Source organism: Phyllostomus hastatus, unplaced genomic scaffold, assembly GCF_019186645.2.
Source record: "Phyllostomus hastatus isolate PE091 unplaced genomic scaffold, TTU_PhHast_1.1 phas_contig_16, whole genome shotgun sequence".
In the NCBI taxonomy this organism is placed as follows: domain Eukaryota; kingdom Metazoa; phylum Chordata; class Mammalia; order Chiroptera; family Phyllostomidae; genus Phyllostomus; species Phyllostomus hastatus.
The window spans coordinates 6,450,449-6,522,537 of record NW_025333643.1 but is presented as its reverse complement, the minus strand read 5'-3'; the positions used below and the strand labels follow the sequence as shown (position 1 = coordinate 6,522,537).

Genomic DNA, 72,089 nt, shown 5'->3' with positions numbered 1-72,089 from the left:
ACTCACAGTGCCCGTGGGCACAGAATCACCTCAGCCCATGTGAAAGACACCATGAGAAGCTGCTGAAGGAGCTCACCATGCTATTCACAGTTGTACTGCTCAAACTGAGTCACTGTAGCAATTCAGTGGCATCTCCAGTGATAGAAGATGGATCACTCAAAAGCAAGCCTGAATCATTACCACCCCTAGCAACTATCCACATCCCTGGCCAAACTTAGGTACTACTCAATTTTTAGATGAATCATTTCTAAATTAAGCATGAATATTTCCAAATTAGCTCAAAATGATCTAACATCTGGACAAGAGATACATATTACTGAGTTAGAGGAAGAGACATACGGAGTGAGAAAAAAAATAGAGAGAAGGCTATGTTCTCTAAGAAAATAATTTTCTTTCGAAATATCGGGTCTATTTTTATAAAATGACTGACTCACTTTATTTTTCTGATCATTGAAAAGGAGAGAGAGTATGTGTAATGGACTGCTTTACAACCAAATAAAGATGTCATGTGGACATTAGGCTTTCTAATTCGGTTTATATTATTCTAGCTACATTTAAAATGTACATGCGAGCACAAGATTAGTTCATTTCTCGGTCGGATTGCCTAAGGTCTTTCTATTGTTACAAATAACTTCCCGCAAAGCTTTCTCATGCTTTCTGGGATGCAGGAACATAGCTCACCCCAAGTACTCTGTGACCTGGTTATCCCAAGTTCTCACTATTGTTCCCATGGGCTGAGAACCTCACTACAGGGCTCTTGGCTCTTTGGGAATACACTAGAAAAGCCCAGAGGCTCTCTTTGCCCTGACTTCTCAGTGCCTTTTGTTACAGGGTTTCCAGCTCCAGGGTCTGTGTCGGGGTGGGGGGTGGATAGGGGGGTGAGAAGCATTCATGGCTATTACCCTGAGCTCTGGAATTAAGACAGATCAGGGTTCAACGCCTGGTTCTGCCACTTTACAAGACTACAGACAAGTGGCTTATCCTTTTGGAGCCTCAGCTTCATCACCTATGAAATGGGGATGGTTAGAGTCCCTAACTGAAGACTATTGGGAGGGTTAAGTGTGACCATATTTGTAAAGGACTTGGCTCAATGCCTGGCTACGTGGCAAGAGCTCCACAAATGTTGGCTCTTAATCTTTCTAATGGAGGAGTATTTGCAGTTATTTATTTATACACCCCAGGACTTAAGCCATTTGAATCTGATGTTTTAGGTAATAAAACTGTAATCTCCAGCCAAACTAAACTTTTTCCTCAGGGCCCAGGCTTTTCCTATCATAACACTTCCCATTTATCACCTTTTGTTGTAATAGCTTGTTTAAGAATCCCTTCCCAAGGAGAATAGATCCGGTGAATCTTTTTTCTCTGCTGCATGCCCAACACCCAACAGAGCTCTTGGAACAGAAAGAGATATGCAACAGTAATTTGTTGAATGACTGAAAGACTGAACAACCAATGGGCCAATGGAATGACAGACTGAATGACTGAACCATAGACCAAATGACTGAATGACCAACTGAGTGACTGAATTACCAACTGAGTGACTGAATGAATGTGTCATCTAAATTCAACGGGACGATACAAAAATAATTCCCTAGCATGACAAAAGATAAGACTACTAAATACAAGATTTTAACTTAAAAAGATAGGATCATTGGGGGGGAATATATAACTTTTTTAATATTTTAGAGTTCAATTCTTTCCTCCCCCATCAATGATGGGATAGGTGTTAATACCCTCCTGGAAAACATTACTCCACACTCATGTGGCCTTCAAATTGCACATGCCGCACTGCCCCCCAACCTCCATCATAATCCAGGATCTACTTGACAGCTTCTGGCCTCTGCGTGTCTATCCATGTCAGATGACATCATGGCCAAACCATGCATCTTGGGCTGTGAAAACAACCAGAGGAATCAACAGGAAGCCCTAGAGCTTCCACTGAATGATTTCTGATAACTAAGAATCTTTCCTGAAATCTCCCACCCACCCCTTTCTTCTGGGTGAGCTCATCCAGTCTTTCCAGAAAGGCTGGTCAGTGGCAAGGCATTGCTGGACTTTGTCAGAGGGATTTGGTGTCTTCATACCTTGTTCATCAGACACAGGACACACTCATCTTTCAGAAGCTCTGGAATTCTGCCCTTGGACATCTGGACATTCCGTTGCATTCCCGAAGGGCCTATTAGAATGTACACGGTTAAGCCATAGAAGATCCAAATTGTTTTTAAATTAAAACCTGCCTCAAACAAACATATTTAAAATGACCATTGAGCAGTATTTTGCTTATCCTATCCTTCCTCAAAGAATATGTGGTTGTAATAAAATAAGTGAAACATTTATTTAATGCCATTTTCCAGGTAGAAGGGAAGGAAAAGACTCCCAATCCAGGCTGATCAAACCCTAACCGTCACTGGGAAGATTTTCTAAGAAAACCAAACATGGTGTCTACCTATTTGGCAGTTAGTAAATAATAATCACACAATGGCCAGGTATCAAACACCTTCTCCACACCAGGCACTAGATGGCATGTTTTCTATATATTCAACATCCAATCTGCATAGCAGTATGAGACTGGGATTCTTGTTTCCTGTTATGGAGAGGTAAACTGAGGTACTCAGCAGGTGCCCAAGCAGGACTCTGAAGCAAATTTGTCTGACTTCAAAGCTGGTGCTCCTACCCTTCCACAGGTTATACCACAGTCACCAAAGTTGGAGGGAAGAGCGACTGCCAATGAGGTGGAATGGAATAGTGGAACATAGGCAGAGTAAAACAATTCCTAAAATCTGGAGGAAAGAATGAAGAGAAGACCTTGTGAATCATGTGAGAAGGGGAGAGCCCCTCCAGTAGTTTCCAAAGGCTGGAAAGTACACATGTGACAGCTCCAGGAAGACAGATGTCAACCCAAGGGAATGAAGCACCTTCTAACAATGACAGCTGTCCAAAAGTGCTGGAACTGAATGGTGACAAAATGACCTCTTGGCCATGGGAAAGCATCCAAGCAAAGGGTAGGAAACATCCTGTAGGTTGCCACAGAAGGGAGAGTGGGATACCTTTGAGGTCCTATCCTATTCCCAGTCCCTCTGTTTTCTTTGGGTAAATGCTCACTAATCATCTAAGAAAGCTCACCCTTGCCTACACTCAACCGTTATCTGTCACTGACATGCAGAACCAGTCCAACATGACAGTTTCATCTCCTTGAGGATAGAGGAAACAACCATGAGGAACTGTTATTCTGAACCTATTTGTAATAAACAAGAAAAAATTGAGTAGGCATTACAAAGCAGAGGAATCTTGGAAAGGAAAGAAACTATAAGTATTACTGTACGGCAAGAAATGAGTTGAGTGCTTTATACAGGTTCCCTCCCTAAAAGTGGGTACCACCCTCTTGAGGTAGGGCTGATCATTTCCATTTGAAAGCTAGAACAACCTGAGAGAAAGGTTTGCTTGGTCATAGCCACATAACTAATATGTGGTAGAACCATGGTTCAAACTCAGATATTCCAGACTTCAAAACCCTCGCTCTTTTTTCAATAGTATGCTATGAAACCCAGTGAGTGAGCTAGAGGCTGGGAGGGGCATTGAGAGAATGGTAGTGAGGACAGGTAGATTTTGATGGATGAAAAAAGGAATAAGGCTGCAGCATGGGGTGAGGCACAAGGAAGTAGGTCAGAACAGGATGCTCAGACAGGTCAATTTAATCATTGAGAACAGACAAGAGACAGCAAGGAAATGGACCAAGCCACACATCATCTCCCTCACAATTCAATCTAATTTCAGCCTTGAGCCTAAGCACAGGACTGGTTCCAAATCACAAATGATGCAGGTTCATACACAAGACTTCAGATATTTTAATCTGAGCAAAACCCACACATGTCAAGTCTGCCCCAAAGGTAACATCCTGAAACATCCTCACCATTATTTTCCAGTATAGGATGATTTCAATATTCCATGAGATGTTACCAGGTAACACAGGTTCACGAGGCTTTGGGAAATTAAAAGGCCAGCATGGCAAACAGAATGGAAAATGTGATAATGAGAAAACATGTTAATGACAACTTTAACTATACTGATTTTTATCGCCTGTCTCCTAACTTCTAAGAAACAGGTGCCACAATGCTCACCCCACCCCTCATTAATGAGAGATTTTCTGATGGGTTGAGTAGGCTTGATTTTCCGCATTATCTGATGAGTAGAATCGTATTCTTAAATTAAATTTCATTCTAAATAGTCTCCATAATTAGATTGTTGAGGGTTACCTACAATTAGACAAGAGATGTTAAGTGTGTAAGTGTGGCAGAAGGGGATGAAATTTTTCTTACTTCCATGCTAGGGATGCAGACCCTATAGGGTAGGGATTACATGTGATTGGCATAGCATGGCACATGGTAGACAACCCAAAAAATGGTTCCTGTGCTTCCACTATTGTTTTGTAGGTTTTATCAGTACTAGCTTTGGAGTCTGGTTCATGTGGGTCCAAATTCAGGCTCTGTAATCTCAATTGTGACCTTGGCAAAATTACTTAGTGTCACTAGGACTCAGTGTGCTCTCCTGTAAAATGGGGATAAAATCACCTTCCTCGGGAAGGTGTTAGGAGGTTACAGTAAACCACCCTTGGGTAGAAACTGGCAAATTCATGCTGATGATAGCTCAGAAATGGCACTTGACACCAATTTTCCTGGGCATGCCCATTGAGACTAGAAAATCTCCCCTTTGATAGACCACTATAATCCCACTACTGGCCCCCTCCAAGCTAGTCCACCTTTCCCAAAACACCTTCCTCCAAAGATCAAAACCATTCTGAGAAGACTAGAAACTTGGAGCATCAGTACTATCCCTAACCCTATATACTGAGTCAAACCAAAACTTCACTCCCAGTGGCCACATAAAACACAATCTGTAATTTGCTATTGTATTTGCTAATATGTATTTTGCAACTACACCTTAGCTGCAAACTCTATGCATGTCAAAAAATTACAGTGATTCGAGCTAAGAAAGAGGGTTCATCTCAGCAAATTGCTTCACATTCCTCAGTGTCTCACAGTCAAGTCTCATCCCCAAAGATTTAGGACTAGATTCATGTTAGTTGGCACCCTGGCATAGAAACACTCTACATTTGGAAAGGCTATCAGGGCTTAGACCTGCTTCTGCATAGAGCCCACACTTACTCCTTGCAATAAGCCCTATTTTTACAGATGAGCAGACCGAGGCACAGGGAGTTAAATACCTACAGTCACTAGCAGTTGCCGAAGGACAACTCTGCAATCTTCTCATGACACAAGAGCAACCAGCAGACCTGCCCAGAAGAAGGCCCCCCAAATTTCTGTCTTGCTTCTCTCAGCACCTCTAACTGGCTTTTCTGTTCTAATTAATTGCCAAATGCCAAATCCTCTTAATGAATTCACATGCCAATAGACAAAAAGACTATATAAGAAACACACAAGGCAGTCTCTAGCTCAACAACCTAGCGAAGGCTGCATAGGCATCATCTAAAATCCACTTTTGCTCTGTGTAGATCAGGGTTCTCAATGGAAACCTTCAAAAGGGAAACTGAAGGGAGTTTAACGAAGGGGCTATCCATGAAAGAGAAAACAGGGTTCAATGAATTTGCGAAGGAGGAGGAAGCACCCCAGGAGCCAGTGACAGCAAGAAACAGGGAACACCCCAGGCCCCAAAGTGGCCAAGGTGTTTCAGAGAAGAGAGCTGTTTCAGGCTGCCAGAGCTGTGGCTATAGGTAGAAAACATCACAACCTTTAAAACCTAGGCCAAGAGGGGAGAAGTGGAGAGGTTTAGTACACGCACCTCTGATCTCCTGCCAGAGCCTCTCCTGATGGCTGAACCTGATGGGAAGACAGCAAAGAAGTTTGTTTCTGGAGTCCCAGCTCAGCCTCCCTGGCAAACCTGGAGGACGAGGGGAAGTGGATCTGGAGGGCCGTGAGGGACATCCAGAATGGTCCCCAGGGGCTGGAGTCGAGTCTCTCCACATCATCCGAGCTAAGCCCTCACTCTGAAGCCCAGCATCTGCTCAATGATCCCATCTGGGTTTGGATCCCAGCTGGCTGAGGCCTTGAGCAGAGCTTCGGTTTCTCACCTATAAATAGGAATCACAACATCTACCACCTGGAGTTGTTTTATGGATGAAAATAGTTTAACCTCTGCTTTGGAAGTACTTGCCACAGGTGGCAGTTTCTGGCCTATTCATGAGTAGCGCTTCTTTTGTGTGGAACACCTTACATAGCAAGGCTGCAGCAGTAGCAGCTGCTCTCAGAGGTCAGTCTGCCACCCAAGGATGACAAGAGGATGTCAGAGAGTAGGCCAAGAAAGACAAAGACCCAGTGAACAAATCTGGGGTAAGGCCCAAAATGAAGAAATGGCCCAAAGGCAAAGTTTGGGACAAGCTAATAACCTAGTCTGGTTTGATAAAACAGCATGACGAACTCTGTAAGAAGTTCTCAGCTATAAGCTGAAAACCCCACTTGTTTTCTCTGAGAGATTGAACATCCACAGTTCCTCGGCCAGGGCTGCCCTTCAGTCCTTAGTAAAGGACTGATTCAACTGGTTTCAGAGCACAGAGCTCAAGTAATTTATACCAGACACACCAAGGGCAGGGATGCCCCAGCTGCTGGTGAAGATGCATGTATAACGGGTCCCACCAGCTATACATTTTGAAGAATAAAACTATTAAACAAATTTTTAAAATATATAATTTAACCTCCAAAAGTATTGAGGGCACATGGAAAATACCAGGCACGTGTTCACTTAACCTGTTCACTTCTGCTACCCAACCGGGGGCGGGGGCGGGGGTGGGGGGGGGTCGCTGCAGAAAGCCAGGTGATAAGGATTTGCTCAAACTCAAACACACACACACACACACACACACACACACACACACACACAGGATGGATAGGTTGAGTATAGCATTAAATATTATACCTAATATTTACCTATATATACCTAATATATACCTAAAACAAATTAAATATGCAATATGGTTCAGTCCTGCAGGACCATTAACTAGGATCTTTTTTTTGATAAGAGTAAACGCTACTTTAAAAAGGAGATTCAACTAATGTAACTTATTGTCCCAGAAAGTTCTAAGAATTGAGAGGACCAAAAGTATTTCTTTTAAAAAGAGGTACTAAACTTCTTCACTCCAAGAAGTAGCAGAGAATTAAATCTTTAAAACAGACCCAAGAATCATGAAAATGAAAGTGTTTTCTGTGCTGTGACAATGGACCACAAATTTAGCAGCTTAGAGCAATACGCATGTATCATCTGAGAGTTCCTATGGTTTCCATCACTGAAGAGTTTAGACAGGGCTTAGTGGGGTCCCCTGCTCGGTGACTCACACAGCTACAATCCAGGTATCGGCTGGGGCCAGGGTCTCCTCTGAGGTTCGTATCCTCTTTCAAGTTCATGTGGTTGTTGGCAGAATCCATTTCCTTACATATGTGGAACTCATGGCAGCTTCTTTCAGGCCAGCAGGATCTAAATAGAGATTTCTTCTTACCCTCTTTTAAAGGGCTCACCTGATTAAGTCAGACCCACTCAAGATGGTCTCCCTTTTGATTAACCTATGAGGGACTTCACATCTGCTAAATCCCTTCACTTTTGCCAAAAGGCACAATATAATCATGGGAGTGAAATCTTACCACCTTTGCCTCATTCTATTGATTAGAAGCACCTTAGAATTCTGCCCACTGCAGATAGTTATAGATGAACATGTGAATATACTTTGTAAGGCAGGGAGAGTAAAGATTATTATCCCTATATCTCAGAGACCCGGAGATTCTCTTAAATGCATTGCCCAGACCAATGAGCTCTCCTCCATTATAGAGCTGAAAGACAGAGATTGTCTGGCTCTAAATCTTGTGTTCTCTCCACTCCCTTGTCTACCTGGCAAAGAAGGGAACAGCTCCATTACACCATTACGTGGGATGTATATCTGATCCTCGGGGCAAATGGACACTTGCTCCCAGTAAATAATAACAAATCTGAGTTGTAAGTGGCCTTGCAGATGATGGTCAGCCACACCATTTTTAACAAACCTAGGATCAAAATGCAGGGCTCTAGACTCCTGATCCAGTGCTCCTTCACCACAGGCGGATCTCTTTGTGTCTTTCACAGTCCCTGTCAAAGACAGGCTACAAGGCAGGAGAAGACTTGGGTCCAACAATCATGTTTTGTTTTTATCCAGATGTTTCAGCCTTAAAGCCAAAGCCTTTCTTGATCTAGGAGGGCATCCAAAAATCTGGAGAAAATTAAATAGTTATTCTAAAATTAAAGTCACTGTAAGAATGGCAGGAAAAAGACAAAATTTTTAAGTTGTGAACAATTCATATATATGGTGTAAATGATGGTCCAAGTTGATACAAATTAAGATATATTATGTGGTTCATGGTGTACATGGTAGGGCAAAAATAGGTTTATAGTTGTTCATATGGAAAATAGTACATTAATAAATAACAATACAAGAATAAACTCTGTGTTTTGCATACTCACAACTCTAATCCAGCTTTTGCCCCACCCTGTATTTATATCAATTAATACATAATAAAATACAATATGTGGTTCATGGATTATTTGTATCTACCAACTCTTAAGTGTAGAGTGTTTTTAATGAACACAATATGTTTTTTAAAAAACATAACCAAAAGAAGCCATCATCATTCAACTAAGTCATGCTTGCTACACTGTAACAATAAACACATCATCATTGTGAGCTAGGATTATTGGAGGTTTCCTAAAGTGTCTGGCATGAAACCAAAAGATCTGGGTTCAAGGTTTTGCTTGGCCTCTTTCTAGCTTTGTGACTTTGGGCAAGTGACTGTCCCTCCCAGCAAAATGCTTGAAACACAGAGTAGACCAGGCACTTAGCTATGTGTCCCCAGCCTCTTGGTCTCACCATCTGATAATGTGGGGTTGGGTGTCCTTGCTGGGTGTTAAATAGTAAATCAGATATTGCCACATCCCAGCTTCAAACTCTGTAACTCTCTGTCCAATATGGTAGCCACTGGCCACATATAGCTATCGAGCATTCACAATGTGGCTGATCTCAACTGAGAGGTCCTGTAAATATAAGACACACCAAATTTCAAAGGTGTAGCATGAAAGAATATAAAATATCTCAAGAACATTTTATGTCAATCACAGATGGAAAGGACAATATTTTGGATAAATAAAATATAAATAGTTCACCTGATTCTTTCCACTTTTTGTAATGTGGCTACTAGAAACTATGAAATGGCATACATGGCATATAGTATGCCTCAGTTGGAAAGCAATGATACATAGATTCTCACTGTTGTCAGATAAAAATTTAAGCCCCTTTTGTGTGACTTCTGGGCCCAACATGATCTAATCCCTGACTACCTCTCTCAGGTCCTCTCATGTATTCTCCCTGTCCCTCATTACCCTCCCCCCACACTAACCTTATGGTCTCTCTAACATAGCAAGCTCATGTCCATCTTAGGGTCCTTGTACGCATGACTCCAACCTTCTGGAATGTTCTTTCCATGGTGGCTCTACTCATAGCTGACTCATTCTCCTTCTTCTGGTCTCAGCTCACATGTCACCTCCATCTTCAGGCCTTTCTGGACCACCTGATCTGAAGGAATGGCACATCCAGTGAATCCCCACTCCTTTTGTTTCCTCCAAGATACTCTTTGCCATGAAACCTTTGCCAAGGTTTAGTTACCTTATCTAATTGTCAGTTTACCTATTTAATGACTGTCTCTGCCCACTAGAAAAGAAGCTGTGTGAGGGCAGGAACCTTTCCTATCTTATTCACTGTCTTCTGAATCCACAGCTAAGGGACTAACCCATTGTAGCTCTCCGCTCAGTGTTTGCTGAATGGATGGATGAATGGTGAAGAGAGCATAAGTCAGAAATCCCAGTTAGGACAAACCCAGTGATAATGATGAGGACAACACCATCATTTTACTCCAGGTGCCTACTCTTTTCCTTGTCATCAATCCTCAACAATCATTTTAGGAAGCAGTGGGGTATAATTGAAAGGCCACAGTCTGGAGTTAGAAGTTCTGAGTTCAAATTTCAGTTCTGCTGTTACAGAACAAACAAGGGGGGCCTGGGCCAATATAAAGAAGCCCCCAGGTCCGTTATGTCTGCCGCTCCAGGAAAGACGTCTCTCAATGCCAGAAATTTGTGAAAAGGAAAGGAAACATTTATTTAATGCTATACAAACTTAAAGTAGGGACCTAATGTCTTCACCAAAAATCCTAAAGTCCCTTAAAGCACCCACAAACAAACACAGTCCTTCCTTCCTTCCCCCTTTGCCCAGTCCAGAGTACCGTAACTCCTAAAGCTGCAGGGGTCCCTACTCTGGCAAAGGCACGTGGTCCTCTCTCTCTGGACCATGGGAGTCCCCACTCTGCCAGAGCCGCGTGGTTCTCTCTTTCAGGGCCGCGAGAGTCTTCACTCTGCTAAAGCTGTGTGGTTCTCTCTTGCAGGGCTGCGCATGGTTCTCCTCCTTCAGGGCTGTGTATGGTTCTTCCCCTCCCAAATGGCTGCTGCACCTCGGTTTTAAATCCCTGCGCCAGTCTTCCTCTGTAGCCCCATTTCTGACTCCTCCCACATTCGGATTCACATGCCAGAACTCATATCCTTCCAGCTTTACTGGGCTGCCATTATGAGTCTGGGCAGGTGTGGCCCCAAGTCCTGGAGCCAATCATCTCCAAGCTCCCACGCAGGCACTGTAATTCAGGGGACCTGTCCCCAGTCACATCTTGGTGGGGTCATTACTTCCATTCCCCTGGCTCAGAGCATGGCCACAGCTATTTAACATATCTAAGCAACCAGCCAAAGGCTACAGATATGTTAAATGACCACACCAGAGGTTAGCTACAAGGCTGTTGCTGTGCGAAACAGCTCTCAAAGGTCCTGCTCCATTTGTCCCTTCCCCCAACGCATACGGGGGTGGGGGGGGAGGGGCGGAGGTTTAGGACATCCTAAAATCTCCTGGACACCTTGAGTTCTGGACCCCATTTTAAGTGCCCATTTGGGATCCCCCCTCTTGGCTGCACCCTGTAACACTGCCACTTACTGGCTGTGTCCCCTTGGATAGAGTCCTTGACTGTCCCAATCTCTGTTTTCTCTCAGAGTGGTTGTCTTGAAGTTCAAGTAACAGAGAGCTCTGTCAACCAGAGAGCCCCAGGGATATTTATTACACCAAGACGTTCTTGAAGGGCAAAGATTCTTTAATTTACCTGTGTGTCCCCAGCACATAGCACAGGGTTTAAGGCAGGTGCCCTAAAACTGCTTGATGGATGAATGAAGTTTCTACTAAGTCCCAGAACCACAAAGTAATGAACCTTGGAGAAGTCAGATCTCTCTACTACTCCAGCCTGGAAAAGAGACCCTGTTTTTTTCCCCAAAGAGAAGCAAATGAACCTCAGAGTTGGAGTGAGGCTGGGGTGTAATGGCCACATTGCCTCCATTTTCCAGAACAGTCCAGATTATAGTAGTCTGTCCAGGTGTCCAGCCAAGTTGAATTGTCAGAATGAGCATCCTCAGCTGGGGAGAGAGCAAGCTCTAGCAGGGAGCGGGATCACCTGTCTGCCACAACAGGCTATTTTACAGAAAGGAGAGAGAGGGCTACTCCGGCAGTAGCTCCTGATCCTCACATTCTGAGACACAGCCATGGTATCTGACCCCTTAATTGAAACTGAGGCCAAAGGTAAAAATAAGGAGAGGGGAAGGGGATCGTGGGTTTAGAGCTAACAGTGTTAAAGTTAATAAAGTTAGAACTATTCCATGGAACAACGATTTCTCAAGATGAGGCATGAAGGTGCCTGGGAAGGGAGTGGGAAATGACTTCACTGAAAAGGCTTCTGCCTAGTTTGCAAGGGATAAAGCTTGCCTTTGTTATTCTCCTGGCTGCTGTTCCCACACCTCTGGAATATAAAGGCTTTGGGCATAACAACCCAGTACAGCACTATTGTTCCAAGGCTTTGCTACAAAAAGGGCTGCTCACATGAAAACCTCTCTCAGGCCAGGCTTCCGTTGGCTACGGGTTATCTTGCACACTGGTTTAACATGCAGCCCACCTTGGAAGCCTAGACAAACCAGACCAGGTGTATCATTGCACCTTCTCTCCCTAGTCTCACATTGCCAGTTCACTGCTGATTAAAAGCCTGACTCCGACCTCCGTTCATTCCATAAGTGCATTCTGAATGTCTCTATCTTGTGTGGGTATTGGAGCTAGAGCTGGGAATCAAGCAAGACAAACCCCAATTAGAACAGAAATTCACAAAAGAAGAAAAAGGCCATCCCTTATGTTGGAAAAAGGGAGTCCCAGTCAGAAAGCCCTTTCTGGGAATGTGAAAAAGGAATCACAATTTAGAATCATTGGCTAAGATCTGGAATTGCTGGAGATGATGGTGTGTAAAGAACCAACTGGAAAGGGCTTTACAAAGAAAAAGTGCCTCCAATAAGAAAGCCCTAGAATGTGACCTACAGCTCTCTCTGTCCCCCCAAATCAGTCCCACATGATGTACTTTGAAATAAAACCACCCTCCCATCTCCCTGCAACCTGGTTTTACTTTAGCCACTTGAGCCCTGGTTTCTGGCAAGTGGCACTACCAATGTGGGTTACAGGACAACACTCACATGGCAGAAGTTTTCTCTCCAGGGTGAAAAGGGGCTTGTGTTTCCACCTCCATCCAGGCAGGGAAAATGCCCCTGGAAACCCAGGGCTGTGGAATTGGCTCAGTAGAGAAATGTGGATTTATAGGCAGACAACATGGCATAGTGAGGGAAGAGCTGGCCAGGGCTCTCCAGGAATTATGTTAGATGCTGCAGCACGAATTTCCTAGATTATGGCTTTATCCTGTGCCCCTTCTCCCCAGGTGGGTTCTCACTCACTGTCTAGGGTTAAAGCCTTGCTGAAGAGTTCAACTTTAATCCAGTTAACCTCTCTGGGCATATTTCCTCATCTGTCAAATGGGAGTGATAGTGTTCATGGTAATGAGATGACTACAAGGACACAGTAAGAAAACATACTGGTAGAGTTAAGGTGTACATCTTAGCACTTATAAAATCAGGATACTCTTCCCTTCCTCGCTGAATCAGGAGGATTTACAACCCAGCAAGTTAGGAAAAACATATTAATACTTCACAAACATTACGTTAAAAAATTCGTAACTCGCTGGACTCTCACTTCCTCTCTGGTGATTGGAGAATTTGCCCACCTTTGAGAAACGTTAGCCAACAAGGCAATGCCCCTGCATACCACCTGCCTCCCCCTCTGCTCGCACCCCTCCCGCGACAAGACTGAAAGGGTGGGAGGGAAACACTGCTCAGCATTTATTTTTGTACCCAGCTCACTAAAAATACCTCCGCCTTCCTGTTTGATCACTCTCCCTTCTGACCTGAATGAATCGCGGACCCAGGGGCCCGCCCCACCCTCTGTCAATTGTCCTTTAAAGGAGAAGGGCGTGGGGACGAATTCCTGCCGCTCCAGGGACCAGTGCGAGCCGACTGGACAGGCAAGGTCCGCAGCACTGACGTCAGGGCAGCGCTCGCACTGCCGTAGCCTCAGGCCCAGCCCTGGATTCCCAGAGGGAGGGGGGAAGCGGCGCGCTGGGATTGGCTGGCCAAGTGCGAACACCCGCGCGGATTGGCTGGCGAGGTTTTAGAGGGAGTCCCACTCTCCAATTAAAGGGCCCGCCGTGCCCCGCGGCAGACAGAGCTCCTCCTGGGCCCGCGAACTTGGCCATTCAGCCACCGCTGTCCCAGTTGAGCGCCCGCGCGCCTCTGTCTGAGAAGCCCGGCGCTGTTTCTCCAGCCCAGAAGAAGATGGCAAAGGTGGCCAAAGACCTCAATCCAGGAGTTCAGAAGGTGAGCTGTGATGTGTCTGTGTTTATCCAGGCACTTTCTTTTCCCCTTTTCTCTCTCCCTTGTGTTCGTGGAGACTTAGCTAGAAGTGAGAAGGAAACTCATTAAATTCCAAGACTTCACAGAAAACCAAATAGTTGGGAATACTTGGTTAAACTAACAGGCAATCCCCGCCCTCTCCCCCCGCCCAAAAGGCCTTTGTGTAAAGTTATTTGCAATGGATCTTAGTTCTTTGGTAATGCAAATTAAAATTTAGGTAAGGTAAAACCTAATTTTTTACATGGTATTCCAATGGTCTGTGGGGGGGGGGGAACCCTTCCTTCCTTCCTTCCTTCCTTCCTTCCTTCCTTCCTTCCTTCCTTCTCTCCCTTCCCGCTCCAGCGATTGAGGTGAAGATTGCGGGGAGAAATGGTGTGTACTATTTATTCACAAGGAATACCCTCTTTTGCCCTCACCTTAGTGTTTTGTGTTTTCCACACACATGTTTCTTCAGTTGGTGATGTGGGCAATGGCAGCAGTTCCAGAGCACGGGAACTAATTTCTCTCTCCAGGGTCTGCACGTTTCCCTTTCAAGAAGGGCTGGCCCGGAGCCCAGAAGGTCATGGGTGAATTACTGCAGGAGGGGCCTGCAGCTGTGCCTGTAGCTCCAGTACCCACCGGTTACTTACCTGAATGCGGTTGGGAGAGGGCACAGGCTTTCAGAACATGAGCTGGAAGAGAGCAGAGACAGCCTACACCAATGGAGAAACTGAGTCAGAGAGCCCAGGGTCAGACAGAGTAAGTTCCAGCAGGCAGCAGAGCATAAGGAGAGCCTTAACATTAAAACCCTGGTCCTGCCACTTCTTAGCTGCACCCTACTGACCAAGTAAGTCACTTTTCTGAGTGCCACTTTCCCTGTTTCCAGTGCCAAGATGATAGTCCCCACCTCCTTCCCAGCAGCAGTAACATCAATAGTACACTGTGGGTTAATCTCCCAAGGCAGTTTCCTCTCCCCCCACCCCCATCTTCTTAAAAAGATCTAATAGGCTTTATTGAGGGATTCATGAATCAGGGTCATATCCTATGTACTAAATAGAGAGGTGCTCCAAGAAGTTCTAAATCAGTTATTTTTAAACTCTGATTTCAGGGGATTTGGTTTTGCAGGGCAAAGTCCTCCTTAGACATTTGCCATTACCTGTGGGGTAGAACAAGAGGGGGAGAAAAAGAAACTGTCAGAATCAAAATAAAAATGCAAGCCAGCCATTTAGAAGCACAGCATTCATGCATCTGATTTATAGCTGCACCACTGCACAGCTGACCTTCGCCAACTCCCACAGAGTCCAGCGGACCCGTCTTAATGTGTATACTGAGTCAGACTTCATCAGGGCATTTCTCTGGAATGTACCATGCCGCCTTGCATTTGCCAGACTACTTGCAGAATCAAGTCATCTCTCCTTCTATGGAATTCTCATAACACTTTAGACCATCATGAGATACCTATTAATTTCTACCTACTAGTGAGTCAGGCATGCACTGGTCTTATTTCTCTAACACATCTTTCTACTCCTAAAGGGCGAACTTTTTTCACTCACCTCTGTTCCATCAAAGCATGTCATACACAATAAAACTCCATAAACCATGAGTGAACCTTTGAATATCCGTTCAGCTAAGACCAGAATGTTCACAGACAGTACATTTTGTGCATTATGTTTTTCAGCTTGCTGCTTCAGGATGTTTCTGTCTGAACTACCTCCCCAAATCCACTCCAAGAAAAAGAGTTCAGGGCTAAATAGGCAGAGTCCCGCCGTCCTCTGGAAAGTCAGATGATTTTGGTGGTTTTAGCACCAGCTGACTGATGGTTGGTGTATAACATGAGACAGGGTACATGGAAAACTCCTCTCTGAAAATTAAGACCACAGTTGGAGGAAGCCTTGTTTTATTTTGTTTTTTGCTTTTATAACTTGATTTCTTTTTAAAATTAAAGTACAAGTAACATATTAGTTTTTGGATGTACAACATTTACAGGGTGGGGCAAAAGGAGGTTTATTGTTGTTCATATGGAAAATGATACAATAATTAACACAAGAATAAACTGTTTCACATACTCACAACTGTAAACCTACTCTTGCCCCACTGTACAGTGGCCTTATACCTTATGATGTGATCTGCATGATAAATCTAGTAACCATCTGTACAAAGTTCTTATGATATTTTAACTGTATTCCCTTGTCTTGTTTTTATTTTTCTTTGCATAGGAGATCATGATTATCTAGGTTAGAGGTGGAGCATGTTCTTCTTGTCCTCTTTGGTGCCAACTTTCTCAGCCTGCAAAGGGTTTATTTTTCGTTTAGATCCAATTACAGGCTTAGAGAAAGAATGTGGTGGGTAGAGATGAAAGGACAGATATTTTTTACCTCTTGGGACTGTGACAATCAGTAGGAAGATCGCCACTTTGTAGCTTAACTAATGTCTTCAACTCAAAAAGTCAAGGGAAGGAACTAGAAGCTCTCCTTGCTGAGCATTATAGCAGTGATTAAACATTGTGTCATATCAACAGCATGCTGAAAACCTTTTATTGCATATTTACTTGTTAAATCTGTAACAGTGGGGGGTTTTATAACTTTTGGCTTCAGGGTGCATAATCACACTTAGGCTTTTCAAAACGATTTCATAAAGTCTTAGAGCTACAAGGGACCTATTTACAAAGTGAGAAATGGTTTTAAATGGTATATGAGCTGTTTCCACTGTCCTGCCCCCAAGGTGGGACAGTTGGGGGGAGGGGGGCGTGCAGGGAATCCCCAGCGGCTGGAAAGTCATAAAAAGTCTTCGAAAGAGAACACATAGTAGTCTTGGAGGTCATAAACCAATCCCAGGCAGACTGAGGGACTCACCATAGGTCACAAACACAGTAGCAAAGCTTAGAAACAGTTAAGTCAAATGCTCCTTCCTATTGGATGCTTGCTCTTCAGTTATTGTTTTTTCTACTGGGAAAGAGAAGTTTTGTAGCAGAGAGAATCCCTGAGAATGATGAAATAGCCAACAGTTCTTGGTAACAAAGGGCTTTGAAGGCCAAATGCCATTTCTCTTGGTGGAATCAACCATTATTGTGGATTTGTTCTTCTATTGTTTATTAAGTGTATTTAAGAATTTTGAGTATTAATATTCCTGTAAACAAATCTGGGTTCAAATCCCAGCTCTACCACTTACTAGCTGTGTGCTCTTGGGCAAGCTAATTAACTTCTGAGTCTGTGTCCTTGTCTGAAAATTGGGGAAACAATATCAGCATCTACCCCTCAAGGTGACTGACTGTGATTATTAAATGAGATGATGTATATAAAGGGACTCAGCACATGAACTCACAAACAGAGTTGGCCATTACTATTGCCAGTGGCAGTTTACTTCCATGGGTATGTGAATGCTGAAAGGAGTCTTTTGGTAAATGAAGGATACCCTTTTCTTCATACTGCTTTATAACTAGAGCAACTAATTTGCATTCAGTATAACCAAAACCCATTGCTCAGCCGGACAAGAACCAAAGATCTTGTCTTCATTCTAGCCCATCAGATACAAAATCTGCTTATGCAGAACAAAGATGGCCAATCATCAAGCATTTCACTCTGGAGTCATAGAACTGTCCTGGAAAGGAACACTGAATTCTTTTCCCTTTTGAGATAAGGAAACTGAGGTCCACAGGGCTCAAACTCCTTATCGGAGATTGCTGAGAAGGTATGCTGAAGCCTACTAGGCTCTGTAAGAATACAGTCCCCTCGGCTGCCAAGGAACTTGCAGGAATTCGGAAAGGACTAGAACAAAGAGATCTAAGAGCATGTGCACTGTTGACTGAGCATGTGCCAATGGACTGGCTCCAAAAGGTTCTATTTTTCACCCCTCAGCACAATGTTGGAGGAGCGTTCAATGACAGTTCTTCTAAGTGCATTGCCAGGTTCAGCTGGGCGTCTCCCTCCACCCTGTCCACATCACATCCCTCTTGGCTTCCCTGTCCTTCAGCTTTCTCCTCCCCTCTGTACTCAGCCCTTCCTGCTTTCACCTCCAGTTCCTTCAGTTTGCAAAACTGCTGGCATGTTGCCTGGGCGAGCCAATCCAACGTAAACACAGCTCCTCGAGAATTGTCGTTGGCTCCCTCAATCTTAAAATATATTAAGCTGTCACTTAAAAAACTTAATAGCCAAGGCATTGGAGACATGCCTGTAGGTATATAAGCAACTTGGCCCAAAAGAGAGACTTATTTGAAAAAATAAAAAAGAAAGAAAGAAAGAAAGAAAACATAATCACCTAAGACCTTCTTCAACGATGTCCAAAAACAGATGCTGAAGCCATTACTTTATAAATTACAGATGTTTGTCATATTATGCAGACATGTCTGAATATGTGGAGCTGGGGACTGATGACTGACTTTCACCTGTGGTGACGGGAGGCAGGGAAAGGCCTCATCACAGAGCATCTCTAGGCTTTAATCTAAGCCATTCAAGCTCCAAGACCTTCTCCTTGCCCAGGGCTTACAATAGTTCTACAAGTAGGACAGTGGAAAAGTACTTTGCTATTCCCCTCCAAAGATCCTACAATTTAATCTCTTCACATTAATTGACCAAAGGTGACAAGTTAGAAAAAGATTAGAATTCAGCAAAGGCTGGGGACCAAGAAGGAGGGGCAGATGCACAGGCCCTTGTGTGTATCTTTCTTTCCACCTCTACTCCAGCCACTTCTGGTGAGCATAAAGTAAGGAGCAGAGAAGTGAGGGGATATTTCCTCCTGCAAGCCACAGAGTCAAATTTAGAAGAGGTATTTGATTTGACTTTTAAAAAGAGAATCATTCTTTCTTTCCAAGTTTCGTATTCAAAATAATGTGTATAAAATAAACATATGTCATGTTATTTAAGTACAGACCTTGGGAGTTCTTACGTCCCTAGTGTTCATCCAATATTGTTTAACTATTTTTCTAAGACAACTTTTCTGGGAAGAAGTTGAGTCATTGTAATAACTGCAGGTATTTATGTACTGGGTGACTTTGGTCAGGTCACTTTTCCTAGGAAGTGGCAGACCGTGAATGAGAAATTCTAGTACGCTGACCCTTCTTGTACACCAGACTGTCTCCCAAATAACAAGTGATTATGGAAAAATAGACCTAAAAGTCTGTTTCACTGGAAGCAGAATTGTAAAACAGCTTTCCAAGACACACAGAAGAAGAGACAGCTGTTGCTTTTTAAGCGCCTTTGTCTGGGAACCTACCCCCCCCCCCTTTTATTTGGCTGGCAGCTGCCACAATCTCACCAGATGCAGGGCCAGTCACTTCTACAGGAGCCCCTCTAGGTTGTGACATTTTCTTAACTCGTCGTGGAGCATTTGGTGTGTCCTGCACCATCGTGGAGCTTGGCACATATCAATGGTACAGATCCACAGAAGCTCAAGAAGTGTTTTCTATAAAGCTTTTATGGAAAGAATTAAACAAGAACTTGGGTCTTACATGTGCCCCTATAGACTTTTTTAGTGGCTGAAATTTACATTTTGCATCTAAGTCCCATTATCCAATGTGTAAATTCAGTTGTTTTCACAAAAACAGACACAATAATGCGATTACAAAGCCTTGTAAAATTCCCAGATCAACTTTTTGACCCATTCTCTGCTCTTTTATATGAGAAGCAAACCCTTTCACATTCTTTTTCTCAGAAGGGACATGTTTGGCCTATCTTTTACCATTTATTCACATTCTTATCCCCTAAGTACTCTGCAGGAAGACTGATTCATCTGTTCTCTGTTAGGACAGACAGGTTTGAGGAAAGACACTTCTTAAATGCACACAGGGTGCTTGATATCTTCTCTCATTTCATCTCATTTAGCCTTAAGGACTACCATGCAAACGTATTAATGTCCTTTTTACACATGAGTAAATTAAGGCTAATGGTTTAAATGGTTTGCCTAAGATCATATGATGGCAGGTTAGGAACACAAACCCAGTTTTCTCTAATTCCAAAACTTAAGCTCTTTCCACTACAAGAAAAAACAAGAAGGTTTTCATCAGCAGTAGAAGTCTAGTTGAGAGAGACTGTAATTATTACTATGAGTTTCACAGAGATCAAGGTCTTCCTACACAGTGATAGCCTGACTCAGGAATCGCCTAGCATTTGCTAAATGTTACTAGGCATCTGTACCTCTCTGATATCTCTTGGTCACTACCAGGTAATAAACTGTCACCCACACCAAATCAAAGCCATTTCCCAGGTATATATAGAACAAGGGCTTCCTAGCTTTCACCTGGTTCCTGGTTTTCTGTAAGACTGGAAGGCTTCTCTAGGGAAGAGTTCTAAGCTGATAGAGAGACAACCTAAGGAATCATACAGTGTTATCCTGAAATCACTGAAGAAGCAGTAGCACTTGACAAAAAGGAAAAAAGAAATCCTAGAGATCTCAGGCCCAGAGCTTCCAGGAAATTCTAGCCTAGGCATAAGCTTGTATATCCATGCCTGGTCAGGCTGAATCATGGTCTACCCAATAGCACGTGAATCAGGACCAAGCAAAACATGGCCCAAGGACATGCTTTAAAAGGGAATAAGATTGCTGAGGGGGCAGAAACCAAAGGCTCCATTTGGCAACTCATTCTTCAGGACAGAGGAGCACCAGGGTTCAGCACGTGGTGGCTGCTTCAAATCCACATGATTTCTTTATGGTTTGTTTTTCTTTTCCTCCTGTTTTAAAACATTGGCTCCTCTGTGAAACCAATCTTTGGAGAAAATGCAAATGAATTGTTATATAAAAGAACTGAACAGAATCTAGTGATCTGCTTGATCAATCCCTTAATGTTGCGTATGGGACATGGGGGAGAAATGGTGTATCCAAAATTTACCTGTGACATAATAGAGGGGTACATTGACTCACAGTATCTTTGATGAATGAGGGAGAAATGGGTATGTTCTATATTCCATCACTTCCATGCTCAGAATACTCTGATTTCATGTCCACTTTATACCCTCAAACTTCAGAAGGTCAAGTGAACATTTCGGCTATGAACTTAGCTTTGGCCATAAGGTTGAGGCCATTTTGAGGAGTGGTTAATCACATGACGTTTGTAGCCACAGACACCTAGATGTGACTGGTCTTCTGCCATTGCTATGTCTGCAACCTTTGCCAAGTCACTTTTTCTTCCCGGACCTCACATTCTTCATTTGAGAAAGAACAGTTAAGTTCTATATTTAAACAATAATTAATGAGATAAAGCATGTAAATTGCCTAGGTGCATAGAAAGTGCTCAAAAACTATTTCCTCCTGCTGTTATTGGAATCCTCCCCCTCAGCACAGAGCAGAAATCCCAGAGGTAGTTACATGCTGGAACTTGGAAGACCAAGTCCAGCTTACTTACGTCACATGTGGCTTCTAAGGTATCCAATTGCAGGACCTTCTCTTTGTAGCTAAACTTAGACCTAGCCATAAATATATTCAGGCTTCATATATGCAAAATCATGACAATGACAACAATTTGCCCTGAGTATCTGGTTGCCACACTTCCAAAAACCAGCCCTTCCCTTGCCTGGAAAGGCAGCCAGCCGTTGGCCCCAAACATGTGGTCTTACACAGGCACTTACCTTCACCAAGCCTTGGGTGTCTTATTTATTTATTCAGCACATACTATGTGTCAGGTGCTGTGCTGAGTGCTGAATACAAGACAGTGAATAAGAAAGTTTTGGTCCCAGCCATGTAAGCTTGAGTCTGGTAGAATTCATTTCTCATAAAGGTGGGGAAAATGCCAAATAATGCCAGTGTTCTATGATTCTTTGTGCCATCACACACACACACACACACACACACACACACACACACACACCCTTCTTTCTCCTCCTTTGCTACCCTACTCTCCCTCAGATTTTCCAGCACTGCACACATCTAAGCCACATCGCAGCCCTGGTCATCTCTGCAGTGTAACAGTGGAATGAGTATAATTCTTCTCCCAGTTGTTGCATTTAAACAGAGCATTGAATGAAGAGAAGTCTGGGGCAAGGGGGACTGACCAGCACTGGCAGCTCCTAGATACCACTAGTAACCAGTGGCCACTTCAGCCTCCTTGCAAACCTGTGGTGGTAGACAAGTTGTCTGTGCTCAGACTATGTCTTCAGAGGCTCTGTCCTTGATATCAGGAGCACCAAAGGGCAGGAGCATGGGGAAAGGGCTCTTGGCTAACTAAGACTCCATAATAAACCTGACTTAAGAAGACAGCATCTATTTGGGCTGTATGACTAAGTGGCATTTCCAGGTACTGATTGGTGAGTCTGAGCACTGAGGTGACTGACCTTGCTCATCTGTTGGCTAGAAGAAGTGGAGGGAAAGTGGAGTCCAGCCCTGCCCTTAGTCCAGAGAGCCACCCACCCACCTCCCACCATCTGTCCTCCCCACCCCAGCCCTGGCCCTCTGGTCAGTGGTATCCTTGTTAGGATGATCTGGCCCTAATATGGGAAGGGGTCAGCACTTGGAGCTTCTTTTTCTAGAGGAAGTCTAGAAGGGATATTTTTAAAAAACATCTTGTCAGTAGATAGAGGAGAGGTTAAAAACCAAGGATCCGTGGATAGAATTGAGGGTACCCAGAAATGTAAATTAAGAATATTGCATCCTTATACCCACGACCTCTAACTGAATTTCAGCATTTCCTTCCATTGTGAATGAAGACAAAAGCCCTGGCAGTTTAGCAGCCCCTGTGCTTTTTAAAAAAAATCAGAGCTGTTGCACATGTCATTTACATTAGAAAAAGAGAGCTAGATGCAGGCTCTGTGCCCTTGATACCAATGGAAAACTTGTATTTTCTTAACCTATCCCATGGCAGATGGTAGATGTCCAATCTACTTGTATCTCCCATTCTGCAATAGTAGTGATTGAATCCATTGGTAAATCTTGTTAATTCACTTAATAAAGACATAAATGTTACTAAATCACAGATTTTTTATATTGATATTATTTCAGTAAAATCAGTTTCCTTTGTAGTTCTATGTATTTTATTATATGCACTTAAAATATTGTTCTGAAAAGGAATGCTTTCATGTCAGATAGTCAAAAGAATCTAACTATATTAAGACCTTCACTGAAATAAAACTTTAACAGTATTCTACATACACACACACAAATATATACATGTGCATATGTAAACACACCCATGCACACAACTCTAGAAGACTGAGATCTGAGGTACTTGGGGTAGAAAAACTTAGTTTGAATCCCAGCTCTGCCACGCTTCCTATTACCTTGGACAAGTCAAGCTCTGACTTCAGCTCTGAGCCTCAGTATCTTCGTCAATAAAATGGGTCTAAAAATTGTTTTCCTCACAACAGTAATCTGTTAAGTTCTTAACATAGTACTTGACAAATCATGAATGTGTATTAAACATGAGTTGTTTACCACTATTAAAAGAACTAGTGAGAGTGAAGTGGAAAAAAGAATAAAAATATTTTAATGAAACTTACTCCTACCCCTGGTTTGCCCAACTTTAAAAATTCATTTTGTGTAAAAGTATTATGCAAGTATTATATGCCAGGGAGTGAGCTGGGAAATAGAGAAGTAAAAGGAAAGGAATCCCAGAGGCTGATGTTTTCAGAAAAGGAACAGCCAGTCCAGCCATTGAAGATTACACCAGTTGAAGATTACACCAGTGTCTAAAGACCTTGATCAGAGGTACATGTGGAACTCAGTGATATCAGAAGAGTAAGTACTTCACCTTACCTGTCGAAGTCAGGGAAGGCTGACCAAAGAGGTGACATTTGAGCCAGGTGTTGAAAGACAAGGATGAATGAGCTATTATGATTGGGTCACATTCCAGTTTTATGCCTTCCAAGCCTGACACCCATGTGTGCCATCCTGTTTAACTTCTAACTTGGGGAGTATCATCCATCTTCCACTGTGGAGACACACATCCTTCTGTTTCAATCCATGATGCACATCTGTTACTTTCTCATCTGAGATCTTGTTCCTCTTGCCTCCCAACCAGAACCCTTTGGGGTGGTAGGATGGCAGGGCCTGCCAAGCTGGCCTGCAGAAAACTTCTTAGGGCAGTCCTTCTTAGGACTCTCCTAAGCCCAGCAGTGGAGTGCCAGAAAACCCAATCTCACTGAGTTTGAATTTTTGGCAGGAAGATGTAGATTCATGTTGTGAGAAGAAAATAAAAGATAACTGAGGATAGACAAATATCGAAAGCAAGGAACAAAAAACCACACACACACCCTAGATTCAGCATACTGACTGTGTAAAAACATGAAAACATTTCAAAGAGCCTTCACCTGTAGACTCTGATGCCATTTAAATGATTATTAGAAGAACAGAATCCCAAGTAGGATTCCTCAGTGAGCTATGATGAAAAATATCAGCTTTTGAAATAGGGGAACTTGATTGACAAGATCCAGAATTTTGCACTATTCTGATTTCAGATTTCTGACTTGGTCTATAAATATGGGTGCTTCTTTGTCCTGTGTTAGGGCAGATAATGCATCAAAATGAGAAAATACATAGTCTGGTACTGAAATGCCACTGGGATGATTGTTCTTGATTTTTGTTGGTTGCATATGGTGCGTTAAACAGAGAAAAAAAATATTCCAGATGGTTCCATGCCAATTAACTGAGAAAATGAGACTGTGAGAATCATCCCTGTGTTTGAAAGGACCCAAAGAAGAGGCAAGTTTTGGTGGAAAAGCTATGTTTCCTCATGTCTGCCCTCCACGGCCAACAGGCCCAAACAGCCTGCAGGGAGAACGCAGCTATAAGATTCACACTGATTAGGACATCTACTGTCACCGGCTCTGTACCTTTACTTGGACCCAGCCCTGACTGGGACCATCACAAGGGAAATAATCATATTACCTATTTTAATAACTCTTATACTGTATATTTCAACAATTAGAATTTACTTTTAAGCAGTGGAATGGGCCTTAAAGATTCTCTAGGTCAACTTCCTTGTTTAACAGACAAGGAGATACATTTGACAGGTTAGTGACTTACTCAAGGTCACAGAGCTTGTTAGTAGAAAAAGGATTAGAATTTAGGGTTTCATAGTATTTCAAGTCCGGAAAGACTTAAAAACTCTATTTTTGTCCAAGCACCCCATCAAAAACCTTAAACATGAGATGAGCTGGGCAGCCAGATGCTGTACGAATACCACTGGTAAGTTCTTATACCTCCTAAAGAGATCTGTTTTTTTGTAACCCCTCTAATTATTAGACAGCTCTTTTTTATTTGAGCTGAAATCTCTTTCTCTTGCTTGCCAACTTCTCCCCATTGGTTCTCTCTGTTTCCTTAGTTCAAGGTGCACTGGCCACTTTTTTAAAACATTTTTGTTCTGGTTCACCAACCATCTCCTACTTATCAGTCAGGATTAAGGTCAGACCATCTATTTTGGGGTTACTTCCTACCTTCCAGGAGACCTGACACACACTTTTAGCTGAGTGAGATGACCAACACACAATCCCCAAGTTTTGTTCGGCATCAGTTTTGTGGCTTGTGGCACCTCCTCCACCTGGGCAGGTTGTTTCCCTCTCCTCCCATCATTAGCCAGTGGGCAAGGCCACTTCCACACCACCAAACTCTCCTGTTTCTTAGAAGAGAGTTTTTAAGTGGAAAATGTGCCAAGAGAATGGAATAGGACATTCCAAAGCACTATGAGAAGTGCCCCAAATCCGTGTCATAAATATTAACACACAATTAGCACTGTTTCACATGCAAAGTGCCTAATTTATAAAAAGGAGGGAAGAGTAATATGAAATCAGAGAAGGCTAGGTAGGGAAAGCTGAAAACCTTGGAAAATAAAGAAAATACCTTTTAAAAGCTTTTTTTAAATGACTAGTGAAGTTGTCATGGCTTATTACTATATGGAACACTAAAAGAGTAGTAATCTAAGTTTTATATCCTTGTGACTTTTCCATCTGGAGGAAATGCTCAATAAATATGAAAGCTGGTCATTAAAATTAACTCGCTTTCATTAAAAGATACCACTAAGACAGTGAAAGACAATCCACAGAGAGAAAATATTCCTAATACATATATCTGACAAAGCATTGTATCCAGAATATGTAAATAACCTCTAAAATCAATAATTTTAAAAGGCAATCCAATTTTTAAAAAATAAGTGACTTAACATGTCAAAAAGGAAGATGTCTAGATGACTAATAAGTGTAGGAAAAGGGAACAAACCTCATTACTCATCAGAGAAATACAAATTAAAATGATAATGAGATAGATTACATACCCAACAGAATGGTAAAATTAAATAATGACAATGGCAAGAATGGCCATATCTTTGTAAACATATGGAGGAACTGGAACTCAAATATTGCCAGGGAGAATGTAAAATGATACAATCATCTTGGAAAACTGTTTGGTTGCTTCCAATAAATTTTTAAATGTATACTTGCCCTATGGTCCAGCAGTTTCACTTCTAGGTGTATAGCTAAGAAAAAGACTCACTACTGTCCACAAAAAAAAACTTGAGCAAGAATATTTGGAGCAGCTCTATTTATAATAGCCAAACACTGAAAATAATTCAAACCTCCATCAATTAGAAAATGGATAAACAAATTATTTTATATTTATACAACAGAAAACTCATTAGTAGTAAAAAAATACCTAATATTTGCAACAAGAGTAATCTTAAATATGTTTGACAGAAGTCAGACACAAAAGCCTACATACTGTGTAATTCCATTTATGTGAACTTCAAAACCAGTCCATGGTGAAAGAAGTCAACATAGTGAGTCCATGTATAATGAGAGGTTGTTATTGACTAGAAAGGGGCATGAGGGAACTTTCTGGGGCACAGGAAGTGTTCTGTCTCTGGATGGTGGTCAAAGGGAATATACGTATAATCAAGTGAATACTTGAGATCTGTGAATTTTTACTACATGTAAATTTTCCTTGAAACACTGTTAGAAGTAAAAAAGACAATATTTGATAAATAATTGGAAAGTGTTATGTATCCAAACAGCAGAAGGATGTGGGGACAGGAGGCTGAGGGCTAGGTTCTCGTTGCAGCCCCATGGAGCTATCATGTCAATGGACAGCTTTGTCCTAGGGACCTGTCCCTAAGGATTCTTTTGAATTTTTCCATTGACTTTAGTCTGGAACTAAAGTTTCTGTGTGATGAGTCCCTTTTCAGCCTCACCTCTCACTGCAACATTCTGGTGCCCCCATACTGATCTGTTACTCATTCCTTAACCATTCTTCCTCGCGTGCATGCTGACAGGACTTCTCCATGGGAGAAATTCCTGTCCATTCCCTAGCTCCCTCCTCCACGAATCTCTCAGTGCAGACCAGGGTCTCTCTCCTTGGAACTCCTAGCATGGATTTACTTTCCTACTAACAGACTTTTGTTTTCTGAATGGCCCAGGAACATATGAAGGCAGCCCTGCCTGATTGACTCCTGTACCATAATATCCTGCAGGTGTCTAAATTCTCCACTTATAAGCTTGAGTCAGAGACCACACCTTATTTTCCTTTGTGTGCCCCCAGAAAGCCTGGTATACAGTAAGGGCTCAACAACGTTAATGGACAGAAAAGGAAATTGAATAAATAAGGATATAGGAGCGAGAAGGAAAGGTATCAAAAGAAGCAAGAGCAAGTCAGTTCTCCTTCCTGACAGAGACAAGGAATCCTGGGGGATAGAAAAAGGGAGAGAGAACATGAGAGCAGAGAATACAAGGCAGAAATGGAATAGAGCCGGTGAGACCATTAACCTCTTCCAGTGCCCAACACATGTTGCTTAATCTAAAACCTTCTGATTCATGGACCAAGATCAGAACTGGTGAGGTAGGAGTGGGGCCAGGGGAGTGGGGAGGATTTTCCTTGGTGGTGTTTAGGAAGGATCTTAAGATGAAAAGGAAATGAAAGTGAGAGGGTTGGGGAAGGCATGATTCCAAGCCAGACTCTGAATTTTTAATGTCTGGTTCCAAGTTTATTATCCTCCTACAAACTTGTCTACAAAAGGATTGACTTTAGAATGGTGGATGAGCCAAGCCTTTGACGTGTTTCCTTCCTTTAGACCGCTAACTCAAACCTTCATCTGAACCCAGGGCCCCCTGTTTCTGACTGGAAGTCTCTTGAGAACAAACTCCAATGGTTTCCATGGTCTGGGGAGGCGGTTGGCTCAGATCTCTAGATGACAGCAGCCACATCTCAGGAGACCTGGCCCTCCTGAGAGACAGGAGCCAGCGAGACAACTGAAAATTGGCTGAAATTTAGTCCAAACAACTCATAGCTCAGACCGATATCTACTTTAAGTTTCTAGTCCTTGATGAATATTTATTCCCAAATAGGGCCAGTGGAAAAGTTCCATCCATGTGGATTTTAAGAGTTTTGCCTTTCCTCAGCCACGTTGACCAAATTCAGGAAAGCTGTGGAATCATTGCCAAGTACATGCTCTTTGAAGTGCAGGAAATTCTGAGAAGGCCCTGGGCCCGTCATATTTCTTCTTATCCTGAAGACTTAGAGTTGGCACTCTCTTTTTAAAAAACACTTAATATCAACACCTCTAGGTGCTTTATAATTTTTGCCAAGTCCTTGACACCGAGCTGACTGCAAATACTCTTTTGAAACAGTGAATGATGGTCTGGACAAAGTTTTGCTGGGGGGAAATTGCTTTGGTTGATATTTTTTCCCATCTTTTAAAAATCATAATAATTCAATTAATCACTTTAATTCTGTTCTTTACTTTGCTAGTAGAAAAATAAGCCACCACATTTTCTCCTTAGTTTTATTGATTATTCCATACTCCCCAGAACCAAAACACCAGAAACTTCAACCATATCCTGCCCTTGATATGAGGGGCAGAAATAGAAGCCTTGCTCTTGCACTAGGCCTAGTTACTGCTTTTATCAAGTATGGGCCACAGGCCAGCATTGTTCTACATGGTTCTACAGATTTTTACTAATGTTTCCACCAATCCCATTTTACAGAGGAGTAAACTAATATTTGGGGACTAAGTAAATTGCCATGAGCATATGCATATTTTGCTGTGTAAAATATGCTCCCGTGTATAACATGCACCCAAGTTTTTGTGCTCACTATATACAGGATTATTACACCCATTATTATAACTGTGGTATGTGATGACTAGACCCATGTATAGTGCACAACCTTATTCTTCAAAAATTTAGGCAAAAAAAGTACGCATTATACATGGCAAAATATGGTAACTAGTGTGATGGATGGAAATTAAATGTAGGAATTCCAATCCACAGCTGTATACTCTTCCCTCTATACGTTTTCCCATCTATACCCAACATGTTTACAGAGTTCAAGGATGGGCCATGAGCATGTTCGTCACAAGATGAACTTAGCTGGTACACAGACATGCATTTATGAATTGAGACACATTAGAATTTTCTCCCTCTTCAGCTCTCCCACCTTTCAGAGATTATGTCAAGGAAACAGTCTCCACCTGGTGCTAAAATATCTTTGAGGCCTCAAACACTCTACCCAACTCTACTTTAAACACATGGAAAGTGGTTCTCAGGCCCAGAGCTTTTAGAAAGCAACAGTATTAGCTAGATTTTAAGAATATTGTTTCATAGTTACTGTATTTTCATGGCTACTTTCTATTTTTTTAAGATTTTATTTATTTTTAGAGAGAAGGGAAGGGAAGGAGAAAGAGAGGGAGAGGAACATGACATGTGAGAAATACATCAATTGGTTGCCTCTCACATGCCCCCAACTGGGGGCCTGGCCTGCAACCCAGGCATGTGTCCTGACTGGGAAGTGAACCAGTGACCTTTTGGTTTGCAGGCCAGCACTTGACCTGCTGAGCCACATCAGCCAGGCTACTTTCTATTTTTTTATGTATTTTAGCGATAAAGGTATTTTTTCAAGAAATAAGTTTTTAACAGTATTTGTTTAAAGAAAAAATATGAATAAGTAATCACTCAGATGGTATATGGAGAACAAAATTAATGGAGGAACATGGAGTCCCGTAAATATCTCATATTTGGTAGTCCCTAACATCGACAGCACTTCACGGTTTTCAAAGTATCTCATATGCATCATCATAGTTGATTCTCACAACCACCCCATGAAGTTGATAGGGGTTATGATCCGTTTTAAAGATGAAAAAAAAGCCTGGGCTGGTGTGGCTCAGTGGATTGAACACTGGCCTGTGACCAAAGGGTCACTGGTTTGATTCTGAGTCAGGGCACATGCCTGGGTTGTGGGCCAGATCCCTGATTGGAGGCACACAAGAGGCAACCACACATTGATGTTCCTCTCTCTTTCTCCCCTCACCCCCTCTCTCTAGAAATAAATTAATAAAATGTTTAAAGATGAAAATAAATCAAGTTTCAGACAGCAGAAATTGTTTGCTGGGGTCACACAGGTAGTGAAAAAAATAGCCAGGGCTCAGGTTCAACTCCCCAAGCTCCAACATGAACAGTCCTCCCCCAGTACTTTGCCAGCAAAATTCAAGGGCAGGCATGGATAAAGGGATATTCCAAAGCAGGGAGCCAAGACCAGAAATGCCATGGAAAGTCTGCAGAACTTAATGACTCTCACGGATTGGCCTGGGTTTTCACAATTTCCTAGTGCTTGTACATATTCTATTTCATGGAAAGCCTGTGGTTGCTACATTCTGAGTTTCTCTAAAAACTGATTTTTTCTAGTGAGTCACCTTCCAGAAGGTTCAGAAACTGGTTCCCCATCAGGGGAACATCTCCTACCTTCTGGGGTACACCATGAAAGGAATTGACACAAACTAGAAACAGGTGTCTCAATGAGGAAAATTTGGACTGTGCCCAATCAGAACAGCTTTCTTTCCAAGTCTTCTTGCCTTGAGCAGTTGATTGGCATTCAGACTGCAGGTCCCGGTGACTGCATGGGCAGGGATACCATAAACATGGGAGAACCAGTGGGTTTGGGTTGCAAAGAAGGTGAGTTGGCAGTTCTATTGATCTGTGTACATGAAGAGATCCCAAGAGCTGAAGACATTCCCGGAAGTAAAGCTGAGAGCTGGAGGGAATGGTTGAAGCCATTTGAGTAGATTAGAGAAGAACATGTTGAGAATGTAGAGAACACAAGAGCCAGTGCTAGAACCTTAGAAGGAAGAGGGAGCCACTGAGGGAAGCAGAGAAGGGTTGGCCGAAGGGGTTAGGTGACCCCTTCCCTTTCAGGGGAGGCTAGAATCCTAGAAACCAGAGGAAGCCAGGGTGGTTCTTTTTGTTCTTCCAGCCCCTCCTGCAAGCATCAGCCTCAGATGTGTTAGATTTTAATGCACCAAGAAGCACTGATGAAGGGCAAAAACAGAAGTGTTATAAAAGAAGCTAGTCAAACAGAAGTTTACCGAACAGCTACTATGTGCAAGGCATTATTTTAGGCACTGGTGATAGAGCAATGAACTAGATATGCAGGAACCCCGTCCCCATAATATTTTCAGTCTAGCAGAAAAGAATGACATTAAAGAGTTCCATCCATGATTAAATAGTTACAATCATGATGGGTACTAGGAAGATATATGAGATACAGGGTTTTCTAAGACCATGTATTAGAGGCTGAAGGAAGATTAGGAATTCATTAAGTGAAGGAGGGGAGAAATGGTTCAAGCAGACAGAACTGAATGTGGGCAGACTCAGAGGCATGCAGGAATTTGTTGTCATTCCTGGGGCTCTTGGTTAAATGCATAATTCTAAATTTACTCAAGAGGTCATTTTCTGGAGAAAAACCTGGCTTCTGTAGTTCTGATTTTACACTTTAAACATGTTACATGAGCTTCACAGGTAAGACCTTAAAAGTGAATCATTTGCAAAGTGACTAGTCATGTACTAATTTCTGTTTCATAAAACTACACTGAGAGAAACCTGACCTAAGTATTCTCTAAGTTATTTTCATGTCTAAGAATCTGTGATTTTCTTATGTCAGATTTTCTTAAACACAGAGTTCAACTATATAAAGTATGTACAACTACTGCATTATGTAGGGGTAAAATCAGGAAAAGGAAATATTTGAACGTGTATTGAATGTTAGTTTTAAAAACATATGATAGCACAAAAGAGAGAAGAGGAAAACCATTTATAAGAAGGATACTTACTTTAAATGGAAAAAAAGTTTTGCTAAAGGCATTACACTAAAACACAAGTGTTTTTCTTAACATCAAGGCACCAGTATTGGATGAAAGGGTTGTGTGTGTGTGCACATGTGTGTGAATGCTTCCATTGTCAAACCTTGTATAAGTTAACTTCAGAATTTGGGCCTGAGATTTTCCAGCAGGAATCATTTGCATCAGCAAAGCCTGCAGACTTTTTAATAACAGTGCTGTACATTTACACACGGCACATTTCCTTTTAAGATATTAAGATTCAAATAGGCAAGATTAAAAATTCTCCAACTTGGTTTGCTAAGTCTCTGCCATTTCCAAAATTATTCCAATAAAAGTGTGTTATCCTTGGAAAGATCAGTAATGCTGCAAGTTAAGAAATCAGACATGCACGCTCACACACGCCCACACCAAATTACGTCCTTATAAGAAGACATCAGGCCGCTAAATTCAGGAGAGTCTTATAAAGTATGGGAGGTACAATAAGGAAGTACTGACCTCAAGCTTATGGTTTTCTACTTGAGGAGTCAGTCTATTAGGAGCTGAAACCTAAGAACCATGAAGTCAATTAGACTTTAATTTCCAAGTGCAACCTGAAGATATTAGGCCTGGCGACACCAACAGCTTGTTCTCATTTAGGAAATAGGGAGGGAGGAGTAGAGAGACCCTACTCAGGCTTTATTTTCTTTTATTGTGACACCCCCCTCAACAAGCTACTTGGTAAATCTCTAGCTAAGATTCCCTAGGGACTCAGGATAATTTCTGGCCCATAGTGAGGCTGGTGGCCTTACTTATATCTTCCAAAAAGCTGGTAGGGCCTTCCCAGGAAAGAAAAAAAGACCATTTCAAGGAAGAAAGGGAAAAAAAAAAAAAGATTGCATTGGAGCCTCTGGAAACACTTAGTTCAGCAAGAAATGCCAGGACAGCTCTTGACCTGTAGGGATCCCTTTCATTGTCAAAGAAAATGCCCACCCTCTGGGAATCTAGTTTGGAAAGATCCATAGAAAGTCTAGAAGTGTGGGAGACAGGAGGACCCTCCTCCCACTGACTGTATCAGTTAAGCAATGAACTCCTCAAATAATAGGCTGACTTTTCTAGAAACTTGGGAAGTTCTCAAAAACAGAAGAGAAAGCTTTCATCCTTCAGCTGTTTTTGTCAGCCAGCATTTATGCAATTCCCTGTGCATGTTGTCCTGGCCAGTGGCTGCATCTCTTTCAGTCCAGCAGGGTCCCTTATACGTAAGACTTGTGGACCTGTGTAGGATACAGCCACATGTAAACATCAGCTATCAGCAAGAAGCAGGCACAGAAGAGTCTGGCTTCTCTTCTGCCTGGACTCTGCCAAAAGAACATCAAAGTCCTAGATTCTCTTTGACCCCTCACACAGATCCGATCATGTAGCCCATTACCTTTGAAAGATAAAAGATATTCTGCAAATATTTCGCTGCTGCCCACATCGAGCTGAGAGAGGGAGCTTGGCCGTGCAAATTGTTTCCTAGAATTGCTACAGCTCTTCTGTCCAAATGTCTTTTGTGTCAGGCCTTTCCAAGAGCTTCAAACCCTTGAAAAATGTACTGATTTGAGTCTTATCACCACTTTGACTATGTTTCTTATGAAAGTGCTAAAAAAAACAAAAAGTCAAATTATCAAAAAAGGCAGACAGAAGAACGGAAGAGAAAGGGGCAGATAATCCCCTATCTTGGCTGGCGGAGTGCTCGGTGTCTGCTCCATCATGCCAAGTGATAATGGGGTAGGAGGTAGACATTACTAACCGCCTCTGTTGGCGACCAAATAACAGGAGGAACTGTGGTTGTAATAATTCATTTTTAATCAGGAGGTTTCCAGGATTCAGACAGTTAAGAATGGGGTCATTGTTGGGAAGGGGTGAGCTTTTAGAGCCAGTCACCCCAAGGTGGGCTTCAACGCTTACTCCTGCTATGGCCCAGGGTCTGGACATTCCTGCTTTTCTGGAACAAGCTGGAATTGGTGAGACTTCACTGACCAGAGAAGGTGGAGGAGGCAAAGGCAGGGTCTTAAACAGAGAAACTTATTTTATATTTCCTTCCCACATCTGGGTTTGCTTTTCTACTCGGTTTTCATGGCCAGATTAACCCTTTTTATTCACATCTGATGTGAACCTCAGGGATCTCTAATAATTTCCTCCCCTGGAGGGGAAGAAAGAACCAAACAAGTGATTATGACTGTAGAAGTGTTCTGTAAGGGCTAGGGCATGGTGGTTAGGAGCTTATGGGGGGAGGGGAGGAGGTACCTAGCCTGGGAAAATCAAGGACCTCCCTGAGGAAATAACAGGAGTTGGGTGGTGGTTTCCAGAACTTTCCCAGGGGCATGTTTATCAAGGAACCTGAATGGATGATTGGGACCTGCTTCTGGACAGCTAGTGTGGGAGACACAGGAGCAGCAGGCCCCTTCCCCGACCCCCAGAGTCAGGGGCCACCATACATCCTGTGACCTGCTGTGACCTCCAGAGCAACATGTTAGGTTTCTTTGAATTTGATGCTCCTTCCTGGCCACCCTGACTTTAACATAATTCTGTCTGCTAAACATGATGTTTTGAGAGAGGGAGGACAGTAAGGAGAATGTGGTATAGCTTGCCCCAAATCCAAATTCTCCTAGAGTTGAATGTGAACAAACAGACACAAAAAACTAAAGCATGGCCAGGTGGCTCAGTTGGTTAGAGCATCATCTTGTACACCAAAAGGTTATGGGTTTGATTCCTGGTCAGGGTACGTATGGGAGGCAACTGATCAATGTTCCTCTCTCACATCAATCTCTCTCTCTCTCTCTTCCTCTCTCTCTCTCTCTCCACTCCCCCCATCAATAAACATATCCTCCACTGAGGATTAAAAACAAACAAAATAAAACACCATTTCTTATAGAGAGTAGAAAGTACCCTTTTGTTGGGCATTTTTATAAAACTGTATTTGCAGCATCAGACACTCCTAGCATCCTGAACTAAATCCATCAGACTAACTCTTTCTACCACACCCAGTCCACATGATAAATTTAACACACACAAATAGGAAAATAATTGAATCTGTACCTTGAAATACCAACAACCCAGGCACTTCTACAATCAGCTCATGACCCAGCAAACATTTTCCTACTCTGTGGCTTTAAATAGGAAGGAAGGAAGGAAGGAAAGAAGGAAGGAAGGAAGGAAGGAAGGAAGGAAGGAAGGAAGGAAGGAAGGAAGGAAGGAAGAGAGGCAGGGCAGGGAGAGGTGGGGGAGGGGGGGAGAAAGTTTTCCTTCCATAGACTCTACATACTAGATTACTTGAGTTAATCAAAATTTGTTTAGTCTGTGAATTTTCTTCCTCATTACACAGTTCAGGAAAACAGTATCTAAATTAAAGAGATTTCTTCATATCTGAGCTTGTTCAGATAGAGAAGTAGAAATAGCCAAGGGGCAACCCTGGGGAAGAAAGGACACATCACACACACAGACGCCTGTCACCAGACATTCTCTCTAATGCAGATGAGGACTTTGCTGCTGCCTATGTGAGAGTAGCTGTGGTTTTAGGAAGCGCTTTATCTAAAGTTGTTTCCCTGGCCAATTTGCATATCATCCTAGAGACCACAGGTCCATGGTGCAGAATGAAAATTTGAACAAGGAGAAAGACTGCCTGCAGCCAGTTCTACACTCTTCAGCCTCTTGCTACCATATTCTAAGCCTGCTATCTTAAGGCAAGGTGGGATAAAAGCTAGAACCCCCTCGGATATGAGCTACAAGTCCCACTTTTTCATCTCATGTTTGGGGAAACAGTTCTCTTGGCCACAACCTTTGGCCCTAGCTTGAGGCCTTCCCAACCAGAGGAGGAGCATCAGTAGGGAGATAAGGAGCCAGCGGTCAAAAACAAACAAGGCAACAGTGCTTCTTAAGGCTGGAGGGGGCAAGACAAGGAGCATTCACTTTACATTAAAACAGGGAAAAAAAGATGGTATGGAAATGCATGCCAAAGTCATCCTGATTAAAAGCTAGCAGACTGGAAAGAGCCGGGTTGTTGGCCTTTCCCCAGCATCCCTTGGGTGGAGCTCTGGACCCCAGCCTCCACCACTGGTGACAGGACATGTGACAGGGAGGGTTTACGGTCAGGAAGGGTGGCAAATGGAGAGAGCTACTATACTGGTAGGTATACTGATTGCAGGGCTGGGTGAAAAGTGAAGGGAAGGAAAGAAAACCTCATAGACAACAACAATGTGACAACCACAGGGAAAGGGGGCATAAATGGTAATGGAAGGAGACTTGACCTGGGGTAGTGAACACAAAATACAACTTTAAAAAATAAAGATTTCATAACCCCCTTTTAGCAACTCGTGTTTTCAATTGTTGGGGAGCTTCAAAATTTGGAAAAAGTCCAGGCCCTTGTCTCAATCCTGGGGCCCTTGAGCAGGAAAGTGAAGTGCAAGCTCCCCTTTATACCTCCCAGCTAGGCCACTCTCCAAAATTGCCAGACTTCCTGAGGAAAAACAAACAATCTCTCCATGATGCAGCTTATAACCATTCTGGGCCTTAGGTGTTCCCAGGTTGGGTTCCTCCATCTGATAGGATCTCTCAGTTCCCAACCTCCATGGCCCTGGAGGGTGGGGAGGCCCACCCCTGACTTCAGGCCTAACAGAGGGTCTCAATATCCAAGAGAGCCCCTGAGAAAAGTCAGCCAGCTGGCGAAACTTAGAGGAAGAGGAAAGGGTGTAGCTTCCCCTCTACACAGATGTTAAGAGAGTTACTGCATTTGGCACAAAAGCCTAGGAGGTGGGCTTGTGCCAGAGCAGATGGGACCAAAGTGAAATGACAATAACAAAAGTCAGACATGCTGTAAAAACTCAACTTATAGGAACTGTGATCTGCAAGTCGAGGGTGTGGGTGTTAAACCAATGATGTTAAAGATGTTAAAATCCAAGTTGGAGCAGCTGAAGGTACAGCATGTGGTTGGAGCAGCAGTTGGTATTGCACAGTTGTTTCCAAACTTGTCTGTATATTGGAATACCACAAGAAACTTCCAAAATGACTATAGTCTATGACCTGCCCCCAGAGATTGTGGTTGAATTGGTCTGGGGTGTGGCCCGCACTTTGGAAGCATTAAGAGATCCTGAGGTGATCCTCAATGCAGACAAGTCCCTAGCTACTCAGGGTGGTCCCTGGACTTGCCAAACCCCAACCTGCATGTTAGCTGGATCCCAAGGGACCTTTATGCTAATTCGTGTCAGGTTAACTTGAGATATGCTACTTTATCTAATTCTGTATTTCTGTGAGTTACCTGAGGAAAAAAAATGGAAGGGCCCCAAAATATCTGGAAAAGGCCTCTTGGCATCATCTGTAGTACATTGGTTAAGTTTAAATGGAGATTCAGGACTCAGAAATCTAGGTTCATATCCAAGCTCCAGTGCTTTAACGTGACCTCTTTGAATCCTCTTAATGAGGAAACCCAACTCCTCCTTGGTTTGCCTAGGGTTTTCCTGGTTTTGTCACTGCAAGTGTCTCTTCCAGGCCCTGAATCAGTCTCAGGCAAATCAGCACAATCAGTTCTCTTCCCATGGACTCATGTGCAGCCTGCAGATACCAGCAAAGATCAGTGGTTCTCAGACCTTAGTTGTGCATCCAAATCACCTAGAGGGCTCGAACAGCTATGACTGGGCCCCACCTGCAAAGGGCCTGATTCAGTAGGTCTGGGTGACAACTGAGGATCTGCAAAGCTAACAAGTTCCCAGGTGCTGCTTGGGGAACGCACCTTGAGGACCACTGCCAAGGTAACCTATCTCATACAGGTGTTGTAAGATTTGCAGAAGCTCAGGTTTAGCACATTGATGGAAAACCACAAGGCCTGGTACTTGTTACAGCTGTTATTAATTCTTTTTATAATGGAAAAGATGAGCCTTATTGTAATAACTATGTATAATGCCAGGTGGGTACTAGACTTACCAGGGGAATCACTCTGTAAATTATATAATTGTCTAACCACTATGCTATACACCTGAAACTAATATAAAATAATATTGTGTCAACTGCAGTTGACAAATTTTTTAAAAAGATGGGACTTACGCTGGTCCTTAAAGAGTGGGTGGGGTTGTAGCCCTCTGAGGTTTAGATGACCACAAACAAAAATGCTGTTCATGTTTAGGAGAGCTGCAGGGGGCCCAGGTGACTGGGAAGGGAATCTGGGTAGAAACAGTAGATGAGATGGGAAGCAGAGATGGGTGAATGCAGACAGGTGAGGGGGCCACATCATGGGAGCCCCATGACATCGAGCGCTCAGCAACTTTTGTCCCTTTAAAAGTGGTTCACCATTACTTCAGAACAAGGTGGGGGTGCTAGTGTCCTCAGTATAGGCAAACTATTAAGAGTTGAGAATAAACCCAGAAATGACTAGCAAGTTGCTTATTATCCAACCACCTTCACAACTTGGGGCACAGTGCACACCCCAGCTCCCCGGGAAGTACTGAGCACACCTGGCTCGTCGTTGTGTCAGGCTTCCATGGAGGGGCCGCTGCACTAGGGGAGCCAGCGCTTTTCTCCCACAGCCGCTGCTATGACTCTGATTCACTCTCTTTTCTGGCCGCCCGCCTGACAACTGCCTTGAGGCCTGTCTGTTGCCTTGAACATCTATTTACACTTTAGTTTATTTAGCAGAACAGGGTTGGATGGTGGAAATCCCAGGACCAAGATGATCATGGCCTTTTCCTACTGCCCCCAGCCCTAGCCCTTCCAGGACTTCCCATCCCTGCAAACACACTCCCCCACCCCTTCGGATCCAGCTGGCCCGATGCCCAGAGTCGAGGCCAGACTCATAAGAGGTTGTCTGGGGCCTGGGACTCCTGGTGTGGTAGAAAGTCACAGGATCTGGATTCCAAAGACATGAGTGTGAATCGTGTTCTGAGCAACAAATCCCATCAGCCCTATGCGCTTGCTTTGCTCATGAGCCAAGTGCAATAATATGCCTGCAGCCCAGGGTTGATATGAATATACTTTGTAAACTGTAAAGTGCTTGGGGGAAAGTGCTGTAGCAGATTGGATGAGAGCATATCTCTGAAGTAAGACCTACTTGGTTTCACTTCCTGCCCCTACCACTTACAAGCTATTGGATCTTAACCTCTCTGGACCTCTTTCCTCATATGAAAATAAGGTTAGTGAAAATAAGTTCAGTAAAAAAAGGTTCTCATAGGTTCACCTAGAAGCTCTAGTTACATATCATACAAATGCTTGGCATTCTCCTGGCACATAAGGTGTACTCAGTAAATGTGAGCTACAATCATAAACCTGAGGAAAGATCAAACACTCTGCTTACAGGCCAGTACAGATAAGTGTAGATTTAAAAGGTGCCTCCCCCCACCCCGGAGCCCCTGCCTAGGCCATTGTGAACAGACAAGCTGTGTCTCCTCTCTCAGACCCAAGCAGGTGTCTCCAGTTGACCAGGAGTGATGAGGACACCTCACAGGGTTGTCATAGTGGTTAAGGAAGAGGATATTTCAACGAAATCACTCCGTCGACTGCCAAGCTGTTGTTATTTGAGGGTTGTTGATGGTAGTGGGGTAGTTTCAGGATCATTTTTCTGTATATGACCTCAGTTCTTTTCTGGACCTTCTCATAACTTCACCCCACCCCAGTCATCTCCACCCTCTCTCCTGGGAACCCCTAGGGGAGGGTTTGTTTTTAAGTAACAGCATGTTGATCAATAATTTTCAATGACATATATGCTTATGGAGCTTACTTGTAAAAGACGTGTCAGAGTAGGAGACTCGGAATACAATGGAGTGTCAGTTCAGAACACACCAGCTCAGAAAGCCAGCCCATAGATGGAAGGGGAGCATGTGATGATGTTAGGATATAATTTTCAAAAAGGTAACATTGTGACTCTCGTGCAAATATAAATTAGAACTTAGCAAAGATTTTAGTCCACTCATTCATTAAAGAAGGACTCAGTGAGAAATTTAGATTAATTCAAAAACCATTTAAGGAGCTAGGTATTTATAGTCAATTTAAAGTTAAGGTTGATGGGTTAAGTACATAACTAGTTCATGCCCTGTAGGACAATAAACCATAGCCTTTGGGGTTATCTTTTTCAAAAGGAAAAAAGTTATTTGTATTTGTATCTCTGCTGGAGAAAAAGCTACAATGTAACACCAAGTCTTGGAGTAGAGCAAAGTAAATTTTTCTAGATAATCCTTGGGGGTTTGGGGATAAGGTGGAATGTCATATTGCTGCCATATGACATTGAAAGGATCCTCACCCATCTTTCTGCCTTATTGCTAAGTTCTGGATAACTTTTTAACAACTAATCGTAAATAATTATTTCACTTTACAAACAACCTTTTACATGATACTTACAACAGCCTTGTTGAGACAAAAAGGGCAAGGAAAACTAATTTATCAGAGGAGGAAACTGAGATAAGGAGAGAGAAGCTGACCTGGGAGGAGAACCCCCATTAATAATTCTAGCTCCCATGCTCACCCCTAAACTCCATATTGCATTTCTCCTTTCTGGTTCCTCTTCATCAAAGTCCTACATGGTTCTTGGTGACACTGTCCCCCCTTAAGATTTCTCTTGGGGTTCACCTGAAGGTGAATGCTCAAAGGAGGGAGGAGTCCCTGTTGACCCTGCCCCTGGCCTCCCCAGGGGACCCCTGGTCTAAGTCCTTTCCAGCCCCCCACACAATGCTGTTCCACAGCATCAAATGAACCACATCCTACTATCCGAAGCCAAAGAAAATTGTCAAAACATTTTATCCTCCCCTCAAGAAAAAGAACAAAATAGATGCTACATTCAAGAACCCATTTGTTTAAGTGACAGGCCCTTTTAAGTGCTTTTCTTCTTAGCTACTGTGAGCCACTGCGGGCCACTGTGCCATCTTCTACCAGAGACTCAGTCCACATCAGACAAACCCACTGTTTATAAACTGGAATATGTTGTTTGAAACACTATTTCTGGTTGATGTTTTCCCCTCATCAATAAACAGGATCATTTTCTGTGTCGGAGATAACTGGGTCTGGATGAATCGTATGCAGTGGACGAATGGCTATTTATTGTGTTAACAGTCTTCCAGGAAGCCAGCTGCAAGTGTGGTCTGATGGCCCCAACCTATTTCTTCCTCAAAAGGCCATTTACTTTTCTCTCCCACAGACTTCTGTCACCATGGAAACTGTCCCACTAGCAGGATGGAGACTAGGGCCAGCCCTCTGCTTCCTACACTTAGTCAGAGAGGCCACACATGTCCATGAAACTAAGGAGGTGTGCAGTTAGAAAAGTGGTTCCTCTGAAGTTCCCTAAAACTCTGAAGCTATGGGAAAAAATGTTTTTGAGAACACCTGACTCAGGGTCTCTCAGACTGTTTGCACAAGAAGTGATGACAACGACGAACAGTAAGAAATCAGTACAGGCAGCACCCTCTCCCTGCAGCAGCCCATTCCAGCCTCACAGTAACTGCGTGGGGCAGGTTGGTTCCTATCACTCCCCCGACACAAACAAGAAACTGAGACTCCACCAGTCCAGTCACTCGCCCACACCCAGCAGCAGGAAGGCACAAAATCAAGACTCTCGCCACCTCTCTTCTCACTTCCAGGGCAGGCTGGCACTTGAAAGGCTCCAGAAGCCTTTTTGTATCCGGTGTTCATCATCTTCATTTGATCGTGCAATCCTTCCTGCCCCTGGCCCTCGACCACTTTGAAACATCTCACAGAACAAAGACTCTACAGAACGAGACTTGGGCAGCCCCAATTCTGGCTAGTTTTCTTATTTTACAGAGGAGCAATTTAGGCTGGGCGAGGAAATGAGTCGCTTCTAGCTGCACAGCTAATAAATGTCAGAGTTGGCACTGCAGGGCCACCCGCCAACCCCCCACCCTGCAGGCCAGTGCTCTGCTTCGCTGTGCTGCCTTACATCACTGTTTCTAAACCAAACCCTGAGCCAGCCGCTCAAGTCTTCTGGCCAAGCATCAGGACTAATCCCCTCAAAGGATGACTGTTAAATCAGCCACTCATTAAAGAACAATGCTCAAGCTTGCAGGGTGCTTGGCCACTTATGAAATGCTTCCACATAGCTCTTCTGTTTCCAGGCCTCACTGCCTCTGGGTCTATTTAAAACAAGCTAATGATGGCACCTTATTCATAAGTTGTATACCTCCCAAAGTAACCTTTGAAGCACTCAACTATGAAGTCTGAAAGGATTGCTGCATTTCAACTCGCAGAATCCAAGGTGTCAAGAACAAGTGTTTGCAAGGAGCAAGTTCTGCCTGTGAATGAACGCTCCCAGCTCAGGACAAGGGGGTGGTGGTACGCATTGCTTGTTCTCCAGTTTTAGCACAAATCTAATACTGAACAGACACAGATATGGATGTATCTCCCTTCACATAGGTGTGACATGGTTCTGACTTGCCAAAACTGTGGATGTGCATTAGAACCAAGAGCACTCACATGCCCCAAAGAGCATGCTTAGACTGTGCGTAGTGCTACCCATCAAGCTCTTTTGTTCCTTTTTGTCCTTGCACATTTTCTTTCTTCTGCCAGGAAGCCCTTTCTCCTTTTCTGCCAGTTCATCTTGCACTGGCCTGATCCAGAGTCACCTCCTCTAGGAGGCTTCCCTGGATTTACCGTACAGGTTTATTGACACCTTACTCTGTGCTCCTGAAGTCTCTGTGAAATAATATAGTAGCAGCTGATATTTGTAGTGCCTGATGCAATCAGACACTTTACATACATTATCTCTGTACCCCTCTGACAGGTGAGAAAACCTGGCTCGTTTGGTCCAGGTCAATGTGGTTGTTAAGTCATGAAGCTGGGTTTGGAATTCAGGTCACTCAGACTCCAGAATCCATGTGTTTCTACTATATACTCGGCAACTGTCTTCAAAATTACCCTTTCCAGCAGCAGGTGATAAGTATGTTTTTCTTTCTCCATCTCCCCCTAGATTATGACTTCCTCCAGGGCACACCTGATCTTGGGATGTATCCCCTGTTTGTGGCACATAGTAGATGCTAAATAAATGGTTAAGTGGCTCCATAGCTTGTGAATGATGAGCTTATCCCTGTATTGTACCAGCTGAGGGAACCTTGCTTTTTGATAAAATCATAGTACATGTACATACCGGTACCAACTCATCCACACACACCCCCACTCCCAATGGAGAGTCAGGCAAGATTCTCAGCCAGCAGACCCATATACTGACAATGCACTGCTTCTCTAGGTCTAATATAATACAACTCTACTAAATTGTGTTAAATTGCAGATTCTGATTTAAAAGGGCTGGGGTGGGGCCTGAGCCCTTCTGCAAGCTTCCAGCGATGCTGCTGGTGTCAAGGCCTCGTCTGAGAGCCACTAGGGTCTAAGCACATCAGCAGCAGCAGCCATTGCACTTCTGCTACCTTTGGCTGGTAACAAACATTAAGAACTGATTCATGTGTCCTTCTCTTTCCAAAGCACAGCCTGATTTTCTATGTTTCAGCAAAATATTTAAGTTATGCTTTGGGCTATAAACTTTTGGCAGCACAAACATTGGTTTGCGCCTTGCTTTAATCACACACTATCAATAAATTACAAATAAATGAGGGAGAGGGGACATTTGCTGGAAGATTCCATTTCAGTGACAAGGGAATCCGAGGAGTGGGGAAGGGTAGAGGAAGGAGCAGATGGTCCCTCACAGCAGCCATGGTAACTAGTGACAGCACTGTCGGTTGTGAATGAGCCCCCACTGCATTTCTATTGGGAAGTGCCCCACCCTTCCACACGTGCCTGCCCTATGGCCACTTTCCCAGCTGGTCATCTGGCAAACAGTAAGTGGTGGTAAACAGTAAGTGTTCCTGGTAAACAGTTAGTGATGGCTTACTCATCTCAAGCACTTTGAACCCCACACAATCCCTTTGCTGGCATGCCAACTCTTTCAGAGGTCAAGCATCCCTGGTCCAAGATGTTTAGAAGGAAAACACCCTCTTTTCTGCTTCTTTTCCAGATGTCCCTGGGCCAGCAGCAGTCAGCAAGAGGTGTGCCTTGTTTGAGATGCAAGGGGACGTGTTCAGGCTTCGAGCCACATTCGTGGAGGTAACTGAGTTTGTCAGGAAGGCTCTGCCTGCCTTCACTTCTTGGCTGTCCTTTCAGAGAACCCTGGTCATTCTCTGCTGGGACTGCTTAGGATGCACATTTTGGAGAGGAGTGGCTCTGGAGCGAGTGCACTCCCACTTGGCCTAACCCGGCAATGACAGAAAAGCCCTGGGGACTCCAAGATGAAGAAGGAGCTTCACACTCCATTAACTGTTTCGAGGTGAAGGTTCAGCCCAGCAAGGACTGCGCTGGGAAGGTGTGAACAGTATTAGCTGGCACATGGTCCACTCTGGGTAGAGCTGTCTGTCCTGGGGTTTGGTGCATGGGGCTGATCTCCTCCCACTGTACCATCATCCCTCTTAGTGTGTTCTGATCTGAGAGTGCCCCTGGGACAGAAATAAAAGTCAAGGTGTCTACACACTTAGAAACCAAAACGTGGTATTCACATCCACACGGGAGGACCATAAGAGCCAGCTGGACTTTTCTTTTTTTCACTGAAGACTGAAAACTAGAGGTAGGCCTGCCACACTGCACAGTCGCAGTACTGTTCACATCAGCATCTGTGTGGATGGCACCCCCAGAAGTTGTGCAGGGTGCAGCATGCGTGACTGTCCCTGCAGTCCTGTGAGACTTTGTAGGGCGCCACAGCAAAGAAGGAGCTTTTATCTCCACTGCCAGAACATTGCCTTGGGCACTCAGTGGGGGAACAAAATTTGGGAGGCTTTTGTCTCAGAGATGTTGGCTTCCACTGTAAGAAGGCAATTATAAAAATATTTATTGAACTGAACTTAATCTTTTGCATTTAAATGTTGAGATAACCCCAATTAATAGATATTAGTATCTCCATTTTGCAGATCAGGAAACTGAGGGTGGATAAGGGGGAGATGGCTACTGCATGACAGGATTCAAACTCAGGTCTGTGGAAAACCCCATGGTGTACTCTCAACCATTCTGCAGTACAGTGCACCATGAGTTTTCAAAGCACAAGACCATCTTTGACCCCATTCCCTGACCTTCATTCAAGGTCATCTAATTCAAGACCTTCAACGTCATCCAATCCTGATTCCTGTCCCCGGCACAAATTCCTCCCAGCAATTTGGCTAAAACACTTCCAGGAAGGGGAACCTCCTTCTATGCATCTATTTTGGCCACTTGAGCTCTTTCTGCCCTAGAGGAAAGTTACCTTCCCTATCATGTCACTCCATTGGTCCTGAATCTGCTGTCAGGGTGTCATAGAACAGTGTTTAGAATCATCAGCTTAGGATTCTTAAGACAGCCTTGGAGGCCTCCTTTCAGAGTTCCTGGGCAGGGAGCTAATGTTCCCTGAATGCACACAGAATCCATTCAGTAACATTTTTCTTATCACAAGGATCACACCCCAGTGCTTCCTGTTGTCTGACATCTCAAAATAATCATTTAATATAGTTTGTCTGGTTTTCTAGATATTTATGGGAAGAAGGAAGTTCTGAACACCCTGTCCTTCATAGCTGGAAGCAGGAGTCTCTCAGCATTATTTTAATCCCTACATTTCTTCATGACTTGAACATGAAGTGAATTTATCCTTGAGAAAGACAGATTGCAGCCTGTAGGTCTTTCCTTTATCTCAGGTGTCATCTTTGGTTTAAACAATCTTAACAGGGACCTTAATTGGAGCAGTGAGGTCCCACCCTTAGGGGGGAAACCATGTCAAAACCACAATTATGCTCCAGTTCCCATACTCTCCATAGTTTTAAATATATGTGAAGATCAAAGTGGTAGCCAGCCTGGTTTGGTGGGAAAGGCCCTTAACTAATAATCACAGGACAGAATTCACATGCTGGCTCTGCCTGAAGAAGACACTTCCCTTCCCTAAGCCTCAGGCTTCCCACTTGAGAAATAGGGGCTTTGGAGCTGATGTGCTCTGGGGTCCCCTTCTGGCTTTACAATTCCATAGTTTCAGACAAACTATTTACAATCAAATGAGTGATTCACATGGTTAGTAGAATTAGAATGGAATTAGTATCAGAAGCCCAGAAGAGTAGCATTACATAGACAGGAGGGTACAAAAGCAGACTTTCAGGACAAACATATCATGAAAACAGGGAGGAGCTTCCCCACCAGCCTTTAGCATCCTGCACTCCCAATAGCCATGCTGGGCTCCTTGCCCACCTAGCAAACTTCACAGGATGCTGTATTTCCCTTCAAGGAGGAGGAAAACACACCTCCAGGACTCTAGGTGTTTCAGAGAGAGCCCAAGCTCTCTTCCCAACACACATAGATTTTTTATATTGTTATTATTCTAATTAGCTGTACTTTTTTCAATATACACTGACTTCAGTGGATAGAGGGGGAAAACTGATTTAAGGGAAACAGGGGATGTACTATGAAAAATGGAAGTGAGACCAGTGTCTCTTCAAATCACAAACTTTTGCATTCTTCAGGGAGTTGCTGTTGGTGGACTCCCCCAAACTGCTCATGACAGCACCCCTTCTCACAAGGTGCTCTCTCCAGGCCAGTGTCAGCAGCTGCCCTGGGATCCGTAGTGTTAATTCTGCCTCTTCTCACCAGGGCAGGGGATCTGCATCAATAATGCTGCAGTCACATGATAGCTGGGCTTCCTGGGCTTTTCAAGGGACAATCTAGAGAAAGTCAACCTGAGCTGCTTAACTTCCTGACAGGGAGGAGTAGTAACTCGGGTGCTTTTGTGTCATGGAATCACCTCGGGAACAGGATCACAAATTGCCTGTGTCTGACTCCCACTGCAGACCCACGAGTCTGACTAGTGGGGGCCGGGGCAAGGTATGTCCAAGTTTACCCCGCTCCGCAGGTGATCTGGATACCCAGCAAAGTTTGAAACCTCATCAACTAGACCAGAGGTCAGCAAACTGTCTGCAAAGAGCCAGATAGGAATCGTTTCAGGTTTTGCAGGTCACAAGGTCTCTGTCACACCTGTTCACCTTGGTCCTTGTAGCATGAAAGCATTAATTTATTTAAGGGCACGATATTCAAAAATTTTTTACCCATTTAAAAACATGAAAACTATTCTTAGTTCATGGGCCATACAAAAATTGGATTCGGCCTATTAGCCATGGTTTGACATCACTGATGTATACCAACCCTCTCATTTGATAGATAAGAACCTTGACCATGGACCTATGGTGAGCTAACATGTAGGCTGGGACCAGATTCCAAGGCTGTGCCTTTTGCACAATTAAAGGTTGCCTATGACAGATTGCAGAAATGGCCATTTTAAACACCACTAAGACCCTGTACCTCTGTGTCCACTACAGTCGTGGTACCTGGAAAGAGTGCGACGGACTTCTATAAAGTCCCAGCCATGTGCCTGGCAACATGAAAAACATGAATAAAGGAGAAATAACATGGACACAATCCCAAAGAGTATCTCATATTTGTCAATATTTTCCTTTTCAAAGTGTTTACATTCCCAACATCTCTGTTAGCATCCTGAGAGTCTCCGTTAACCAGGAAAGCAAAAGGCAGCTTCCTCACCCAGTTTCACATGCAGGAGGTATTGGGGAAGTCAGAGGACCCGAGAGAGACCAGAATTTCCTTCACTTCCTTCCTCCTCCTTCCACTTTCTGTGGTCACTACCCACATTAAACCAATGGTGCTATCATCTGTCCTCTTGGAGAAGCAGTCTCCTTCCTGCCTCATAAAAAGGAGAGGCGAGGAAATATTACTGATCATAATTAAAATGCCCCAATTCCACAAAACAAGCAACCCCTTTTTATGAGAACAAAAAGACCTCGTTTTCATCCTGCATCACCTTTAGGTGCTAGAATCGTCCTTGAGATCACCAATTTTAACTTTTCTCAAATTGCAGCCCATTGAATAGGAACTTGGACTGCAACCTTCTCCTCAAATAATGTTGGGAATGCTGCCTTCTTTCCCCACCTGGGGTCATAGTGCACATCAGTACATTAAAGACAAAAAGCAGCCTCACACTAAAAAATGTGTTTCACCCTCTGTAACCCACTGCTTTTCAAACTCATCACCACTGAGCCCTTGTCCACATGCTGCAGACTAACATCCTGGAGAACCGGTCCAGTCCAGCAGAGCCACCACACAGCACATGCAGCTCTCACCCGGCCCAGCTGATTTTACTTCATGCTGTAGTTTCTCCCTGATTCTCCCTGCTCTCCCAACTGGAAGTTCTGTGAAGATTGGGAGGGGATCTCCTCTTCATGTTACACGAGGGTTTTTTAACCTCAGCACTTTTGACATTGGGAACTGGATTACCCTTCATTGCAAAGAGAGAGCTATGAATTGTAGGATATTTAGCAGCATCCCTAGCCTCTACCCTATAGAAGGCAGTAGTACCACATTGTGACAATCAAATGTGTCTCCAGACATCACCAAATCCCCCTGGGGGACAGAATTGACCTTGGTCAGGAACCACTGATGTAAACCATCAAGCCATGCCCTTTCTAGCCCCACAGTCAATATTTATGATCTATGATTAAACGCATCAATCTCCCAAGTTTTGAAGAGCCAAGGAGGGTGTCTTTAGGCATGTCTGGCTGGGAAGTACTCATGCAACTATAGGAACATCTCTCTTTCTGAGGCTGCCCAATCCCTGCATTAGGTCTTGAAAGAGGTTACTTGACTTAACAAGTTCTTAAATGGCATGTATGGTGCGTCTGGGATACAGCATGCCTGTGGTGACAGGTCAGAAAGGGAGGGGCATTATTTTGCTTTCAGGACATAGAACTCTGGATTCCTAAACTATAACAGTGTGACACAAAGTAGCCAATCACTTCTGTTTTTGTCAGAGAGAAGGCCCAGGCTTTACAGTGAATGTACAGCTTGCCCAGGATGCTTTTCCTTTTCCCAGCCTCATGACCAAGACTTGCCAGTGAACACCAGTCTCTTCAGCCTGAGGGGTTTTCTAAGTTCTTTCTCTTCCCACTGGCTCCTGTCCACCGATTTCCTGAAGAAATTTTCCAGCTCTATTCTAACTTCAGAATAGAGCTCAAGAGTTAAAAGTTGCTAAAGCTGTGAGGCTCAGGAATCTTGGGAGACAATATCAAATTCCTTAAAGCAGGGGGTCCACAACTTCGTTTATAAAGGGTCAGACAGTAGTTACTTAGGCTTCGAGGGCCATATTGTCTCTGTGCAGCTATGCAAGTCTGCCATTGGAGCCCCAAAGCAACCACAGAAGATATGCAAATGAATGGCCATGGCCTTGTTCCAATAAAACTTTGTTTACGGAAGCAGCTTATAAGCCAGGTTCAGCCCTCAGGCCGTGAAGACTCCTGCTTTAAGGCATCTCTAATGAATGAACCAGCCTTTGCCACCACAACCACCAGAAGAGTAAATGTGCTGCTTTTTTCTTCCAGCAAAAGTCATACCCCACAATCTCTACTGGTAGACAGACCGATAGACAGACTAGAACCTCCCAAATGCAGTCCCAACTCCAAAAAGGCCCATTGGTCTCATGTTACCATGTGTCTGCTGCTAACCTTTCCAAGTCACTGGAGTTGGACTTTGCACTGCTTTCAAAAGGGCAGATGCTGCCAGTGGAGACTGCCTGTCTTTTCTGGAGGTTGATCTCACTTGTCCCCATCTCTGCCCCATCTCAGGAAAATATGCAAGTCATGCAAATGCAGCCAGGAAGACCACTGCCTGAGCTCCGACCTAGAAGATGATCGGAAAATTGGCCGCTTGCTGATGGACTCCAAGTATTCCACCCTCACGGCCCGAGTGAAAGGCGGGGATGGCATCCGAATTTACAAGAGGAACCGTATGATCATGACTAATCCCATTGCCACTGGGAAAGATCCCACCTTTGACACCATCACCTATGAGTGGGCTCCCCCCGGAGTCACCCAGAAACTGGTAAGAGAGCTTCCTCCAACCAAGTGGTTGTTTTCGTACCTTCATAAATGTTAGCCATGTCACAGGTTCCTGAATTCCAAAGACAAGATGAAAAGAGGGCAAGGTTATAGAAATAGTAGGGATGGCTGTGGTTTTGTTTCTGTTCCTACCTCACAGTTCGATCTTGAAGTGAAGGCTATGTGGTCCTCAGCTTTTCTCATCTATAAAAAGGGTAGAGTTGTTCATCTGAACTCTAAGGGCCCTTCCAATTCTAGTTAAGGACTGCTTATGGTTCCCTAAGGGCTCCTCACTACTAAACAGAGGATGGCTTATCACCCAGAACCCTCCAGGTGCTTGTCTTTATCTGTGCCATCTTCATTTCCCCTCAAAGTGGCTGGCCTGTACCATTTGCAAGCCTCTAGGAGAGCAGAGAAATAGCCCTTGCTTCCGTGTAGCAGCTGAAGTCTCTTGGGCTTAGGAGGGAGAACCAAACTAGCTTTTCACAACTGTTGGGAAGAGATACACAGAGAAGGCTTGGACAAATGGTTGGAGAAACTCTGAGGAGGGTAGAAAGGATAAAGCCCACAGAGAACAGGTGACCTGCACAAGGTCACATCCTGACTATATAGAATCTTCTGGGGATCCATAAAAAGTCCCCATGCACAGGCTGCTCACCCCAGACCATTAAATCAGAAGTTCCAGATTGCAGGATCAGAATCACCAGAAGTGAGCAGTTAAATAATGTCCCAGGTAACACCACATGTGGCCACCTTCAAGACCCAGTGGCCAGTCCAATTCTGAGTACACCACTCAGATTTCAACAAGCATATTAATCAGTGGAGAGCTTGCAGAAATGCATCCAGTAGGCTTGGGCAGGTCCTGATACTCTGCACTCCTGACAAAATCCCAGGTGATGCTGATGCTCCTGGTCCCTAGGCCACACCTGGGGTAGCAAGGGCCTGGATGATTTCTACAAATTAATGAGCTAAAAGAGATCCTACAGTTTTAGTGATGCAAGCCTGACATTACATTCAGTTAAATCTCTCCTGGGAGAACAGGAGAACTTTTGGGGCCCTGCTTGGTTCCATCATCAGGGGCTCCTCCCACAGCTCCTCCTCCACCCCTGTCACTCATTATGCTACCTTGCACCGGCCTTCCTCCTTCCCGCTTGGAACACACTAAGCCCTCAACCTCCTTAGGGACATTGTACTTGCTGTTCCCTTACTTGAAATATTCCTTCCTGTTCTTGCATGGTTGTGTCTTTCTGACAGGTCTCTAACTGTGCAAACTACAGCAGATGCCACCCACCCTCCTGCTCTCCTCTCTCTCAGTTCTCCATTGTTTCTTTAGAAGCTTTTAGAAGCAAACTCTAATTGTCTCATGAGTGAAGCAAGGCCCCCGAGGGCAGACACCACAGTGTCCTGTACACTGTTCTATCTGGCCTCTTGCACTGTGCAGGTCACATGATGAACTTGAGTGTTTGTGCTGCGTTGTCCTCCTGGCCAGTGACGTTGCACATGCCGTCTGTGGACTGGTGTCACTTCTCAAAATCCTTGTGACTGGTTCACAATGAGAAGTACAAAAACGAGAATAAATGTGGGGAAATGTTTTTAGCAATTGACATCCAAGCATGTGATCAGAGAACTCTCATTCCCTGTGGTCAGATGTACATGAAAGTCTCACGTGTCCTATGCTACCTTCTCATCACGTGCAAGGAGCTCAAACTCACCCTGTGCTAGGTGGGAAAACTAACCAAATAAACTTGATCCTTCACTATAGAGAGTTGGAGCAGCATGGCTCTAATCTAGAGTATAAAAGGGAGGAAATCCCTTCTAGATAAAGTGATAGATAAAACAGAGGCAAAGATTTATTTTTTAAAGCTGTACTTTTTAAAAAGCATGTTTTAGAAGAGCACTCCAGCATTTGTGAGCTCAGCTACCCTATGAGGCAGGGATTTTTGTGCATGTAAGGAAACTCAGAATGGTTCATTGGCCTTTGCCAGCAGGGCTGAAACATGCTGGCTGGTTCCGAAGGCAGATCTGAGTAAGCCATCAAGTGGGTCTCTGAGATGTCAATGGAAACTAAAGCATGCAGCTCATAAAAGAGCCAGCTGTGGGTGTCAGGATTTGACTGGTGAAAACCCCAAGTGCTTGGGCCCCAAACTAATCAGAGGATGGCATCATCAGGCCATGATATACGGTGCCTTATAAAACGCACAGTATAAAAGCCATTCTGTCTACCCTGCATCTGGCCTGCCAAACAAGTCACATTTTTGAGACTGGACAACTCTCCCTTCCCAACTTTTTTATTTAGTTCCCAAGTGATCGGGACTGATTATATTTTGGAAATTGGACTGAATCTTGCTATCCGTAATGCTTTCCAACTATGAAAGCCAGAGAAATTCTTAAGCCTTTACAAACTGATTACAGTAAACCTAATTGCTAACATTTATTGAGTACTTACTATGTGCTAGGCACTATGCTAAGAGCCATCCATGTACAATCTCACCTAAATTTCCAATACTGTTAGGCATGTACTCTTTACCCTCATCTACAGAAGGGGAAACTGAGACTCAGAGAGGTGGCACTGCTAGCCAGATGTCCCACAGCTGACTTAAATGGCAGAGAGAGGTCTTGAGGTCAGGTCTCCCTGACTCCAAACTTGTTTGGGCTGTTCCCTTCTAGGCCAGGCCAGGCGAACTGGGCAGGTGGAAAGGGAAGCACATATCTTGGGTTAGCATTTCTAGGAAAGGCTTCCAAGAATGGGGTGGCAGGGGGCTTGAATAGATCTTTGAAAGCTAGACAGGATTTGGGGGGAGGCAAGATGGAGAAGATGAAGGGAACCAGCATCCATTGAGCATTTTGGATATGATGTCAATACCTCACGACTCCCTGTGTGTAGGTCCATTACTGTCCCATTTTACTGGAGAGGAAACAGAGGCTTGTGAGGAACCTATGCAGAGGAAGCACTCACTCATACCTGACCCTCCACACTCCTGCACACTCCGGCAAACATTGGTAATGAGTCAGAGCACTGCCTCCCACTGACCCCTCATTGAGCCTCAGAATCCTCAACACAGCACTCCAGGTAGCCACTGTCAGCCAGGATTGACATGCAACATGAAGCCCATTTCTGTCCTTGTCTGGGAGCTGGAGAAGAATCAGGAAGAGCAGGATCCGAATTGGTTCTCCTAATTCCAGAGGCCATGCGTGTTCCACTGCCCAACCTTAAGAACAGAGCTCCTTTGCCTTCCACTTTTCTGTCGGCATTTTTTATTTCTCTCCTTATAAAGCCTGATTCCAAGAACATCTTCACCCAAGATGTCCCAGCCAGATAGCAGAGCACCAAATGACTCAGAAAGATCCTCATGAAAAACTTAAAACCTAAGCCTATCTTTCCAGCTGGGCTGAGAAAAGGTATCTTGCTAAAGGCTTTTGAAACATGACCTTAGTCAGCTTCCTGGATGCCTGGACATCCTCTTATAGGCTCTGAGTGGCACAGGCAGCTGACTCAGACCCAACCCTCTCTCTCCCTCATCTCCTTCCCAGGTCTGTGCAGTCCACACTGATTGCCTGAAGGGCTGTGATGAGGTGGATTCTGAGACCCTCATCAGGGTGATTAGTAATATCTGTTCTGGCTATGTGACTAGGACACACAGGCAGGAGTCTCAGGCCAACCAGGCAGGCATCACGAAACACACATGTGGCAGCTGGATGTGGTGGCCTTGACATTGCAAAGGCAGAGAGATAGTACCCAGCTGGGGCTCAGAGCTGCAGCAAGAACACTGGGTCCCTGGGAAGAAAACTGCCTGCCTCCATGGCCCCAGCCAGGAACACATGCACTCTTCAGGCCACACACACCCACAGCCAGGACAGAGCCAGGAAAGAACACTGAATGCAGGGATCAGTAAGAGACTGGCTGGTGAGGCCACTGCTCCAGGGCTTGTACCACAGAGTTTAATTGTAAAGGTGAGCAGGAAGAGGTGCAGGACCTTTAAGGCCAGAGCCACAGATATACCCCAGGACTGGTGAGTCCTGGCACCAGACATGGGTACGACATGTACCCAGTCTACCCACCTTGACTTGATGACAAAGGAAAACTCCCCCAGTGAAGAGGGGACATTTTTTTCTCTTTGCAAGTCATCCATCTTATAGAGAGGCAGAATGAAAGGGGTTGGGACTCAAGCTGCTGAGTTCAAAGCTGTCTCTATGACATACTAGCTGTGTGACCCTGGGAAGTGACTTAACCTCTCTGTGCTTTGGTTTCCAAAGAGGTAATACAAGTACCTTCCTCCCAGGGGTATTATCAGAATTAAATGTGTTCACGTATGTAAAGTATCTAGAAGAGTGCCTGGAACATTGTAATTACCACATGTGAGCTATCCTATCATTCCTATGCCACTCAACCTTAGGGAGTGGATGGCCCTCATTGAAGAGGTGACTCCCATGAGCTGAATCATCCATGTGACTGAGACGGCTCCAACACATTCTGGCAGGGTGAGCAAAGGCCCCATTCCACTACTCCAAAATTCTTTCTTAGATCCTGGGAGCAGGGCAGCCCCAGGCAAGAAATGGGAAGATCTGCTGTGGGTGTCTGCCCCTAGGGACTCTCCCCTAACCACCCCCCAAGGTCCTGAGCCCTGCTCCAGCCTGTTGGTTGTGGGACTGCTGCTTCCCGTATCCTCTGGATGGTTGAATCTACTGCCCAACCCACTGTCCCCAGAAAGTCCCTGCCCCCCAGATGCCCTGCTTCAGACACACCCAGGAGGACCTATCATAGGGCTTACTTCCACACCCTCCAGACTCCTAACTCAGAGTCTTTGGTGGACTCAGGAAGTTTTGTACAAGGTCTCCCAATGATGCAGCATAACAGTGGAGACTGGGTTTCTCAGACCTGACTGTCTGGCATGTTTGTACTGGAAGCCACCTGCAATGTCTTACTGATCAAAAGAAAAATGATAGGTCATCTTGGTCTTCCCAAGACAGGTTCAGAGATAAGCCCTTCCTAGACAAGTAGTCAGATTCTTGTTCCTCCCAGTGTTGTGTGAAGGATCTTGGCCTCTTTGGGCAACAAGAAACCATCACCTTCTTGGTCCCCTTCACAGGCTGTAAACCTAGGTTAATGCTACTGCTCATCTCTCTCAGTTGTGGTGAGGATCAAGTGAGGCCACCACAGGCTTCTCACGATCATCAAGACCATGACAATCACGCAGCCTATCCTGAACTTTGCAGATGAGGAAACTGAGGCCCAGAGGGGTTGGGCACTTTGTCTGTCTTCTACAGAGAGCAGCTGCAGGACTGGAACTAGAAACCCAAATTTCTTAATACTCCAGGACTCTGTTGAGAAATTCTAGGCCATCTTCTGAATATGGGAAAGCACCTTGAAAAGTGTTAGGGACTGTGCCAGTGAACAGGGATTAGCAGGGTATTCTGTGAGTTTGCAGTGCCAGGGGGCATCTCAAGCAGGTGCCCCCAGAATCTAGGACAGAGCCACCAAAGGGACATCCATAGCCACCCTTCCATTGATGAGTCTCACAGGAACCCAGGTCACCTCCTCTTCCTTATCTAAAAACACTCTTATCCATAATTCTTTTATGATGAAACTTGGCAAATACCAGGCTCTGGGCTAGTACCCCCTGCCCAGGTTCCTCACCCCTGCCCCCTAAAAGCAGAAAACAACTGGACTCTTCATTATACATTGCAGTATAAATTTCCAGGCTGATTCACACAATTCCAAGATGAGTCCAGCCCCAATGATGCAATATGAGGCAGGCGAGCTCTAAAAGAGTAAATAGGGCAGCAGCCACTTGGGCAATGGGAATCAGGCAACCTGGTGGGTATGTCAAGGTCATGGTCAAGGTCAGGCACAGAAATGGAGAATCTTTATCAAGGATACTTTGCCTTTCATAGTTTCCCAGGATGTTTTGGCCTTTACCTTTATCTCTCCCTGTCTCCCCATCCCTGGGACCCACCCAAGTAAAAGATTACTGTCCAGCCCTAGTCAGGTGGCTCAGCTGGCTGGAGTATTGTCCCATGCACCAAAAGGTTGCAGGTTCAATCACCAGTTAGGGCACATACCTAGGTTGTGGGTTTGATCCCCAGGAGGGGTGTGTATGGGAAGCAACCAATCAGTGTTTCTCTCTCACATCCATGTTTCTCTCTCTCCTTCTCTCTCTTCACCCCCTTCCCTCCCTCCCTCTTCCTCTCTCTCTGAAATCAATAAATAGATCCTTAGGTGAGGATTTTTAAAAAGATTTCTGGGTTTTTTAAGGCCAAATTGGACAGCAATTCTGAACATGTTAATATTCACGAGGTTACCATTCACATCCATGTTGAAATGTTATTGACGTGAGACCTTGTTGGTTCTACCATTAGTCAATGTCTTTTCACATTTTAAATCAATAAACCAGGAAAACCCTTATGTTCATAATGATTTAATTATACTTTTCTAAGAAAAGCATTTTTAAGCTAGATTGACTTTTCTAAATTAGGAACATTAACATGAGGTAAGTGAAGTAAAAATACTCCGTTTTTGAAGGAAATAAAACATATGTCACAAAGTCAGCAAATCTAAAATGAACATCTACTCAGATTGCACCATTTTCATCAGAAAATGACTGTGCCTACAACTTGGAGAGAGTGAAAGCTTAGTCAGGGCTCTCTTGGGCATCACCAAAATTCACAACATTCCTTCCCTGGGAATCCTTGGGTTCCTCAAAAACCTGAAGAAGCTGGTAATTGTTCACCGGTTCTCAGATCTCTGCCTGGGGACCTGAGAATCACAGTGGGTTTCTGTCATCCTGCCCAGGGCCTGCAGTACATGGAGCTCATCCCAAAGGAGAGGCAGCCAGTGACCGGCACCGAGGGCGCCTATTACCGCCGCCGACAGCTCATGCATCAGCTCCCAATCTACGACCAGGACCCAGCTCGCTGCCGTGGACTTTTGGAGAATGAGCTGAAACTAATGGAAGAATTTGTCAAGCAATATAAGAGCGAGGCCCTCGGCGTGGGAGAAGTGGCCCTCCCTGGGCAGGGTGGCTTGCCCAAGGAAGAGGGCAAGCAGCAGGAAAAGCCAGAGGGTGCAGAGCCTGCTGCTCCAACCACCAATGGCAACATTGGCGATCCCACCAAAGAATACGTAAGTCTCTCCCAGGCATCCGGGGCTGCTGCAGCCACCCCAGCCAGGGCAGGCTTCTTCCCCTCATTCATGCACTCCTTCATACACTCATGCCTCCAGAAGCTCTAAGATTTCTAGCTCCAAGGGAGCTGTGGCAGGCTTTCCGTGGGAGGTACCATGGTATCTGAGCTGTGCTCCTGAAAATTTCCTCTAGTGGGAGGGCAGGTGACGTGCCATAGTGCTGAGCCACTGGAGGCTATTTAAGAACAGAGGAGGAGCCCGGGTCTGAGGGTGAAACCTCAGGGATGGCTTTGCCTTATTCTGTCCCCCAGGAAGTGAAAGGATGAGTTTGAAACTGGTGTCACTGGGGCTGATGTTTGCTAAGTGTCATAGCTGCCCGCTCGCTTCTGCCTTTTGTACCCTGATCCCTTCATCAGTCAGGTGGTTTCACGCTTCCGTTTGACATTTGGAGATAAAAGGACACTGGGCCCTCAAGCAAATTACCTGACTTGCTGGAAACAGACTGGCAGTTACCATATATTTAGGACAATAAGATGCACCAGACCATAAGATGCCCCTAGGTTTTAGAGAAGAAAAATAGGAAAAAAAATTTTGAAGCAAAAAATGTGGTAAAATATTTAATAACCTGTGACCCCACTCCACCCCCCCCACCACAGCGAGCCAGGTAAGCTACATTCAGACTATAAGATGCACCCCCATTTTCCTCCTGAATTGGGGGGTGCATCTTATAGTCCAAAAATACAGTACCTGTCTAAGCCAGATGTCCCAGGGGAATGGTAGCCCAAACAGTGCTGTCCACCCATCCAGAAAGAACCGACCTCTTTATTCCCTACTGTAGTGACTCGGACTTGTTATCTCAAACTCAAGTCCAGCATCTACAACCCCCCGTGTTGCTGGCACATTTACTTGGGATTACCATCCAATAAACCATGTTCATCTGAGACCTCTAAGGCAAAAGAACAAAATTTATTTTCTCTACCACAAATTTGGCAATGATGTTGATAAGACCCATTCCTCAGGAAGAGTGTATGTCCTGGAGGCTTGTAAAAAATTAGATTTAGTGATCATGTTTTATAAACAAATCTCTTCCCCAACTCTGCCTTCTATCCACCCTCACTCATATAGCTACTCGTCCTTAAGGATAAATACTGTGTAATCCCAAGTTGGAAGGTGACTTCTTTAAGTCATGACATTTCCCAGTTGCCCTTCCCAAGAGAGAGATGCAGATCTGAGAACACATTTTATCTTTGTTCAGTGGGGAAGCAGGGCAAAGGTGGCTCGAGATCCCACATCCCTGCCTACAGTCAGCTATAGGAAACAGTTCTGACACTTAGGAAGCATTTAAACAAGATGAGACAGTAAATGGCAGATTCCACAGTCAGAAAATAAGGTGGGGACTCCAAAGGAAGCCAATATTGATTGGCCTGGGCTGGTTTGGGAAGACAGCGTTCTCCTTCCTTACCCTAACCCCAACCTAACTTCAGTAACTAATTACGTAATTATTGTCCTCGAGTCTGTCACCGCCTAGAGGCTGAGATCTAATCTTTATCTCTGTACCTGCAGCAGGGGCCTTCAATAGAGATAGTAGGTGTTCAACACGTGTGTGATCCATGAATGAATGAACAAATGAATGAATAAATGAATGTTCAGACTAAATTAAGCCTAAAAAGATGGGGACAATTTGGATGCCCATTTTGCCTAGGAGGATTAGGAGATCTCAAGGTCACCTTTATTAAGCACCTGTTCTGTGCCAAATGCTATGCTCACTCTTTCAGGGTCTTTGTTTAATTTGCACAGTTGCCTGATGGGGAGAATGTCACCAATCCCATTTTACAGGTGAGGAATCAGATTCAGAGAGGATAGGCAGGTAACTTTTCCAAGGTACCCCAGTTTCTATGCGGAAGGACATGGATCCAATAGTCTTTCTAGAGTTATAAAACCCTTGTTTCTATCCGTTTCAGGAAGAAAGGAGGTAGGGTGCTCTTATTGAACTCCCTCTTTATCTCCTGTAAGCCAGGGAGCAAATCCCATAAAGGCAGCTAGATAGCCTGCCAGGCCATAGACCCTGTGTCCCCAGCGATGCTGCGTTTAGGTGTGGACATGGGCTGCACACCCTGCACTGCTCTGCTTTACCCCAGTCAGTGGCCGCATTACGTGAACACGGGTGCTGGCCTTCCTGGGTGCTGTGTTTCCCTCGTTTCTCATAAAAGGGCACTGCAGGACTGTTACCAGTGCCGAGAATTAGGCACAAGGTCTGATTTTTGCTCCCCTGATGAGGGCAGTGAACTTTACTCTAAGTGGTCAGGGCATTCAACTTAAGAACCCGAGGGTGAGAAGGAAATTGTACAGCTCAGTCCAACATCCCAAATCCAAACAGAGTTGTATGGGAAAAAAATGTAGGCAAAAAGAGGGGCACGTGAAATGATGATACTATAACTATATTGGTAACATATTGCTGTTTATCATCCTATTAACGATCACTATTGCTGTTGCTAGCAGCTACAATTCAGTGGGCATTTCCATGAGCCAAGGGCAGTGCTAAGCACTGCAGCATGTAATGTAAAGCTCCCAGCCACCCAGGGACGTCAAGAATGGCTATTGGATTCAAACCAACTCCTGAAAGACCCCAAGTCCATCTTTCCTGTCTCCCAAGGCTTATTTCTCAGAAAGCTAATGGATGTTGTACTACAGAAAGGTCGTGTGGCCATGTAAGTTTGGGAGATATTAGAGCGAACAAGACTCAATGGGTTTCTTTACTGCAGCACTTCTCAGAGCCTTCATAGGCTAACGCAGTTGTCCTCAAACTAACATCACCTAGAGGGCTTATTCAAATTCGGAGGGCTAGGTCCAACTGCAGCTTCTTACTTAGTGGGTACAGATAGGGCCTGAGAATCTGCATTTGTAATGGGTCACCAGGCTGCTGCTGACACAATCTGGGGGCTACACTTTAAAAGCCACTGCTAAAGAGTGTTAAAAAAGGCCTAACATATAAGCTCAGCAAAAATGAAATCAGCAATTTGGTCAATGGTGAGGGTCCAAGAGACGATAACCCAGGCACTTCCTAGATTTAGTTGGCTTCCTGGCTTCAGGAGTCCAATTTGCAGAACACTGCACACCACTCTCGCATTCTTTGAGATGTCCACAAGGAGTTCTGGAAACACAGGCACAGAATCAAACACACTGCTGTATAGCTGGCCCTGACCACTCATGTCTTTGACCACACTCCACTCCACGGTCGGAGGCCACGAGCTCTCACTTTCCTCTGTGCTGCAGCTCAGCCTGTCATGGTCATGACCTTCCTCAGAGACCTTGGGAGGGGCTCCGACTCGGGCGAGCAGGGTCAAGCTGCCGAGACATCCCCCACAGCCCTTTCATCAAAGTGTCCTCAGACGAAGGGTTATCTAGACCAGAGGAGCCTTATTGCCAAAAGCCTTTCCCAGCTTGCCCATGTGGAATTCCCACCCATGGGCTGAGCTGTGAGCGAAGCCAGATAATGGAGGGCCAGTCAGGTTGTGGAGATGATGGCATCTGAGCCCAACCCATCCTGGTGGCCAGAGCTGTCCAGTTCTGTGGATCTCAGCATAGTTCGCAGATCTGCACCTCCCCTGTGGCTTTCAACCCTCGGGCCTTCAGACAAGGTCCCCTGACAGGACAGGGTGGCCCAAAATCAGCCATAGCACATCTGAGAGAGAACCCAGGGGTGGCTGCCCACACCAACCACAGAGCAGTCCTCTGAAAGCGTTACTATCACTGGGGGTAGGAGAGGCGGGGCACCACGGGTAGTACCTTCAGAGTAATCGCTCTGCATGAGGACACACCATGGCAGAAATACCCCAGATACCAACTCACACTGCCTGTCCCTCCCAAAGCATGCCCTTTAGGTCAGTGAGGCCAATTAAAAACCGAAAAACATTTAGTCTCCCTCTTTTGCCCTCACTTGCCTCACTGTGTGTGTGCGTGGACACACACACAGGGAGGGAACTGTTTACTGCAGAGCAGGCCCATTCATCTCTGAGTCCCCCTGACAACCAGCAAGAGAGGTTGGGGCTGCCATATGCATTTCACAGATGTGGAGCCGGAGACACGGAGAGGTTAAGCAGCTTGCTGATGAGAGATGGGGCTGGGATTCCATCCCAGGTCCTGCTGCACCGTAGACCGCTGGAGTCTGAGGAGCCCTGGGTGGGGCCCAGCAGTGTGGGTGGGTACAACAACACCAGGGGCGTGTATTTAGGTTTCCTGGGGTGAACAACAGTGTTCAGAGTAACCCAAAACCCAGCCCAGTGGAGAATGTGGGGGCCTCTTGTTCTGGGTGCCAGAACAACAGAAGGACTTGCCTGCCCTACCCCACTCCCACTGGGTCTTGGGGGCTTCAAAGGGTTCCGTGGCCAGGAAGCTTCCAGCTCCAGTAACCTGTACCCTTTCATACCAGAACAGTGAAGCCCCAGACTCACTTTCCTGGCCCTCTGCTCCCCACCTCTCCCACCTGGATGGAACCTGTGGGCTCCTGAGTACCCTGCAGGCAATGACCTTACTGCTCTGATGGCTAATGTCTCCACCAAACCTCTTCCCTGCATCAGAGAGCTTACTGGATATTCTCTCAGAAATTGAATATACAGATATTTCCTAGGCATGGTCATTTTGCCCAGGCATTTCCGCCCTTCCCTGTACCCCAAACTTGTAACTAAAGAAGGAGGAAAGAAAGCCAGAACATAACATTTAATGTAATCGCCACCCTTTAGTATTTATTTTTCCTGCCATCCCCCCCACCCCAGGCCCTTCCCCACAACACCCCTTTTTCAGGCCAAGCCATGCCAAAGAGAGTGACTAAGAGGGGGGGAATATATTGAGAAGTGAAGACCTTCCTTGAAATTGTAAAGTTTTCTTAATTTGGTCCAAATTATAGTATGGCCCCACCCCCCTCTTCCCACAAGAATGCACAGAGGAGGGACTCAGAGACCTGGGTCCCCACCCTTCCACTGAGGTCTGCCTCTCAGATGGAAACCCACAGCAGCTGGCAGCTCACCGGACTCCAACCCCAACAAGGGACATATTTGTGGGCAAGGGACTTCCAAGTCCTTGTCCGAGCAGATGTTTGGCTTGTGGGCTTGGCAGGGCGGCTTGCCTGGCAGGGTGGCTCCAGCCTCTATCTGGTAATTTGAAACCACTGCCCTGTCCCCCACCTTGTGCCAGGCTGAGCTGGAAGACAGGATGGGAAGAGACCCAGAGACGCAACTCTGAAAAATCACCATGGTTACCAGGCTTCTCAACATCTGCCTCCCTCCCTTATGGTGGAAATATTTTAATAACATTAAGCGTTTTTTCTTTTTCACAGAGAATTCCCTGTATTCCACTTCTTATGCTTGTAAATACTTTTCCATGTTGCCACATAGGCCTCACAAGCATTTTCGTTTCTTCTGAAATGAACTGCGTGATATTCCATTGACTGAAACAGGGGTTGGCAAACTTTTTCTGTTAAAGGAAGAGAGTGAATATTTTAGACTTTGCAGCCATACAGTCCCAGTCACAACTACTCACCTCTGTCCATGTAGCAGGAATGCAGCCATCGACAATATCCAAACTGATGACCATGGCTGTGTTCCAATAAAACTTTATTTGCAGACACAGGCAGTGGGCCAGATTTGGCCCATGGAGGTAGTTTGCTGACCCCAGAACTTGAAAAACCATAAAAAATAGTTTTAGCTTTTTATGAATTACTTTGGTTTTGTCCAATTTTATGTGGCTCTCATGGGTTAATGGATGACGGGGATGAGGAGGGGGAGGATGCCATCTACTACTCATTGACCAGGTTGTGCCAGGCACCAGCCGGAGGCTTCGTTCATACTGTTAATTTATTTAATGCTAAGAATTATCCTACAAGGTAGATAATCCCCCTTTTCAAAGACTAAGAGATTGAGACAAGTTCTCAGTCAACTTAAACAGTGTTTTCAAACTTCTGATTATAACCTATCAGTGGACAGTAAATTGATTTAGTGAATTATAACCAGAATTTTTGGGGAAAAAAAAGAAGTACTTCAGGGGAGGTAAATATTTTTCTGGAAACCTTTTGTCTCAGGGGTGTGGAGGTGTTCATGTGTTTCTGTAATACATCAGGTCATAATATGTATTTCCTACTCTGGATCACAGACAAAAAAAAAAAGAAAGAAAGAAAGAAAACATACAGTTGAGGAAATCATGTAGTCACCTAGCTGGTGAGTGGTTAAACCAGAACTGGAGCTCAGGCCCGACCCCAACCCCAAAGAGTAGGAACTCCCATTGCCAGACCCCTGGCTGGAGGCACCATGAGAAGCTGGTGCCTAGGGATGGCCACATGTAAGGCTTTCCCCTCCTCAGCAGTCTCTGTTTGCAGGAAGTCAGTCATGCCCACACGCCACATGAGCTGCATTCGAGAACACCCCAGGCTGACATTCTCCTTTGCAAGTGTAGATTTATGAAGACTGCCCAGTTCCATCCCCACCCCAGCCCCCCACGCACACCTCACTAGATACCCAGTGAAGGAGATTCAGTTAGAAACACCTAACATTTTACCTGGCATGACAGAGAGCCCCATATTCAATAACCTGCCCTAAGCAGAAGCATGAGGCAAAGTGGTTGGTTGGCATTCCACTTCCAGCAGTGACCTTCACATGTAAAGCTTTTCTCACAAACCAGGGCCTTTCATGTGTTTCAGGGGAGGAACATGAGGCTCAGAGAGGTGGGTGACTAGCCCAGGGGCTAACCAGTGAAGAAGCCATGGTACAGACCTCATTCCAAAGCCATGACCCTAAGCATTGCACCCAACTGCCTGTCCTGCACCTGCAGGAGCCTCAGGAAAATGACAGTTTTGGGGGGGAAGAGAGCACAACAGCCTACAGATGCCAGAAATGAGCTTGAGCCAGGAAAGGAAAGGGGAGGGGAACGTAGGGGAAGGGAAGGGAGGGGGAGGGAAGGGAAGGGAAGGGAGGGGAGGGAGGGGGGAAGGGAAGGGAAGGGAGGGGAGGGAGGGAAGGGAAGGGAAGGGAAGGGAGGGGAGGGAGGGGAAGGGAAAGGAAGGGAAGGGAAGGGAGAAGAGAGAAGAGAGACAATTACTCGAATACGTAAGGCTGCAAAGCAGAGATGGTGCATAATCACCATAAGAGGAAATGAGGAGATGCTGTTTATAAATAAATTATTGAGTATTTGTATTGGAAAGAACCCAGCGCCTGAATTCAAGGCCCTTGTATTAATATTTACTATATTGTAATGGTGAGATTTTCACAGGGCACTCTGGGTTTAGACTGGGTAGGTTCTTTGGATAAGAGCCTTCCAGAAGAGAGAGCAGGGTTGGGACAGAGCTCTGTTGTGCTCAGGGATCAGCAATTTGGGCAGGGCTCAGTGGGGACAGCTGATCCCTGGCCTTGTGGCATCATTCAGAGCAGCTTGCAGGCCGAGTACTGGAGCCTTCTGAAGCTCCTTCCCTCATATGCCTGGCCTGGCCATGGTGCTGGGCAGATGCAAATAGCTAGGGCTGGGCCAGCTGTAGCTTCTGTGTCACCCCAACATGGAAGCCTCAGGACTTTGTCCCTTCCAGCCCAAGGCCAGGGTGTGTGTAGTAAGAGAGGGAGCCCGTGGGAGCTGTGTTGCCCTTATGACCTCCCTTGGGGATCTATAGCATCCCGTCCATCTGACAGCAGCAAGCCTTTCAGGTGGGGCCACATTCAAAGGAAGGAACAGAAATACCCACTGGCTGGAGGAGGGTCCCAGAATTTGCAACATCATTTTCACACAGAGAACCTCAGCTTTCTGGGGCCTTAGCCTCTGAGGCAACCCAATTTACAATGTTCCTCAGCTTTCTCAAAGCAGGATTTTTACAGATTACAAAGGTCCAAAGTACAGAATTTTCAAACTCTTTCTTACGGACCCTTATCATTAAGAATGTCTCGCCACTTGAACCGGGACGGGGCAAAGCTTCAATGGCACTGGGAGAAGAAACATCATGTTCGTTCTGCCTGTGACAGGTCCGTGGCAGACATCCTCCCCCAAGCAGGGATCGTCTGCAAACTAAGCTATGTGGCAAATGTTGGAAAGATTCTCATGAGCAAGCTCTGGTTTTAGATAGTTGGAGATATGAGTAAGAACCAACTGATAGGCCAATGATGAGTGTTTTTCCCTGTGCCTTTTAACATAGTCCCAACAGACTTCTACTTGACCACACTATCTCCTTAGGCAAAGTGGCCTAAGAATGACCACATTGGGCTTTCTTAAAAATAGTCTAGAATTTAAGCAGGCTAGGAATTCAAATTGGCTTTTGCTATAACCAAATCAAATTGGTGATATCATTTTTGGTGAGCTTATTTATAAGGTCATTTTTAAACACTATGACAGTGGTTCTCAAAGTGTGGACTCCTGACCACACCAGCATCCCCTGGGAACCTGAAAATTCCTACGCACCATCCCAGACCCACTGAATCAGACGCCCTGGGGCTGGGGCCCAGCAGTCTGTTTAAACGAGCCCTCTGTGGGATGCTGGGGCAGACTGCAGTCTGAGAATCACTGCCTTTGGGCGGGGGGAGTACCTGCCAAGCCAGGCACTGGTGGTAGCCGAGTCTGGAGCAGTGACCAGACAGTGAAACTCACACAACTCCATACCAACCTGCATGCTAGCAGTGTTATGGAGGGAGCCCCAGGCCTCCAAACCAAATGCAGATCCCACCGTTAACATGACTTTGTCATCTTGGAAAAAGTGAGTTAACATCTCTGAGCCTCGGCTTTCTTAATTTTTTATTGATTTTTTTAAGAGAGAGAAACAAACACTAATTTGTTGTTTCACTTATGTATACATTCATTGGTTGCTTTGGGTATGTCCCCTGACCAGGGATCAAACCCACAACCTTGGCATCTCAGGATGACAGTCTAACCAACTGAGCTACCCAGCCAGGACCTCTTGGCTTTATCTATAAGTAAGGCTGAGATAGGAAATAATGAGATTTTACTGGACCCTTATAGAATCCATTAACTCTGTTATCTCATTTAATCATGCAACAATCCTATGTTATTGCTAGTAGTAGTGTCTCCAAACTAAGGCACAGAGATGTTGGGTAACTTGTCCAAGGTCCCACAGTTAGTTCCTCTCTCAACCACCCCTGCAATTTCAGAATTATAAAGCTCAGTGGCAAAGATTATAGCAGTATAAGTTTGCACAGAGGAAGGTGGGACCAGGGTCCTAGGCCCCAGGCAGGCTAGGCATTCTGCTGTCGGTGCCAGCTGCCCCCAGTGGTTGGGGGGCTACCAGGTGACAGAGCCAGGTCACTGTCAGATCTGTTATTCTTTGAGATGACAGGAAAAGAGTCACAGAAAACAGCTCAGAGGCATGAAGGAGAAAATTGGTTCCTGATACATGTTGACAGGGCTCATTACCCAGACATCTTACTTTCATAAAGCCACAGTGGCACTGTTTACTTAGAAGGGCTGGCTACTGGCAGTAACAGGCCAGGAGCCAGGGGTGCTGGGGAAATGAGAGAAGAGACATGCCTCATGCTGAGGCTCGGAGACCAAGCTCACACGCGCGAATCTCTCCTCCTTCCTCCACTCTGCCGCCACAATTGCCTCCCTGTAGTACAAGCCAGAACACAGCACAAACCCTCACCTCAAGAACCAGTCATGGCTCCCCATTACCTCCAGAGTGAACCCAACCCATAACCTGGATTCAGAGCCACCCAGGATCACCCCCAAACTACCTCTCTGACCTCATATCCCCCATTTCCTTCTCTGAGTCGGGGCCCTACTGATGCCCTGGGCCCACCCAGGTGCATCTGCGCCCCTCTCCCCTTCCCTACCTGTAGAAATGTGCTGGTGGGAGCCCCACTGATACATCATGGAGATACTCGACCCAGTGTCATGATCGGCAGCAAGTCCCTCTGTGTGGGAGGAAAGGACTGGAAATCTCGACCTGTGAAATTTAGAAAGACAGACAGACAGAAAATTCACTTCATACTGACATAGCCATTGCCAAATAGTTTACACTTCCCAGCTATGCTGAAAGAGATGGTGAAAATAGATGAATGCTGATTCACCACTTTTGGCTTAGACCCTCTGATGCGTTCCAGGCACAAGGTTTTCACGCCCCACCTTCTTGTGGGCAACACTGAAACCACAAACCTAGCACAGTCTAAGGAACATCAGCAGGCATTCAGGGTCAATTAACCAAACGTATTCTTTCTCTAGACATCTATTCAACAACCACTATGCCTAGGGGCTGCCATCGGCATGGGGGCATTCTTTGTCATTTGGTTTTCTTTCTCCAACTTTCACTATTTTAATTTTTATTCCCTCATCATATACAAAAGTATATTATCAATAAGTGTGTAGTGAAAGTATTTAAATTAAGAATATTCAGTGTTTAGGCTCTTAACATATGCCTACTCGTGTCTGCATGACAAAACAATAACTACTTCAATGGGGCTGACATGTAACTGGTGCTTGGTAACCAAATTCTCTTCCAAAGCCAAAGTCAGCAAATATTTTCTGTCGAAGGGCAAGTAGTAAATATTTCAGGAGTTTTCAGCCAAGATCCAAATCAATGATATTATGTAGGTATGTTATGTAACAAGCTAGAAAACAAATTATCGCAATTTTTTTTATTTTTTAAATTAAAGATGCAGTTAACCCTCCAACAACACAGTTTAAACTGTTTGGGTCTCGTACAGTTTAAACCCATGTCATTCGAGGTTCAGCTGCGTCTGTGATCCACGGTCGGGAATCCAAATGTGCAGAGGGTCATTTTAAGTCACATGCAGCTTTTCTTCTGCATAGAGGGCTGGTGCCCTCACTCCCACATTGTCCAAGGGCCAACCGTATAATATTATAATTAAGTTCAAGTTTTTGTAACACAGGCTGTATTAGTTCGGGCTATCATAATTGGGAACTGGGAATACCAGAGACCAAGGAACTTAAACAACAGAAATATATTTTCTCAGTTTTTAAATGAATTAATTATTTAACTCTCCTCAGTTTTAATTTTTCTTATGGTCAATATCAATAGCTATTACCTATGTGAAAAAAAGTCTTTATACTCTTCTTAAGAGCATAAACTGTCATGAGAACAAAAAGTTTGAGAACCTCAGGGCTAAATCAAGTACCTTATTTAGTCTTCAGAACAACCTACTAAGTAGGTAGTGTTATCCTACTTTGCAGATGAGAAAACTGAGGAACAGAGAAGTATAATAACTCATTCAGGGTCACCCAGGAAGTAGAGAGACAAGCTGAAACTCGAACCTGCGTCACTTGTCTCTCATGACTGCCTTGTATCTTTGGGGCCCTCCCCGACCCCTCCAGGTGTGTGAGCTCTGCAAGGGAGCAGCGCCTGCTGACAGCCCCGTGGTCTACGTGGACAGGGCCGGCTACGACAAGCAGTGGCATCCTGCCTGCTTTGTGTGCGTCAAGTGCTCCGAGCCGCTGGTGGACCTCATCTACTTCTGGAAGGATGGTGCGCCCTGGTGCGGCCGCCACTACTGCGAAAGCATCCGGCCCCGGTGCTCCGGCTGCGATGAGGTAATAGGCAGTGGGGCTGGGAGGTGGGGTGGGCACCCCCACCATTGTGGGAGACAACCCAAGGCCAAGGGGAATGTGGCTTCACTGATGATGTGATCCACCAATAGGAACACTCAGGCTCAGGTCACGCTTCACACTCTAGCCTGTTTTTGCCTCTGCAAAATGGGTCCAATATTAGTTTCCACCCCTAGGATCATTGGGATGGGTCAGAGATAGCATGCCTGTCCAGCCTTGTCCTTGGCACTTAGTAAGTACTCAGGAGAACATCGTAGGGGATGTAACAGGAAGCAGGTACCTGGTTCTGCATCTATTAGTTGTGGTTATACAACTCCTGTGCCTCAGTTTTCTCACTTAAAAAACAGGAAGGATAACAATGTCTATTCCATGTGGTTACTATGAAGATAAACAAGATACTGAATGGAAATGCTTGTCATGGGCTTGACCAAGTAGCTAATAAATGGGAGCTGCTCTTAGTCTTAGGATAATGTAACATAAAATGGCACAACAACACAACATTAACCTACTATAACACTGTACAATAAATACAATGCAATGCAGTTGTTAGAGATGTTATGAAAAGGACTCAGCTGTCCAATATGGTTTAAAACTAGAGGAACTCCCAGGTGTATTAATAATGATAATAATAATTGTGATAATAATAAGTACTATGCACATGCCTTCAGTGGTGGGAAACTCACTACCTTTATCTTTGGCACATATGAGGGTCTTCTTCATTCTGAGCCAAGAGCTGGCTCCTACCACCTTCCACAGTTGGTCTTCATTAGAAGTTAAGGCCTGTTACCTAGTAACTGTCATCAAGTGACATTTAAAAAGGAGGACTGTCAGCAGGCCTGCACCACAGCCTCACTTCCGTGAGGACAGCAGTATGTTCACTGTAACAACACTCTGCCCTTTCTTCAGGGCTCATGATGAGTCTGTAACTTGCTATGTACTTTAGGTGCGATATGCTATTTATACCTCACAACAACCCTGTAGAGGGAGACAATCATTACATCCCTCTTATGTGTGAGAGAAGTGCAGCTCAGAGAGGGCAATGATAATCACGGCATCGGCTTTGTATCCATCAGCACTCCAAGCACTTCATATGTAGTAGCTCCTGCAGCACTCATAAAATCCTATGGGATGGGTAGTATTTACATCCCCATTCTACAGATGTGGAAACTGAGGCCCAAGGAAATTAAGCAATTTGCCCCAAGCCACAAAGCTAAGTGTTTAAGTGATACTTTACACCCAGTTCCTATGTGACCCCCAACCTCCAAAGTCACGTCTAACCAGTGTACAATCCTGCTCTTTCTGAGCCTCGGGTTCCTCACCATATATATATTCCAAAGTGTCACTTTCTTCTGAGCTTGAGTGACATGTGTGCTGAAGACTCTTGAAGACTGGCCATAGGCAGCTTCACTATCATTAGGCTGCCCTCACTGGAGTATTTAATATTGTCTCAGAATACAAAGGGGCTTCACAATTGACCCAAAGAGTGTTCCAAAGACTGGATGAGTAAAACCTGCTGATGGTAGAGGACTTTTCTTTCCATTCAAGGAGCTACGGTGCAACCATGACCTTCACCAAATACTGTGCTTAGTGCCTCAGATTAATGTCAGATTTCTCCATTGAGGCACTTAAAGGTCAAAACAAAGATAGGATGAACTACCACCCTACAACTTGCCTTCAATATACTGTCTCTACTAAGTTCACTTCTTCTGCTCTCCTCTCCAGATAATATTCTCGGAGGACTACCAGCGTGTGGAAGACCTGGCCTGGCACCGAAAGCACTTTGTCTGTGAGGGCTGCGAGCAGCAGCTCAGTGGCCGGGCATACATCGTCACCAAGGGTCAGCTTCTGTGCCCAACTTGCAGCAAGTCCAAACGCTCCTGAAGGGCTGCCTGTCCATGGCCAGAATCCACAGGCACCCTGTGAGGAGGAAAGCCAGGTGTGCTGAGGCCTTCCTACAGGTCTGATGTGACAACCTGCAAGCAACAAAAACAGTGATAATTTTTTCAGTGAGAATATATATACACATATATTCTAGGTGGGTGGTGGTGGATCCTTGAGGGTCAATAGTTTCAAAGCCAGAAATGCTCTGAGAAGTCTTAGGATGGAGTTATTTTGTTTTTGTTGCTGTTGTTTCCCAGCTACCAACTAAAGACACAACCACTGCAAGGGATGTCTAGGAGGAGTTTCCCAGAATGCAGTTCTGAGTGATGGAATCACGTAGCTGTAGAATGTGCGTGCTTTTCCGTGAGCCTGGGAGCTCCCCCATGAGCAGGGTGGTATCCCAACAATCGTTTGTTGCCTCCTTTCAAATGGAATTGGAATTTTAAATAAAAACCTCTTTTTGGCATGATAAACATCCTATCAATAAACATTTTATGTAGTCCACATATGCCCTTATCTAATTATTTACACTAAGGCAGTGATTTCATGGCATCCATTTAGCCCCATACCCCTGAATGCTGGTGCTGGCAAAGGCATTACAAATGCTGGTGCGCCTCTTCATCGATGGGTCTCATCAGACTTCTTTGGAGAAGGGAGGTCCTTGGAGCAGAATCCCACCCCCAGTTTCAGTTTTCCCTAGATCACTGATGGAATGTGCATGTTGTATTTCATGGTGTACCAAAAAGTAGCCTCCTGGGAGCTGAAGAGCTGCTTAAGAAAAGGGACCAGACTCAGCTGCCCTCAGAGCCCAAGCAGGTGAACCGCTCTGGGAGTAAGACCAGGTAAAAGATTGGGGAGCCACCAAACAGGGCCACATGAGACCTGGTGACTTGTGTGGACAGACCTTAAGAAATACTAGACTTTTATGAGAAATCTCTCTTTTTTAAAAAATATTGCCAACTGAACATTGAATGAGCCAAACAGAAAAGGACTTAGAACAAGATTTTCTTTTTTATGGCCTCCCTGGGTATTTCCAGCCTCCAAGTTAGTTTACTTTCCACAATTTCTAAGAAAAAAAAACACATCTTTTTCTACTGCAGATAAAAGGACAAAAAAATAACATGAGTCCTAGGAACTCACAGTCCCATCTCCAGTGACTTTCTTTCTTTCTTAAACTTCCTGTCTGTCACCCAGTCTCTTGAATTTCAACGCCCAAATTTTGCTCTCATCATCTCTTATCTGCTGCACCCTCGTTCATGTGGCTACAAGTCTGACCAAAGCAGCTGCAATATCCTTCCAAGGTGGTTTTCTGCGTCCACCTCCTCTGTAGCCACACTCAGTTTCCCTGTCCTGTTTGTCTTAATGAGAGAGAAGCTATGTGTTGTCTGCCTCACCCACCCTTCCTGGCTCCCCATTTCCTCTCAAGTTAAGAACAAGTTCTCAACCTGACATTTGAATCCTTCCAATTTGGCTTAATTGTCTTTCTGGTCTTAGGAGCACAGTTTCTCTAGATTTCTATTTGCCTCTTTCTCCTAGACATTCAGAAGCTCCCTTTGATCAAGCACTCCCCACCATGCTTTTGCTACTCCTGAGCCAGTTACTTGAAGACAAACTCCTTTTGAAAATCTATCTATTCTAGAAGGTACTTCTCAAGCATAACCTACTTCTTAGTCCCTCCTCAGAGACATCAATGGAATATTCACTCATTCACTCCCTCATTCATTCACTTGTTCTCCAAATGTTCACTGAGTACTACAAGAGTTCTAATTCTGATGCTGGCTACAGAAATATGACA

The 72,089-nt window shown here is 44.7% G+C and overlaps 1 protein-coding gene across 1 annotated transcript; it reads left to right on the top strand.

Moving 5' to 3' along the window:
* The first annotated feature begins 13,698 nt into the window (after positions 1-13,698).
* LMCD1 (LIM and cysteine rich domains 1) lies at positions 13,699-70,798 on the top strand. The gene is made up of 6 exons (XM_045832300.1): positions 13,699-13,851; positions 43,830-43,918; positions 49,501-49,756; positions 56,543-56,872; positions 68,183-68,398; positions 70,136-70,798. Exons 1-6 carry the CDS (start codon positions 13,810-13,812, stop codon positions 70,292-70,294), a joined length of 1,092 nt encoding a protein of 363 aa, XP_045688256.1. The 5' UTR covers positions 13,699-13,809; the 3' UTR covers positions 70,295-70,798.
* Positions 70,799-72,089: the final 1,291 nt, after the last annotated feature.

Coding starts and splice junctions, on each gene's coding strand:
- LMCD1 (XM_045832300.1), top strand. CDS start 13,810: ATGGCAAAGGTGGCCAAAGACCTCAATCCAGGAGTTCAGAAG. Junction 13,852..43,829: donor TCAATCCAGGAGTTCAGAAG/GTGAGCTGTGAT, acceptor CTTCTTTTCCAG/ATGTCCCTGGGCCAGCAGCA. Junction 43,919..49,500: donor TTCGAGCCACATTCGTGGAG/GTAACTGAGTTT, acceptor GCCCCATCTCAG/GAAAATATGCAAGTCATGCA.